Source organism: Ascaphus truei, chromosome 4 (assembly GCF_040206685.1).
Source record: "Ascaphus truei isolate aAscTru1 chromosome 4, aAscTru1.hap1, whole genome shotgun sequence".
NCBI lineage: Eukaryota > Metazoa > Chordata > Amphibia > Anura > Ascaphidae > Ascaphus > Ascaphus truei.
In genome coordinates, this window is record NC_134486.1 from 118,933,109 (window position 1) to 119,005,197 (window position 72,089).

The window sequence follows — 72,089 nt, forward strand, 5'->3', positions numbered from 1 at the left end:
AGTGGGAGCCATAATTTCAGACATGGGGAAACCACACTTCCCAAGAAACCAGTAAAGAGGAAATGTGTTTTTAAAACAGAAGCATTAGAATGAACAACAGGAATATTAGACACAGAGAGACACAAGATAGGAGAGCTGACCTTTTGAGACTTTAGCATCAGTCACAGAGATTTATAAATGCAAGCAAAAAACATAGACAGAGAAACCTGTAGTTATATCTGAAACTTTAGAAATCAGGCGTAGGGATATCATACAGACAGAGAGAACCTGCAGTTACATCTGAATCTTTAGGCATCAGGCGTAGGGATATCATATAGACAAAGAAAACTTGCAGTTGAATCTGAAACTTTAGATATCAGGCATAGAAATATCATAGACAGCAGGAAACTAATACAGAGAAAACTTGTAGTTAGATCTGAAACTTTTGACATCGGACATAGGAATATCAGACAGAGAACCCTGCAGTTAAATCTGAAACCTTTGATATCAGGCGTAGGGATATCATATGTTGCAGAAAAACAAACTTTAGGGGAACTTGCAGGTAAACCTGAAACCTTAGAACCAATCATATGAAAAACTACAGATTGCAGGAAAAATCACAGTATGCAGTAACAAAATAATAGAAGCACTCTTGTCTTTTGAAATGGGAACCCTGTGAACAGCAGTGGTCCAACCAGTGATGCAGAGCCAAGCCTTGTCCAGGAAATGAAAAGTCAGAGTCTAAAAAGGTGGCAACAGGTACTGCAAGGGTTAACCCAGGCACTGCACAAAATAAAAAATCTCAAAGAAAGCTGCAATAGTCTCTGCAGCAACAGTTCTAGTCTCAGAAAAAATGTTTTTTCGTTATGAACGCAATAATTCTTGCAGAACACTTAGCAGCAACAAAAAAAAAACCTTTCAAAATCCCAACTTGGATTTCCAAAAAAGAAACGAAAGTACTTATCTTCAACCATGCGGATGTGGAAAGGGTGCAGGCAGAAGAAGAATCTGTTCCAGCGAGATCCAGAAGTGGCCTTTGCTTTCTGTCACGGGAGACTCCTGTGGCAGGTACTGTAGGATCTCGGTGGCCGGAACAGCACGAGCATAGTAGGGGTCACAAGCAGGGGTCCGAGGCAGGCGGCAGGTAGCGAAGTCAGGTACAAGCAGAGGTCCGAGGCAGGCAGCAGGTAGCGAAGTCAGGTACAAGCAGAGGTCCGAGGCAGGCGGCAGGTAGCGAAGTCAGGTAACAAGCAGAGGTCGGCAACGAAGAGACTGGAACAGGACAGGCGGGGCAGGACAGGGACTCAGAACAGGGAGCAGGGACTGAGACCGGGGAGCAGGAACAAACAGGGACAAGCCAGATTACTAGCAAGGGCTTTACTGTGAACAGACTCAGATACAGGTACAGGTACAGGAACAGATCAGGAATCAGAGGCATGAGCAATACTGAAGGAGTCTGACTTCAAGCAAAGGCAAAAGCAACAGACAGGAAGCAAGCTATAAAGGACAGAGACAGGAGCAACAAGAAGACAGACAGACAGAGGAACCCAGAGCCAACAGAAGGCAGCAGCACACCCAGTGGACAAGGAAGCTATGGCTAGGCAAGAGGTCTAGGAGACCCTGACACCGAGGAGAGCCGAGGTCGGGAGCCAAAGGGGGTAGTCGTACGAGCCGTGTCAGAACCTGTAGAATAACCAAGTGAACACCAAGCAACTTCCATACAGAGACTATGTTGAGTGATGAGTGAGGGCTCAGAGATGCCTGATAAGGCTGGGCTGACCAATCAGGGATGGAGGCGGATCAGAAGGACTGCAGGGAGCCTCTCAGGATTGGTGCGGCTGATACAACCCAGGTGAGCACTGGTAGTACTCTGAGTGCGCCCGCGCGGTGTACGGGGGCGGAGCCGTACTGCAGGGGTGGAAGCTAAAAAATGGATGCTGGGCGCGTGCTCTGTAAGTTGCGCGTGCACGCGACCAGCATTGGAGATCGCACGTGTGCACGTGGGATGGAGGGACTGCGCCTCCCGAGGAGGGGGAGCGGCTGGACCGCTGAGGGAAACGGCCCTGCGGCGACGGGGGAGCTGACGGCCCACGGGTGGGGAGGCAGGTAGTCGGGAGTTGCGCTGCGTGCCCTGAGTCTCCCTGAGGGTTGTCTGTGTGTTGCGCGGACGGCTCTGAGAAATCGGATTCCTAACAGTTTTGAAATCCTGATATCCAATTCTACCATAGCTCCAGTCAGAGAGAGAACATGTCTCTAACCTGACTTATTATTGAAAGTGGAATATGTGAGTGGACTATCATCACACCTTTTGAAATTAAGACACCTTACCATATAGGTCGCACTATGTTTGTTTAATTTTTATTTTACATATATGCTGTGAACCATCCACGCTCCACTCACCTGGAAGAAAGAAAAGACTGACATAGACCGTGGAATGATTTAAAGAGGGTTAAATCAGAGCTGCTTTTCATTTTATCACATATACACTTGCACTAATTGTGATGCTGATTTGGTATTTATATATGGTATGAGGGGATCTCCAACACGTAAATAATCACGTGATATTATTTGTTTATATAAGTGTTCACAATCTATTTTGCACTTATAAATTGACACTTTTAAATCACTTTATATTTTCACTATTTAGGAGCGCCCGATTACACGTTTCTTTTATCACTACCTAGAGATACCTTACGCCACCCTGCTGCAGCACTGACATTGCAGACCCTCTCCAAGGGTCAGCCAAAACACACCCTTTAGGCATCGTACACCTGCCAGCCTTCAGGGTGTCTCAAAACCAGCAATAGCCTCTGTCTTAACACAGCTCGCCCTGAAGGTTAGCGTAGGCTGTAGCTCCTGCTTGATGTTGAGCCCCTGTTATGGTATGCAGGAGTCCCCTGGACACTACACCTAGCCGCCTTCTTTCTCCAGCTCTCATTCTAGAAACATACCTCATAGCTTGCTGCTCTGCTTCACTAAAAGCCTGTCCTGATTATCTCAGCAGCACCTCCAAATGTAACGCTGTTTCCCCCACCCTCTGAGAGATTCTGCCATGTATGATGCGGAATACCTATTGGCTCACAGGATGCCGAGTGGTCCGCAGATGGTATTGGAAACTTCTTGAGAGGCTTCTGGGGTACATCACTTATCTCTATCTCTGACAGTAAAGCACCTCCATCTGCTGCAGGCTCCAGATGTATGAAGGCAATCTCCTGCAGAAGAAATACTCCACTCCTCCCAGAAAGATTGCACACTAGGCTAGATTATGAATAAATGGAACCAGTTTTTTCGTTCTCTGCATACACAATTATAGAAACAAGCATCTGCTTCAGCTCAGTATAATACAAGCTTAAACCTTTGGATGGTCTCTGGACCTACACTCCAGGCCAAGGGCACCTGAAGCAGTCCTTACACTTCCCTGTTCGTCTAGTAGAACCAGGGGAATGGTATCACTCACATATGACATCACAGGCACGCCCCCACCCCTATGGGCGCAACTAACTGGCCAGGAATCGCCCGAGCAACATGAGCGCCTGACGTCATGGCGCTCAAGCGCCAGCAAACAGGCTTTCACCCTGGATGAATCCTAATACAGGACAGTGATCTGGCAACCAGGAAGTGGCAGTGATCAGCTTATAAAGGAAGCCAGGGGGAGTGTCCATGAGGCTGGTTGGCAACAGCTGTGAGTAGTAGAGCTGAAAACTCTGTTCTGGTAGAGGAGTGTAGCCAGGGTCCCTCTGATCCCCCTGTCTGCAGGTTTCTTTCATGCTTGCGTGTGTGCTGCTGCGGGGGCGTGCGCGTTCCCGGGGGCTCCCGGTGGCAGCTGCGGCAGGACGCCGCCATGTTTAATGTGTTCGCGCATGTGCGGAGGCTTGCGCGTAAGCAGAGCAATCGCGGCGGCCATGTTGAGGTTGGCGCGGAAGTTCGCGCCTGTGCCGTGCAATGCACAGAGGTTGGCAAGCATAGAGGTGGCCATTACATGTGTGCAAGAGCTCTTGGAAGTTGTGCATGCTCAGTTAAGAGTAGCGGCGGCCATTACAGCTTCAGACATGCGCAGTAAAGATCGCGCACGCGGTCCCCATAGGAAAGAGCTGTACCAAGAACTACAATTCCCAGCAGCCTCTGGGGACTGCACTTTCACCCTGGTCACAGGCAGCATTGAAGCCAATAGAGCTGGCAGCTTCTCATGCTGCAAAGTTGCAACAATGTTGTGTGCAGACAGGGTTTTGTCAGTTGGATCCAGGAAGCGATTGGGGAAGGTAGTGTACACAGCTGCAGTGCTCTGCTGTACTAGGCCCCAGACACCCCAGGCCAAGGTAGGCCCCACTAGGTTAGTGGGTAAGTTCAGAGGAAGGCCCCTTAGGTAGGGACCCTGCCCTCATCTGAGTCTTGTCAGTGACACAGCTGCAGTGCTGTGGACTCTGACAAGAAGAGACAGTGTGGCTTGCAGTGCAGCCACAGCAGTTAGATTGGCAGTTTCAGGGAAGGCCCCTTTCAGTGCAAGGGGGGTTGCTTTCTATAGTACCCAGTTCTATGTGATATCACCGGTGCCAGTTGCACTCAGTGATCGCGGCCTGCATCTGAGCTCAGACAGGCTCTGCAGCAAGAGACTTTCCAAAGGTGGATCACTCCATGCGGGAGTCACCCACCGCCAGGCAAAGTTGCAGGACGTCACGGGAGATCGCAGAGCGGCGGATCCTTTGTGAAGAATCTGCAGCCTCAGGTGCTGGAGCACTGGGCAGGTACAGTCAGTCATCAAGTGCACCAACTTTACCAACAGTCACTCACTTGGGGTATTGTGGGACATTTGGGACTATTGATATAACGTGTGGGGTACAAAGCCCTGCGTGGTGACCGGGTAGTTGTGCCTATTAGTGTTATAGAGGGACACTGTCAATGTCATATGGTTGAAGTATGTTGTGTTGTGTTATTTGCCATATAGTAAACCCTTTTAGCCATAACCTTTGGTGTGGGCTGGTTACTTTATGGATGTTCCTATGTGAGGGCCACTCTACACTCCTAGAAGCTCACATAGGTGGAGGCGCTGACAAGAAACAGAGGATTCACCCCAGGCTCTCACTAGCGGAGGCTCAGACCTCCTGTGAGCCTGACAGGTATACTGCACCACACCTGGTAACATATAGGTTCCCCTTACATACGCCATATATGCGATTGGGTGGGGGAATACCCATTACAGGAGCTACAGTACACCATCTAGCAGCTGATTTAGCACACTGCTAGAGCTGCTACCTTGAATAGCAAAGGTGCGTCAGGCCTGAGAAGTGATGCTCAACTTTGGTTTAGCATTAGGTCACAAATCAAATCACAAATGTGATAGAGGGCATCTATATATATATTTTTCTTATGAATAATGAATTCCAGATACTGTGTACCATATTTATCTATTAACATGGTTTGTGCATGTTAACTTCAGGGTAGTAGCCAAAAAAATTGTAGCTGCATTGGTAGGGTGACCAGTGGTCGCGGTTTAGTTACTGTCTCGGTGTCCCGACAATCTTTCTAATGTCCTGGTTTTGAGGCGAGAGGAGCAACAACTCCTCCGGCCATTAAGGGGGGGGGGGGGGGTAGGGTGCGCCTTTGGCGGGTGTGCGGGGAGGGCAGAGAAATAAGTCAATAATATAGCATAAATGGGGTTGCTATTAGATATTTATTTTTAAGTTATGTCACTTGTTTTATAAAAAAAAAATTATTGTCACCTGGTTTTTACTTTTGGAAATCTGGTCCCCCTTTTCGTCTCTTATTTCATGTGAAAAAAGGAAAATAATTATATTTTAATGTGTTGCATTGTAAATATCCAGGAAGGGGAAAAAATATATATTTACTGTGGGGTAATGTCTTAAGATATATAATTTGCAAATACATCTTTGGGTGTGATTAATGCAATTCAGGAAGCAATGACGGTGATTTTGGTATGCAAAAATGTAAATGCGTAATATGAACCAGTCTTTTTATTTGGCTCCAAACACCAAAATCTCATATCTTGAAATTCATGTCTTGAGCTGACAAGACACACGTGTAAACTAGACTTTACAAGAGCAGTGTATCAGATATATTCTATTACAGCCACACAATGATGGCAATTCAACCACGCATTGCCTGAATACGCCAGCCACAATATGGCAACACATTAATTACAGTGACTGCCAGTCACAACATGGCCTCTGTCCAGCACGTCCCAAAGTTTTGCCTGGCGTTACTTGCGATGGCGTCAGCATTCTCTCAGAGGGGAAGGAGTCTCGGCCGCTCTCGCGAGATGTGAGCTGTCATGCTGGTAAACGTTAGTCGGCGTTTTGTCTTGTGCTGCATCCGCAGGGTTCCGCGTAGCTACTGCAGTCATCGGGCTGATGTTACATCGCCGTATCTTCCGAGGCTTCGGCACCTCAGCACTCCGACTGCTTCTGGCGGCGAATCCCGCCTCGAGGAGGCGCTGAGGAGCGAGTCCTGGACGAGGTACCTGAAGCGGCTGGAGAAGAGCGGGGCAGCGGAGTCCGGAAAATCACACGGACCAGACGCACCCCCCGGCTGCTCGGCAACAACAGCAGGGGAACACGATGACGGGGGGAGCGCGAGGGGCGGCACGCGGGGCCAAATTGAAGAGGTTCAGCGGCACGAAAGGAGCGCTTGGGAGATGCAGCGGCTCGTCCCTGTAATCCAGGAGCTGCGCAGGAAGGAGAGGGAGCAGGGTGACCTGGAGCAGCTCCTGAGAGGTGAGGGAAGGCGGGGGAGGGGGTGTGCTGTAGGAAGATCGAGCGGCTGTGAGTGACCGGCTGGATCAGGGTGTTTTCAGTTGACACTCTGAATTCCTAAAAGCACGATGAGAGCTGGATGCTAAGGGACCGATTTTATGGAGTGTGTGACTTCAGAATCCCAAACTCTGATTTGGCAGGGAGTGTGTGTGCCTTACAATTTATGGGTCACTTTGGAGCCGAAGTGACAGATGGAGGGTGTTTGGGATAAAGTCAAATAAGATGGGAGGGCTGCAGGAGGTTGGGTACTTGATTACAGCAGAATGTAGAAGTAGTAAGCAGTTCCTTAAACATTAGACACTTGAAAATAGGCACTTGCGTTGCTAGTTTTATTATATACAGTGATCCACAACAGAGATTTCTTGAACCTCCTAGGGGTATACCTAAACATATATATGGAACCCAGGCAGTACAGTTGGTTCCTGAGACTGTGTGGTGACTGCACATTTAGAACAACAAAAATGTAAAACGTACCGGTTTACACAAGTTCCCAAGTATCTGCACTCGGGATCTTTAATGTTTAATAGACAGTAATAGGGCAATCATTAGTCCCATTTAAGGAGTTAGTATTATTCTCCCATCAAAATGACACACTAGAGTGGGTACCTATTAATAAGACGCAAAAAATAATACACTTTTAATGAAAATATTTAACAGCGACGATGATACAAATATAATATATATATATATATATATATATATATATATATATATATATATATATATATATATATATATATATACATATACATATATACACACACACACACACACGTTAAAATCCCCAGATGGGCGGCTCATTAGTTAGTTGTTGCTCAGCCTTAGTGCTGCTGATGCAATTGAAATCAGGTGTGTTAGTATAAAACACTCAGGTTTAACTTAAACCATGGATCTTAATCTGCAACACAGAAGAAAAGGGGTTAAACGTTCACCAATTCTCTATAGGAACAATGTCCTTATTCACTACCCAAGTCATGTTATGTTGCCTTTAATCGGTAGGACTCCTGTAGTGATGCAAGTTATGCAGTTTCATGTAGTGATTATAAGGCCTTGGCCAGTCAGGGAACTGGCGCCCGTGCGCTGCACCCTGGGGGCGCAGCCACGACGTCACAGAGCTGGTTCGCCCTCATTGGGTGAACCACTCATGTGACGTGCTTGCGAGCAGCAAAATTAAATTTGCTTGCTGTAAGCCCTGAGCAGGCGCATGCTCACGCTGGCCACACACATTGCCGCAATGTGTTTCATCACGGCCAGCGTGAGCCCGCCTGCTCAGTGCCACCCTGGCTGAGGCCTAAATGTATCTAGTGCATCCAAGAAGCATATACAAATTGTAACACACATTATACTTGTCTGTCTCTGAATTCCCTAAGTTGTACATTCTTCCACACGTTCCAGAACAGCAGTGCGCAAACTGGGGGGCGAGATTCGCTGCGGGGTGCGCAGGGTTTACAGAGACTCTGAGCACTTCCCGATAGCACTTAAATTACGTGCTGGGAAGCGGCGAAGGCCTCTGTAAACTGCACTAAGGCTGCGGCCATGGTGATTGTGACGGCGCGCGGAGCGATCACATAGATGTGCCGCTATGAGCCTGTCTATAGAACGCGCACGGGAGCAGAGGCACCGGTGCTCGTGATGCTGGAAGGAACAGAAAAATCTGTTTTCACGCGCGGCAGCTGGGTCACGTGAGAGGTTTGCGCAATGAGGGCGAACCAGCTCCGTGATGTCACGGCCATGCCCCCGGGCATGCCTCCCCATCTCCTCTACCATGCAGGACACAGATCTCTCCTGCTGCAGGCGGCTGGGAGAAACAGAGTGAACGCTTGCGACCTCCCCAGCGTTCACCACGGCTGCAGCCTTACCTTGCTTCTGTAGACGCGTCGCCATGGCAATGCGGCGGCAAATTACGCTGCGAGGTCATGATGTCATGTTGCCATGGCGCCGTGATGTCATGACGTCATGACGCAGACGCCGGAGGCAAGGTTTGAGGCTGGGGGGCGCACAGAGAGAGGAAAAGCCGGCAGGCAGGAGGCGCAGGGAAAAAAGATTGCGCAACCCTGTTCTAGAACATTCAAAATTAGGCAATTTATTAACTGCTTAACAACAGCGGTAATCTACCTGATTAACTGTTCATGTGGGGAAAACCCACAGACCCCTTAAGACCAGAATCCTAGAACACATTGGTTCAGTTCGGAATCAGATAGATACACCTGTGGCTAGACATGTTATGCAGGTGCATGGGGGAGATAGTAAAGTTCTTACATTTACGGGAATAGAACATGTTCTTTGGAGAATAAGGAAAGATGACTGGGACAAACGACTCCTTCAAAAGGAGTGCCGTTTGGATTTTCAATTTACAGACCATGGCACCAAAAGTTTTAAATGAAGGGTTTCTCTATTCACCATTTCTATTATAAAAGATGGTACAGCTAAACCCCGTTATAACGCGCCTCGCTATACCGCGATTCGGTTATAACGCGGTTTTCCCGTGGCTCCCGGTTTAAAAAAAAAACTTAAATTTTTTTTTTTTGCACACTGCACACACTCACTGCACACACACACACTGCTCATTGCTCACACTGCACACTGCACACTGCTCATTGCACACACTGCACACACACTGCTCATTGCTCACACTGCACACACTGCTCATTGCTCACACTGCACACACACTGCTCACACTGACACACACTGCACACTGCACACACACTGCTCATTGCTCACACTGCACACACTGACACACTGCTCATTGCTCACACTGCACACACACTGCTCACACTGACACACACTGCTCATTGCTCACACTGCACACACTGACACACTGCTCATTGCTCACACTGCACACACTGACACACTGCTCATTGCTCACACTGCACACACTGCACACTGCACACACACTGCTCACACTGACACACACTACACACACACACACACACACTACACATATACATAAATCAGCCTTACCTTGGGGATGATTGGTTGAGGCATGTGGCTGCAGGGGGGGGGGCATGGGGGGGGGCAGGACGGGGAGGGAGACAGGGGAGAGGGGGGGAGGGAGACAGGGGAGAGGGGGGGAGGGAGACAGGGGAGAGGGGGGGAGGGAGACAGGGGAGAGGGGGGAGGGAGACAGGGGAGAGGGAGAGAGGGGGGAGGGAGACAGGGGAGAGGGGGGGGAGAAAGAAGGGTGGGGGCCCTGATTGTGAAAAACATCCAAGGACTGGGTCTCTGGGGGCTTTTAGGCAAATCATCTGTGTTAACTTTTTGCAAGCATAAGGTGTTAGACCCTACTCGAAAACCTGATATTGCCCACCCCCCGCAAAAGCTCCCATCCACATCTCAGCATTGATCGTTCATGTATGAGGCCTGTTCTCCTTTAATTCGCGGAAAATCAAAAGTGTGTGGGCGGGGAGGGGGGCAAGGAGCAAAGCGGCCACCCGAGAGAAACAGCAGGCCCCCAAGGTTCTCGGCCCACGGACCACGAGCCCTCAAGAAGACGGGAGGACAACAGACCTGACAGCTGAGGTCGCCACGGGAGTCTCCACCGCAGGCCACGTGACGTCCCCCCTTCCATGGAGCCGCATGGACGCGCCGTCCGCTCCGCTGACACGGGTGGCCAAAGGGACAGCACCCCCAGCCTCCCCCCTCGGGGACGGCCACCAGCGCCTCCCGTCCCCGGCACCGCCCCCACCCCCCCGCGCACAAAGACAGGGGTAATCTCTAGAAGCTTATTGTAATGTCATTTGTAGATGCATTTAAAACTTTGAAAATGTAACTTCAACATTTTGTGAGCACTTATAACACCTGTGCCATATTTATTTACATTACAGTAACTTACAAGTAAGTTTTTCAATGTAGTTCACTTTTATAATCAATTAGTATGAAATTAGCAGGCGTAGCGTCCAAAGGCCAGATCAAGGCCCTGCGTGGGCTGCCAGTTGAGGAGCCCTGTTATGCAATGAAGAGCAATAATTATGATTTTGTCCTTGCGCTAAAGGTTTTACAGTTCACAAGGACACGGGACAGTATTTGAAAAATAGTCCAATGTCTTAACCCCTTTCGTGCTGCCAACTCTGACAATAGCAATCATGTAATTGCTCTCCTAAACGTGTGCATGCGATCACTTCCTTTGATAGAAACAAAAGGGGAGGGTCATCCCCTTCCGTTTAGTGAGAATGTCCCAGAGAAAACAAGCAAAACCCAATGGTGTACGTTATAAAAGGCCTGTATGCTGTACCTCGATTAGAGCACTGAAACTTTCAGCTTTTGTGGGTTCCTGAGGTACTTAAGTTAGGACCAAATAGAACTAAACAAATAAGTTCCTCTGTGCAAGTCAGCTCTTATCCAGCTATTGATCTAGGTTTGTAAGCTTCCAAATGTAGCTGTAGTTCCTCTTGCTGCCCGCCTCCAATGGAGCGATCCACTACACACACGGAATCAAAGTAAAGAACAGGGAGACGGGTGCACCGATGTAGATAGATCACACACCATTAATTAACTATAAATATTCAAATTACATTTTGCATACATATTTTTTAGTTATTTCACTTGCATTGCATATATGTTTTCATATGTCACTATTTCACACTTTACACTATATGATCATTCCTTACGCATGCAATGGTTATTTAAAATAGTTTTATTTAACTTAATTTTGTACAATTCCTTTACCATTAATTACACTCATGCACTTAATGTACTGTATGAATATTCACTGATTTATATTTACCATTGTTTGTGATACGAACAGTTGTTTATTGATTTAGAATTTTGTGTGGTGTCATCTGTTTCATACATATATATTTATTTGATTTCGTCCACCAGCCAATAAATGTAATGGGTGGGCTATGTAATACGTGAGACCTTCTTTAACTACACCCCTGATGAAGCACTTGCCGTGTGAAACGCGATGGGATGGGTCGAGTCTTGTCCATGACATCGGTTCCTGTTCTACCAGCTACGCACTGTGCACTGCATGCACCTGTAGTGGCGTCCTTGCATTCTGAACACCTTTTAATCTGCTACCCAAATTTGCACTTGACTGTGCTGCTGTTAATACTGTGTGCCAATTTTTACTGAATTGTAAGTTCAGATACTCCTTTTTACTCTGTATAAATCACATATTTTACTTACCTCGGTGCGCCTTTCTCCCTGTTCTTCTTTACCAAATGGAACTAATCGTAGTGATACAAAAGTAATACAAATAGATAATGCTTCTAAAAAAAATAAAAATGTATATCCTGGCGGTCTTTGCAGTGCAGGTATAGTAACCTGAACATTTAGGCTGAGATTTACAACCCTTTTTTTTTTTTTTTACAGAAGCATACAGGTTCCAACAATTTGAGCATCAGACCACGGACAGGAACTAGGCATGAATAATTCTGACTACCCTATCAATCGCATGTAACAAACAATTGACATTAACCCACCTCCTCACAGAGTTCAATTTGTTAGTGAAAAACAAAAATACTTTTATTTATTTTTAATATATCACTTATCTAAGTGTAACTTGCCAATTAACAATTGAGCTGACAAAGTTTCCCCCCCACACCCCTTATTTTCTGTATCTAAAATAAATACATTGAAACATCTTTTTTCTTTAAGATGAGGAAAATGAAGATTTAAAGGCTCTTGCAAATACAGAAGTAGCGTTGTGCCAGAAGGAGATAACCCAACTAAAATACCAGGTACTGTATAGTCCTTGTATTTCTACCATCCTTATTCATTTAAGAATCCTTTTGCAGGTTTTTTTTTTTTTTTTTGTGGTAGAATATATTTTGTAATTGGTTGCTGTATGCTACTTTTGTCTTTAAACTAACTTTGTAAAGTTCTACAGATACGGTTAGCACCCGTGTGTGTGTGTGTGTGTGTGTGTGTGTACATGTATCTACACGTATCTACACGTATCTATCTCTATATTGTCTCGTAGAGGGAGTCATAAGGAGAAACGAGCATTAAACATGAGTTACTGAGTTAACCCCAGCCCACCTATCTTACGTATGTAAAATTGCCGTTGTTGAGGTATGGTAAATTTGTCTTAAACCCTTTCAGTGCCAAGCGTTCTGCCGCCTCTGGGGCGACTGGCCCCATCCAGCACTTTGATTACTTCATTATGGGAACGTCAATGGATACAGCAATTGGAGCATTTATCACAATGTACCGTAGAAAACGAGCATAGTGCCACGACTTGCAGGATACGTTCTAAGGGAAACTGGAATACCAGCCCTCATGACATACTTTAGTCTATTGGCCACTAAAGGGGTTAAATAAAAGTAACCGATTTGTATATGATCAATTTATAATATTTATTGACCGTTCTAAATGATTGCATTATGATATCTGGCAAAATAAAATAATTGTCTTGAAGTGTAAAATATCTAACATTACCCAATTTATTCTCGGGTACCTCTAGGTAACCTCCAATGTAACCCCCAGCGTTCCTGAGAACACAGGATAAAAACAATACTTTATAGCAGCAATCCCTCAAAAAGCAAAAATGAAGTCCTAAATTCACGTTGTGAAACTGATTTTTTTTTTTTCAAAATCTAAAAAATTGTTCAGTTTTTACGTCCTTTTTGGCATCAATTTTAACCATGGCGACCCTCTGTTGTCTTCGTGACTGTTAATGTCAGTGGCCATTTTAACCCCCCAGGGAGCCACATCTTCATTAACTCAACATTTTGTTAGGGGGGAAAAAAAAGATACTATCCGAGTTGACCATACTTTAAACCTGTCCGTTTCAGTCCCCCATATGCATCCTCTGTTAAGTGAAAATGCAATTTTATACGTGCAATTTTGTCGACTCTGATTTTAATTTACTTTTAACATGCATTCTTTAAAAAAAAAAGCTGTCAATCTCAATGACAATGTATACATGGCTGGATTCTCAACAAGGGTGTTGTGAAAATGTACAGAGGAAGACAGTTTTTTTAAAAAAGATATAGAAATATTAAAACATGACAATTACTGTAAAAAAAATTCTATAAAATTACTGTTTAACATGGTAAACTGTGGCATAAAAAGAATAAGGGTATATAACCTGTGTTTTAAAAATAAGCTAGGCATGTCACTGAAAAAAGTTTAAGGGTCAAGCATGCAAGAACTCTTGGAAGCAACATCTACTATATTCTCTTAGCCCTGAACGATCATATAGGGTATCAGCCAGCTACTGCAGGGAGCTGAAATATAAAGTTTGTTTTTGTTTATGAATACCACAAACAATGCTCTCGGTGAACATTAAAATAAGAAAAAATCCCACGTAGACTAGTTTGTACTGTTTATTATTGCCGTACAGTATACAGAGCTGTTCTTTTTCTGCTGTGCCACTCCTACTGAACTTCAACCTAAACTAACAAGAGAATCCTTTCTCTGGGTGGCTGCCCTCTATTGGTATTTGTAGGAGATGGGGCGACATGCAACTACTGATGTAGCGGCCGTTAGTCGAACTCTTCACGTGTCATGTACATCGGAATCCCGATTTGAAATCGCGGGATGAATTCCAGCCTTCCCGCACTAAGATGCGAGCACGGCAAGAGCAGAAAAACGAATTTTAGTGTTCTGACTTTTAAAAACATGAAATTGAAACAGTAGCACACTACTGTACACATTACAATTCATCCATTTTATTGCAAACAAAGAAACGGAATCCATGAAATTCAAACAAAACATCCGCGACAAGCGCGGGTGCCTGGGGCGATTAGCCGCGTTTCATGCTGCGTGGGGAACAGCAGAGAACTCCAAATCGGCGGCAAGATGTGTTCGAATAACGGCCGCTTCATCAGTATAATTACTGAAGTGACACTTTTGACATTTGAATGCAGAATGTCTTAGTCCTACTCCATTATTTATTTGACAGCATGTTGAATTTTCACTAGTACAGACCTTCCAATCATTGATTTATACTTTCTGAATTGTAAGTGAGGATCTGGAGCAAATAGAACGAATGTTATTGATTTATGCGTAAAAAGTTAAACGTGTCCAGTTTTAAGTATTTTAAAAGCAGCAATCCCCCCAGAAGCCTATATGACTTTAGCTGATATAATGTTAGTATCTTGCCCACTGTGCATTTCCTGTTTCTGTTCGAGTGATCACGTTGTGTGCTCATGTGGAGTCCTCTTCCACTCCATCATCAGTAACTGCACTCAGAGGGTTACGTTATGTTTGAGTATGCAGACATTGGTTATCTATTCGCCTAGATAAAATATGGTGGAGGGTAAAATACAGTTAACAATACAGATGATAGCATTCTTTTATATAGACGATATTAAGTATGCGATTTACTAGAGGCGGACTGACTTTTCGGAATCCTCTCCGTTGATTTTCCCTTGACTGTCCCGGCCAAATCGCAGAATGAAATCGCCCGATTTCTTCCAAATCGGTTGTTGGCTCTTGGCTGCATGGATTTTAAAGAATCCGTAGACGGATTACAATGAAATCCGAATCCGTGGAACAACTTTGTTAAATCTGATTCCAAAAACAGGAGATCAGAAACACTGCCACTTCCTGCCTGCACACACCATCTGGTGAGGGAAGGGGGAGGGATAGAGGGCCGCTTGATGGATTTGGATTCCGTTGGCAGGTTTGAATTCGGACTCCGTGAGATAGAAACAAGAATCTTCCTTTTTGAAATTGGCCAGTTCCTTTCATTCACGTATCAATCGATGGACTCGAATTCTGGTGAAAATTATGCTCATCTCTGCTGATTACGCTGTTTCATAATAGATACAGGAAATTAAGCAAAATATTTCTAGGAGTGCTATGGTTTTGTTGATCTTGAAAACTTTTAGGAGGGATCGGGGCCCTTGATTGCTAAATGATGCTATTTTATAAGACACCCTACAGCAGTTGAACACTGGTAGGTATTCCTGTTTTAGGTTTTAACTAAAAAAAAAAATATCCCCCGGCTGATCATAGTACACTTTCTGTTAAAACTGATACAAACCAGAAATAAAGCATCCATTCCTATTAAATTCAACCTCTTGTGGCAGCCCATCCACGGGTAGGTGACAAAGGCATCATGGAGGGTGTATAGAAACTAAAGAAAAGTACGCCGTTAAACACCAAATTCAAATGCGTGTCAATTTTTTTTAATTTTCAGTGATAAACACAGATTTAAAAAAATAAATAAATAACCCCACAATCCCTAGTTATAGCTCCATTCACTTAAATTGGCCGCTTGATAAGTATGGGTCTGACTCTCAATAACGCAAAATAGGGATGCAACAAAGTAGCATAAAATACTTTGTGACGGTAAGAAAAACAATATAAAACAATGCACTCACAATGTAAATTAAAATATATTTGCCTGGTTTAAAGGGTATCTGCTCTTGCTCTGCTCTCGTCCTCTTGAACTGCCCAATCTCTGGAGATGGGATTGAACAGGAGCCAATGTCATCCACAGTTCTTACAGCTTCCAGTTGTGATGGCAACACCTGGGGATGATCCTCCGTGGGATGTCTCACTCCGTGAAAGCTCTTAGGTCAGACCCCCAGTGGCTGCTGCAGGTCTATGGGGCAGGCCCCAATCGCCGTGTGTGTGGCTGGGCAAAGCGCGATGACGCGTCTGCTGGCAGGAAAGTCAAGAATTTTGTCTTTCCTTGCCGCAACGTGATCATGTGGTGTGCGGACAGCCAAAGGCAGAGCAGATCGTGTAGAGCAATAGGAGTGAAGGTATTGTAGACCATAATGGCCATGGACCCCTGTGACGATGACGCATTATCTTTGCCATCAATTAAAGGCAGGTTGCCTGGCAAAGTAACCCCAGAGTCATCAAATGTGTGTTTAAAGTGTCAGCTCTGCGGTCTAGGGCTGACTGCAGTTTTATAAAGAACAAAACAAAGCTGGGGCGCTCCCTAACTTGTGTGACGTGTTTGGATATAACACAAATATAAAATAGTAAATAAAAAATATACTGCCCGTGTCACAATCTTTGCAGCTTGACCCAAAGAAGATAGAACCCAGAATCTTCTTACAACAGCAGCAGAAACAGGATAGTGGTCAGCGCAAGCTGTCAATCTCAAAGGTAAGAGAGACAATAGTATATGCAAATAGTTAATACATACAATAATTTCACAATGTGGTAGCAAGGGGGGGGGGGGAAGGGAAGGGATGGATATAAATGAATATAAAGGCAATATAAAAACTCACATGGCCTTGTGTGAGCCCCTTCCCTCAGAGTGATGGTCTTTAAGATGTCAGTCTAATTAGGGATGGTAAATAGAATCAGTCACGTCTTCTCAGTGTTCACCAAATAGGTGTGGTGAGCGAATGGCTCCTCTCCCAAGTACCCAAATGTGGAGAATGGGCAGAGCCTGGATTAGCATCAGACAAAGATTTATTGTGTCAAAAGCACATAAAACATAAAGCACTCACACGGCATAAAAGCCCAGTACAGCCGCGGATCGATCCGACCGATCCACTCCTTCCCGGTGAGCTCCCGCGGGCGCGTCCGACTGCGGGACCGGTACCAGGGGATCTTGCCGGAAGTACGGCAGCCATCTGGGTCCAAAAAGACAACGAGCACCAGCAGGGAACTACGCGTTTCGCAAATTAATGCTTCGTCAGGTTCCCACTCTGAGGGAAGGGGCTCACACAAGGCCGTATGAGTTTTTTTTATATTGCCTTTATATTCATTTATATCCATCCCCTCCCCCCCTGCTACCACATTGTGAAATTATTGTATGTATTAACTATTTGCATATACTATTGTCTCTCTTACCTTTGAGATTGACAGCTTGCGGTCACCACTATCCTGTTTCTGCAGTTCTATAAAGGCTGCTAGCCTGTGTTTATGGGGTTAATTGGAGAAGTACGCTTGAGATGGGGAAGATACCATTTAAAGCCCAGATCAGAAAGCGTATCCAATTAACGGTATAACTTTCATTAAGAATGTTCTAATGTTAAAAAATTTTTGTATGCAAACGATTAGGAGAGAGACATGTAGACTGTTATGATTTTATTAGTAGTACCATGTGTGTAAATGCATAAACGGGCATGGCCCTTGTGTAGGTTACAGTTATTTGAGGTGGGGGGATTTACATGACAGGCAGGTGACAGGATACATTGAAAGATTCACCCTGCTAGGTTATGACCCACCATACAAGGGGGGCAAGGTATGCATAACCAAATGCATAGCTTCTAAGGCCCCGGACATGTTCCCTGCGTGCTTGCGGAAGCGTGCTGACGCGCGCTCCCGCTCAGCACTGAGCCCCTACAGCCGCAATTAGAGCGGCTTTAGTAGGGGCTCACCTGCGCTTCCGTGCGCTTGCGGAAGCGCAGGTCTTAGGGGAATTTAAAATTCCCCCGCTTGCCGGCGAGACAGGCCGGTCACGTGAGCGGTTCGCCCAATGAGGGCGAACCAGCTCCGTGACGTCACTGGCCCGCCCCTGGCCAGTGACGCGCCCGCTCCCGGCCCGCCCCCTGACGGTCTTCCCCCTTCTGCCCGATTCCTGCCCCCCTTCTGCCCGATCCCTGTCCCCCTTCTGCCCGATCCCTGCCCCCCTTCTGTCCCGATCCATGTCTCCTGTGTGTGTGTGTGTATGTGTGTGTTTGTGCATTGTGTGTGTGTGTGTGTGTGTGTGTGTGTGTGTGTGTGTGTGTGTGTGTGTATGTGTGTGTGTGTATGCATGTGTGTGTGTGTGTGTATGCATGTGTGTGTGTGTGTGTGTGTGTGTGTGTGTGTGTATGCATGTGTGTATGTGTGTGTGTGTGTGTGTATATGTGTGTGTGTGTGTATGCATGTGTGTGTGTGTGTATGCATGTGTGTGTGTGTATGCATGTGTGTGTGTGTATGCATGTGTGTGTGTGTATGCATGTGTGTGTGTGTGTATGCATGTGTGTGTATGTGTATGCATGTGTGTGTGTGTGTATGCATGTGTGTGTGTGTATGCATGTGTGTGTATGCATGTGTGTGTGTATGTGTATGCATGTGTATGCATGTGTGTGTGTGCATGTGTATGCATGTGTGTGTATGCATGCATGTGTGAGTATGCATGTGTGTGCCTTTGTGTGTGTGTGTGTGCGTGTGTGTGTGTGTGTGCGTGCGTGCGTGCGTGCGTGCGTGCGTGCGTGCGTGCGTGAATATATTTATCAAAGTTGCACAATGTTAATAAATAATTTATTCTCACAACATGTCTTTTTTTTTAATTTTTAAAATATTATATAATATACACACACACACACACACACACACACGTACTCACGCACGCACGCACGCACGCACACACACACACACACACACACACACACACACACACACACATATTCCCCAGTGACACACACACACTGACAGCTACCAAGTGACACACACACACACAGTGATACCCGCCTCCCAAGCGCTTGCTGTCTCCTCTGTAAGGACAGCAAAAAGCTCCTGGTAGAGCGAGCGGCAGCAAGCGAGAGCGAGCAAGCGCCAAACATGGCCAAGGCCTAAGGGACCCTGGGGAGATGCACTCCAGGATGTATACAAACAGTCAGATTTTCAACGAGGTTAACCAGCTGGCCAGCAACTGAGGGGTTTCTCTGATAAGAGCCAGATATTCTGTCACTGAGCAAAGGGGGTTTTGGCCAGGCATAAGCTGGTGCAGGCCATGGGGAAGGTGTTCTCTGTTGTAACATCAGGAAGAAGCGGACGGGGTGAAGAGGAGTTTTATCACCATCACAGATTTGTACCCACTCAGGATTTCGTTAGAACTAAGGAAACTAATTCTGCAAGGGCAGAATGAAATTCTTTTATTTGGCTGTAATATAGGAGTGGCAAGGTGCGCTCCTTGCCAAAAGATTGTCCTGTTGCCTCAACTTTTGAGTCCAAAAACCTGTTATTTCACTGGAATATGTGTTGATTTGTGATAATTTGGTAATTCAAGCTGTGTGTGTTCTTTATGTGAATAAACCCAATTTATTTTATTTCATGCTTTTATTCAGTCAAAGGATCCAGATGGTAAAAGGTGTTAAAAAGTTGGGTCTCCCGTGACAACCCCACCCCACTCCCCCCGTCATGGCCGCGCATCCTATCGCTCCACAATAGACCGCAGATTGCGGCTTTCATCCGTGCACACGCCTGGGGCCATAGCCTTAGGTTGGCGTCCCGGCTGTAGTGCCGTCTTCAACTAATGACTTGTTTGAGATTGTGTCAGCGTGATGGGGCGGGGTAGTCAACGGGTCAGAATAGCGAAAGTCTGTGACCAGCATCAAACCTACCTCCCGGTCAGCTATGGGGACTTGGAGAAAATCCTACACATTTCACCATACTCTATGGCTTCATCAGGGATCCTGAACCTTTTAGCACTTTCAGCCTTGACTGACTTTTTTTTTTTTTTTTGCAGATTGCCTCGCTTTTAATTCCCAAAGTGGAAGCAGATGATAATGACCTTATTATGGAAGTGACAGCTGGTGTGGGAGGGCAGGAGGCCATGCTCTTCACAGCTGAGATTTTTGACATGTATCAACAATATGCAGCTCATAAGAACTGGAGCTTTGATATACTGGAATATTTTCCCAGTGACCTAGGTAAGTAATAGGAAAGTCTGTAATGTTAAAACTGAAGATGCATGCTTAATCAATTTTCTTTATTTTAAGGCATAATCCGTTTTTGTTTTATTTTTATCATGCTTTTGAAGTGAGTGAAACCAGTGTGAATCCCAGTATTGGCCCTTTCTGCGCCAGACATCAAAACAAAGAGAAATAATTACAACATCTCTTTTTTGTTAATTAGATATGAGGTTTGTCACCACATCTTGGAAATAATTGAGAACACAGACGTGTGATGTTATTTCAAGATTTACCAAATGTTTTTATATTCAGGCTGACACCTAACTGCAAAAAGCACAGTAACATCACATAGAATATATAAAATATACTATTTTTATTAGTGACTATTTAGAAGCTCTTAACTACAGTAATAGAAAATATTAACACAATAAATATCTGGGCAACTGGTGATCCCATTGTGTAATTCAGTAATGAGTTAGGGGATTGCTGTTTTAAATTATGATAAAGTAGGGGATTGCTGTTAAATTAATGTGTAGGGAGTAATTTGGAAAAATATATTCAGCTATTTTATTTCAACACTGACGCTTTAGCATTGGATTTTGGACACAATATTCAACTGATACAATTAAACAAGTGGTTGTCATTCAAAGCTATGTCTTCCATCGGTGTCTTGGTACCACCTGAATAATCCAGCACAAGATACCACAGTGTTGTTACCTGTATTAGTTTATAATATCTGTGCAGTAATAGAAAATTAGAACGGAACTATTACATATGCAGGCAATGTCATTATGTTCATTGTGAAGGTAAAATTAGTAGTGGCCTATTAATATAAATAATCCCTTGTGGGGAGTATAAATTTAGGATCACTGCTGTATGCCTTTATGAAGTATAGTGCCCCTGTCCCGTGGCCAATAGAATTCAAAAGACTCAAAAAACGCCACACACCTGAAGTACACGTAACCTCGTTCATCCATTATCACAGGTGGGGGAGGTATTACAAGGGACCCGGGGATCCTGGATATGTAAACAATAACATTGATTGGAAGTGGGACCGTCTCTTTAAAGAACACATCACTTATAATAGAACAGACGACAGAGAAGCCCAATGCTACATCCAACATGACAAAAATACACAGTAAAATACTTATATATTCTCTTGAAAACGGGTCATTTAGTTTAACCCTTTGGCCAAAGCGTTGTAAGCTTGCGAGCCACGTCAAGGAAGACACCTGTTCGCAAGTCCTAAAACTACCAGATAAAATACTAATATACCTCTATTAGGATTAAAATTCTCATTTATCTCTATTAGGAGGGAGAAAGACCACATTTGATCTAAATCCAGGAGAATGAAAGGACCTACTAACTAGGGAATATATAAGTATTTTTGTCATGTTGGATGTAGCATTGGGCTTCTCTGTCTGTTGCATACATATGCCACGCTCAATAGCACTTCTTTTTGACACTTATATACATATATATATTTTGTGGGGTCTATGGGGTTCCCAAAAAGAGCTTGCTGGGGTTTTGTGTTTTGTTAACCACTTATAATAGAGCATTGCATACTTGAAACTTTGTCCCGCAACCAAATGGTACATAAACATCTATAAGTACAAAGACCTGAAATAAAAACAATCCCTTTCTGAGATGGACATCCTAAAAACATTTTTAGAAAATTACGTGTATGCTTAAATCTGTAGATGGTGTAACAAACCAAAATGGAGCATATTCTTGAAAAACCCATTTGGCCATTGAGAAATAATTAATAAACAATGTATCAGGAATCACTACGCAATAAAGCGAGGATCTCTGAACATACCTCACTAAAGCAACAATATTCAGGAACTGTTGCCAGTTCGGATGTAACCTTTTCAGAATGATCGAAGAGAAACCTAGCAATATATGTGGTAACATTGAATGAAACTAATCAAATCAAATCAGCTTTATTGGCATGACGAAAGAACATTTCAGTATTGCCAAAGCGTGAATAGTAAGGGGTGGGGGACAATAATTACACGAAGACTATATTACATTCACATATGCTTCTGAGAGGATCCCACTCTTGGACAGGAGATGGCGCTCCTAAACCATCTTACAGACAATGATACTTCCATGAACATAACCACTATGATTCCAATAATGGAATCATGAAAGGCCAATGAAAGACATACTTATTAAATCATAAAAAAAACATATGACATAGTTATACTCATGGAATAACAGAGGAGAAAAAAGGAACATAAAGAAAGCAAAAAGGAAAGAATTATATTAACCCCTTACTCTATTGCAATCATCTATTGCTCGCTGCCACCACCCCAAAAATATGCAAAATTATGTACTTGTATATATCTGCCAGGGTCTCAGGTATTAAAGGGTATGCACTTACACACGTACACCTGTTGTAGCAAAATGTGTCTGAAAATGTACTTTACTCTACACAGCATGCAACCCGTTCAATCAGGGCCCAAAGCATCACTTATTAAAGTTTGGCTTTAGTATACAAAAACATAGTGCTTAGATTACATAAAAAGATTATTTCAAGAATACAGTTACATTAAATGCAGAACAGTTTCTTAAAATAAGATAAAACAAACAAACTCTATACAGTACCATGTCATAGGTCCTGTCCCAGAGAGGTCACTGAAGTAGAAGAGAATTCACGTGTTCTGATCCCAAAACACACCTCTGTTCTGATTTTCTATTCATCCTTCTTGCATTGAAACACACAAGACCCAGCCTGGTCGTAAATTAGCTACTTGGCTGCCATTTATTTAACAAAAAAAAGAAAAATCTGACTCTATATAAAAGGCCTCATATCTTTATTTCTATAGTAATTGGATGCCATCTTTACCGTTCTGTCTGTGTACTTTACATACACGCCTGCATCTAAAATTTGACAGTGTGACATCTATTTTCGTAGGAGAAACGGTTATCATTCTTAGGCACCTCTTACCCATACAGTGTATGGTATGATTTGTCTAATTGCAACGGTGACTGCAATTCATAAGAATAACAAATGGCTATCTGTGTGGCCCATCATTTTTATATCATATCTTTGGAACGGTGGGGTTGGTCACGCCCCTTGGCACTCTGTAGAACCCTTCCAGGAATGCCTTGAAAGGACCTTTGCAAGTGTCCTGTTTACGTGCGTTTTAGAGGGACCATAATTTAACACCATCTCTTGCCAAACAGATGTTCTTATCTAGATACTATCAGTCCTAAACTAAACCTGGCAGAGGGTTTAACAGGCCGTAAAACATTTTTGTATTTTGTAAATTAAACTCTAGCCACATTAACCCCCTTTCTCACTGACTGCCCCACACCTCTGGAATGCCCTTACCCTCAATATCCGACTAGCACCCTCTGTATCCACCTTTTTAAGACCCACCGTAAAACACCTGCTTAACAAAGCATATGAGTAGCTCTGCGGATACTTTACATCTCATACATAAACCTTTGCCCCTTGCAGATGCACTTATCAGAACACCCTCCTACTGTCTCTGTACATTCTTCCTACCTACCAATTACATTGTAAGCTCATCAGAGCAGGCAGGGACTCCTTTTTCTAAATGTTACTTTTGTCTGAATCACTTATTCCCATTATATGTTAATTATATTATTTGTTATTTATATTATTGTAACGTGTATTACTGCTGTGAAGCGCTATATAAAGACATGCATACAAGTACCAGATTAATTACAATTCTTAATATACCCCAGCATTTTATTACAGCTTCTTCAACACTTTTTGTCTTACTGCATTTTAAACTGTTGCGGCAGTGGTTTTCAACCTTTTTTTTGGTTAAGGAACCCCATAATTCAACTGTGAAATTCTGGGGAACACCAACCCTTGCCCACGTCTCTCCCCCCTCTCACACTCCCCTTAAGCTCCCTCTCCCTTATGCTCTCTCTCCCCCTCTCTCTTGTATACACACCGTCTCTCACACACAGACACCCCTGCCCTCTTTCTCTCTCTCTCTCTCTCTCTCGCTCGCGCGCACACACACAAACACACTCTTGATCTCCCCCTCTCACTTACACACACACACTCACTTATACGCACACACATACTCACTCTTCCCCTCTGACTTATATATACACACACACTTACTCTCCCCCTCTCACTTACACACACACACTTTAAGGGAGCTGACAGCGCACTTTTATCCGATCCTTCCCCTCCCTCCTGTCAGCCAGAAGTTAATGTGACTTCCGGTGCCGGGAGGAGCAGGGAGAGGAAAGAAATCACTGTGTACGGTGTAGACCAGGGCTGCACAACATGCGGCCCGCCGGGGCACACCGTGCGGCCCACGACGGACCCCCTCCAATCCCCCCTTCTTTAAACCCCCTTCCCTGGTAGGGAAAGGACGCGTTCCAGTAGGAGCGCGCGCTCTCACCTAACCTAACCTCCTCCCTCCTCCAGCACGGGGACGCGCTCTAGCAGTGTAGCGAGACCCGGAACTTCCGGGTCTGCTGCTAGAGCGCACTTCCCTGCCGCCGCTAACGTAAGCGGGGCGGCGTCATCTGGGCGAGCCGGCCGCTGATTGGTCTCTCGGGTGCGTGACGCAGCGAAAGGGACAGACAGCGGGGAGGGTGATCTCGCTGTCGCCGTCATCGTAGCCGGTTGTGTCTCGCGGCCTGGGTGGTTGGTGAAGCTTCAGCAGGAGCCGCAGCAAAGAGGGAGAGCGAGGTGAGGGAGGACATGCGCGAGGCTTAAGCAGGGGCTGCTGACATGGGAAGGGGGCTGCTGACATTGGAGGGGGGCTGCTGACATGGGGGGAGGGGGTGGGGGACTGCTGACATGGGAGGAGGGGGGTGGGGGGCTGCTGACATGGAATGGGCTGGTGGGGCTGCTGAAATGGGCTGTGGGGCCCGACTCTGTTTTCTTTGTGAGGGGGGAGAGTGGTGTGAGTTGCAGGGGGGGGTGGGAGGGGGGAGAGTGGTGTGAGTTGCAGGAAGGGGGGGAGAGTGATGTGAGTTGCAGGGGGGGTGGTGGGAGTGATGTGAGTTGCCGGGGGTGGGAGTGATGTGAGTTGCAGGGGGGGTGGTGGGAGTGATGTGAGTTGCCGGGGGGGTGGGAGTGATGCGAGTTGCAGGGGGGGTGGGAGTGATGCGAGTTGTAGGGGGGGGTGGGAGTGATGTGAGTTGCAGGGGGGGTGGGAGTGATGTGAGTTGCAGGGGGGGGTGGGAGTGATGTGAGGTGCAGGAGAGGGGGGTGGGAGTGATGTGAGGTGCAGGGGGGGTGATGTGAGGTGCAGGGGGGGTGATGTGAGGTGCAGGGGGGTGATGTGAGGTGCAGGGGTGCAGGGGGGGGTGATGTGAGGTGCAGGGGGGGTGATGTGAGGTGCAGGGGGGGTGATGTGAGGTGCAGGGGGGGTGATGTGAGGTGCAGGGGGGGTGATGTGAGGTGCAGGGGGGGTGATGTGAGGTGCAGGGGGGGTGATGTGAGGTGCAGGGGGGGAGAGTGGTGTGAGGTGCAGGGGGGGAAGAGTGAGGTGCAGGTGGGGGGGTGATGTGAGGTGCAGGGGGGGGGTGATGTGAGGTGCAGGGGGGGTGATGTGAGGTGCAGGGGGGGTGATGTGAGGTGCAGGGGGGAGAGTGGTGTGAGGTGCAGGGGGGAGTGGGAAGTGTGTGGTGTGCAGGGGGGTGGGATGTGTGTGGTTTGCAGGGGGTTATTGTGTGTTTGATGTGGAGGGGGAGTATTATGTGTGTAGGTGAGGGGGAGAGATGGGGGTATGAGAGATAGATGGGGAGTATCGCAAAGGTTGATAGTGAGGGGTTCTAGGGGAGATATGATGATGAGAGGTGCCGGAGGAGAGATGATGATGATGATAGGTGCTCGAGGAGAAATTATGATGATGATGATGATTTTACCCGTGCGGCCCAATTTTTTTTTTCCTTGGAGCAGTTCGGCCCTTCTCACTTTACGAGTTGTGCAGGCCTGGTGTAGACGATCAAATGCTTTCTCACTAATCTAAAGATCCTAAACAGAGCGGTTGATCGTATTCATTACTTCAAATCACGTCTTGTACGACTCGGATGATGTTCCATTATTTTACATCCACTGTAAAATCCCGCTTGTTCCCGTAGGCTCGGTGAAGTCCAGTGGCAGTTATAAACAATTAGTGAGTATGTTCGTAAAACTCTAGTCAGTGATCGTTCTTACATTCTCTCGTTGTGGATGAGGATAACTATGGCATTGCTATATTCTTGAATTTTCCTATTCAGGCATCATGGAAAGAGTTTTGCAAGGATTTTCGCTATTTTCTCTACTTCGTCCAGCTTCTTTCAAGATTTCAATTGTTGTTCCATCTTCCCTGGCCTTCCTTTTCTTCATGGGATTTATTGCCTTTGCCACTTCTGGAAGAACACATGGTACATATGTCACGGTGACTTGTGACAGGCTGCGATTTACACCAAATATATATAAAATAATATATAATACCTGGGTTGAACTGGGACGAGACTTAGATATGATAAAATATAATTTATTCCTTGATAAAGGTGAACACAACAGATTATACAAATAACAGGCAAAATATAGACACTTACTTAAAGATGGAAATGATGAAACAGTCACATCTGGACTGGCAGTTCATACAGCACTCTTCATCATCCCAAGACACGAAAAGCCATGAACAGGCCTTGCATGCAGACATTGCATAGCATTTCTCTCAGCAATCAAGATGGTATAGAAGAACGAACAACACCGGATAAAGGGTGGACAACCGTTTATAAACCTTTTGTAACCCTATCCTTAACATTAAGTACAGGTGATTGGTTTTCAATTACCTGTAGCCACTCACTAGCATGGGAACACATTTTGATACCTGCCCCCCAGCTAGTTGGCACATGCTCAGTTGGACTCTGGGGTCTCATTTCTGCAGCCCCACATTTGCCATCAGGAATGCCAGCCAGTCTACTAACTGGAATATCTGGCAGGAAACTCTTTGTTGTAAGGTGTGAAATGGGACACTTATAGCCTGCTCTGGTTTGAGTCATCTCCGCCCTCCTGTAAACAGTGTAGGTGATAAACTCCTTTGAACAGCACTTAAATTCTAGACATTGGGACGCTTCCTTGGCCATCTGCTACCTTATGGCCAAGGGAATTTCCTCTGGTTTCTGCCCATACCTTGGAACACAGTATTAAAGTTAATACACAACCATATTAAAATATCCGGTTCCGTTGGGTCCAGCGGGTCCAGACTTCCCAGTTCTCAATGCCGGATCTGGGACACCCTAGGGTCCAATTTGAGACTTGCTACGACCCTCGGAATCGGAGTTACACAAATACACTTAAAACCGTTTCTCATTTTAATACAAAAATCTCCGCTGTAAATTAAATCACGGTTTTTCACTAAATCCCCATTGAAAACAACGGGCTTCTCCGCCATAGACTTTCAAGGGCAAACCACCGCCGTTCGCAGCTATGGGAATCCGCCGCCATAGACTTTCAACGAGGCCACGTCGCCGTTGAAGTCAATGGGGGTTCTCCGCCACAGCCGGTCAATGGAAATCTATGGGAAAAGTCCCAAACTTTCAAGGGGGTCCATACTCCGTCGGGTTGGTCCAAGAGGGTCAAGGATGGTTCTGCAGCTATGCCGGAGCAGTGACTACAAGTACCCCAAACCCTGGCCCTCTGGACCCTCCGGAACCGGAGCTATGGATTCCTAAATTTCAGCTTTTCACACTTAGCTGTTTTCTTGAGCTGTTTCTGCCGCCGCCATTGGAACCTATGGCGCGACCCGCTCTTCTCGGTTCGACCCTTATCGGGGGTCCAGGATTCGGGGACCCGGTGGTGGTCGAGTGGGGGGAGGCCTAGGAACTAGGGGCAAAAAGAATTTTATTTCTAGGTGCTCTACAACTGTTTATTCCCACGGCACTTGTCGTTGAACTTGGCTAAATAGTGATCAAAGCTCTCTTTTAGAAATTGTATCCGCTTTGCGGTTTTGCGGTTTGGACGGCAGCCAACTCGTTCCTGGAAAGCTCCTTCGAAGAATTTCCATTGAAGTAAATGGGCCCATTGACTTACAATGGGAAACCGCCGCTCGTCCTCTCGGACGCCATCTGCTGGTCTTCACAGGAAACAGGACCAAAACAGCAAGATTCGCCATTAGAATGCATTGAGCCCTAATTGCGGCCTATGGGACCCTGCAAAATGGTGCCTGAAAAGGCGGGAAAATTACACAAAGGGCTATAATCATTAAAGAACTATTAACCCTTGTTCTCCCGGATGGATCCTAGTGTGTGTGTGATGCAGACACTGATATAACAATAAAACATGGGAACAGGGAAATACACATTCTCATGTTATAATAAGGGTAAAAACACATTACTGGACCTCAGTCCAGTTAACCCCTTGCTTCCCAGGTGAGGGTAGAGGGTGGCCAATTGGGGTGTAACCCCTTTAAACCCGGGCCAAATCCTCCCCATCGTCACAACATAATCAGTGGTTTCTTCTTTCTTGTCCTTTTGGATTATGTCCTGTGTTCTCATACAATTTTATTGTTGATTCATAGTCTGTTTGAATGCAATGATTTGCTTCTTCAGAATCATAAGTCGCTGCTTTGGAGTTGAGCTTTTGTTACCTTTGACAATCTTCCTCACCATATTGCATTTACATTTTCTTACATCTTCAATTATACATTTGCAGATTGTCGTGTTTGTGTGTACTCCTATTAGGTTAAGACCAAGGTGACCGAATCTGCAATCGCTTCAATAAACGCGTATTTCTGAAAACTCCAAGTGTGCTGGATCTCCTCTTTCATACTGTATGTATGTAGCAGACATTACACCTGTGATGTTGGTTCCACCCATTTTTCACAAGCTTGGAATGTATTTACAATGGCAGTTGCTGGCATGTTGTGTCATCCTGATACGTGCCAGCAGGAGCATAACTGCTGATACATCTGTGTGTACTTAGCAATACGAACTCTAAAGATATTGACTGTTCTGGTGAAGGGGGCGGTAGCAGCCTGGATCCCTCTGAAGCAGCATATGTTGTGAAACGCGTTCACTGCACTGCCCACGGACCAGCTTTGTGCTGAAAATGCAAGATATGCATTGATATTTTTCAGAAATTGCTAATTAAATTACTTTTTTTTAATAGTTGAAGTGATTCTTCTGAAGACTTGATAGAGAAGTACTTTTGAATGTGGCTTTATATCTCTTGCTTTAAAGGAAATGGGTACATTTGTGAATTTTCTGTTTTTTTAGGTGGACTACGACATGCAACAGTCGGCGTAGGAGGCCATGATGCCTACAAGCACTTGAAGTTTGAAGGAGGGGTACACCGAGTTCAGCGAGTGCCTAAGACTGAGAAACAAGGACGAATTCATACAAGCACAATGACTGTTGCCATACTACCTCAACCAAGTGAGGTGAGGTGTATTATTATTATTACATTTTATTTATTATTTTAAAAAGTATCAAAGGAACCCTCAAATAACAAGAGATATATATTTTTGTATGCCAGCATAATATATAAGGGAAATGATACCAGTGAAAAGCATTAACAGGCTTGTTGTAAGCCTGCTAGAACATTTATTTCAGACTAGCTGATATACCCGGTGTTGCCCGGGATGACATTTTGGCCCTCCCCCTCTATCTCCGCTGCCCTCTCCCCTTCACACCTCCATTCCCCACCCCGTTTACAGCTCGGATCCCCCCTGTTCATTTCTCCGATTTCCTCCCCCCCCCCCACGTTCACAGCTGTGTTTCCCCCCCCCCCCTGTTCACACCTATGTTTCCCCCCCCCCCCCCGTTCACACCTCCATCTCCCCCCCCCCCCCATTCAAAGCTGCGGTCTTCCCCCCTGCACCCCACATCACTCCTCCCCCCTGCACCCCACATCACTCTCCACCCCACATCACTCTCCACCCCACATCACTTCCACCCCCCTGCACCCCACATCACTTCCACCCCCTGCACCCCACATCACTCCACCCCTCTGCACCCCACATCACTCTCCACCGCCCCTGCACTCTCCACCCCCCCTTCACCCCACATCACTCCACCCCCTTGCACCCCCCCCCCTGCACCCCACATCACTCTCCACTGCCCCTGCACTCTCCACCCCCCCTGCACCCCACATCACTCCCCACCGCCCCTGCACCCCACACCACTCTCCACCCCCCCAGTCCCAGGCGCTCGTTTCTCCCCCCCCCCCACCAATATATAGTTGTGGGTGCTCCGATGCTGCGGGGGCGGGAGGTGGGGGGGTGGCGGTGGGGTGTTGAGGTGAGGAGCGGCGACGGGGCAGGTGGTGTGTGAAGCGGGGCGGGTGGAGGTGAGGAGCTGCAGGTGATGTGTGTCAGGCGGCAAGGCGTTCAGGTGAGGAGCGGCGGCGGGGCGGGCAGTGTGTCTCAGTGGCGGGGCGTTGAGGTCAGGCGGCGGGGCAGGTTGTGAGGTGGCGGGGTGCTGTGGTGATGAGCAGCGGGCGGGTGGTGTGTGTCAGGCGGCGGACGGGTGTAGTGTGTGAGGCAGGGAGGCGCGGGTGGTGTGTGTCAGGCGGCGGCCGGATGTAGCATGTAGTTGAGGAGCTGCGGGCGGGTGCTGTGTGTCAAGTGGCGGGTGGAGGGTGTGAGCGGCGGGTGGGGTGGATGGTATCTAGCGCTCCTGCTAGGGTGGGTTTGCAGTGATGTTGGTTTAGGGAGTTTGCTGCACGGCGTGTGTCTCTCGGTCAGAGGGGCACGCGGTGTGAGGAGGGTGAGGGTGTGTAGCTCTGTTGTTTGTGACGTCACCCCACCCTGCAGGCCAATCGGAACGTGAGCCATCGGCAACCAATCAGCAAAAACCCACAGGCAAACAATTTTTCACTTTTATGTATATATAGATAGATTGAACTAGGGACACCATTTCAATCAGAGCCACAATTCCCAGGCAGTTTCTGTCACATTTTTCAGTAATGATACATACTTAACATTTGTATCACAGTTGCTATTTCATTTAAATCCAAGTATCATATTGGCTCTCCTTCCTATATGTATGTTTGATATTGCCTTATGTCCTGGCAGGGTACAATTTTCAAATGACTTGAAATTTGCAGTGCACCCTTTAGGGAACCTCTGTTGAAAAAACACTGATCTTGGCAGTGAACTTGTTTCTTTTTACACTATTGTATTACAGCTTTTTATATTTTTATACATGTATATGTAACAATACTGTATATTTCCATTTTGCTTTACAATACATTGTAGACTTCTCAGGCAGGCAGCAAAGATTAATAGTTTTACAATTGAAGTCATGTTTACTATCACTCATTTTAATGCATGGTAAATATGTACCTAATGTATGTAGTAATTTGCTAGTGTGTGTAAACATCTTTTTGCTTTGCAAACCTAATGAAAATATAGCAAATGCAGAAATCTTACTATTAACCATACTGCTTTGGCTATTTCCTTTTGTACCTGCAGATTAGTTTAAAAATTAATCCCAAAGATTTACGAATTGAAACGAAGAGAGCCAGCGGTGCCGGGGGCCAACATGTAAACACCACTGACAGTGCAGTACGGATTGTTCACATACCAACAGGTAGGTACGAAAAGTAAACGGTATAATAAATGCAATAGGGAACTTATTCAATTATTGAGAATCTTGCAGTATAGCACCATGGCTAGCATGCTCTTCCACTCCTGAAAGAATCAGCCAAAAATTCTCTGGTTATCATTATTGTAGATAACCCATTAAAATGACAGTTGTTATTTTGGGTAATATTATTGAAACCACAATGTTGTCTTCCACCAGAGCCATGTGATCTTTTTCCGTTGATAGTTCATAGCACTGGACCATCCCACATTGAGCCTGAACAGAAGTTCTTGTCATTTGTTATGAGTGCACACATAAAAGTATTATTTATTTAGTTGGTGCTAAGATCTATAAATAAAATAATTGTCACACTACATGATACAGAAAAGGAATGTTATGGGCATCTCAGTACAGCAGTTTACTTCACCATCTGTAGCATACATACAGAAAATAGCAATCCGTACTGGTAAAAAAAAAAAAAAAGGTATACATTTCTGCTTTTGAGTAACTGAGTTTCCTTGACGTGTGCAAAGCCTGCTTAACATTGACCCTTTACAATGAGTCTCCATTTCAGAAAGAAATGGATTGTATGCACTTGCTGCATAACAGTATTGCTATATCAGTACTTAAAGTGTCAGTTTCCCCTGCATTTCTGTTTTCTTAAGATTGCTTCATGATGATACTGCACAGTGTCTGTTTTCACATCTCTAGTTTATTCCCTGCTTGCAATTATTTTTTTAAATTTTTATTCCTAGAAATTACTCCCAAACCTAAATTAATATGGCTGTGAAGCCCCTCTCATTTCAGCCCATATTCATTAAAAGGTGCTAAGCTTTAGCATGTCTTAACTCTCCTTCATTTGAATGGGAGTTGGGGTTGTGCTAAAGTTTAGCACCCCTGAATATGGTCCTTCGTGACAACAGTAGACATCAAAGAACTGTATCTAAGAAGATTTAAGAAGCCATTTTTCTGATAAGATCGTTTGTAGTTTGAATGGAAAATTGCTCTATGCTACCTGTACACTGGAGAAAGTGGGTGTAAATAGGAGTTGCCATGCGAACACTGTAGTACAGGCTTTGGGCCTTTTAAAATAAGTAAAATAAAATGGAAACCGGCTAGGGAAACTAAAATGAAGGTGGTTTACATAGCATCACATTGAGATCACTTTCCAAATAGATGGTTTTGGGGGCAAAATTGCTACATCATGGAGGCTGGCACTCCAGAGGCCCCCATGATGTAGTAACTGTCATAAAAGTTTCCGCTGGGTTATTCTAGAGGAGAACATGTTCACAGTGCAGAATGTGATCTATAATGAAGTAGAGCGGAAGGAGGAGAACTTCTCCTTCTGTTTCGTCGTCAGTGACAGTGATCGCTGGTTTAAGAAGGGCCATGGCCCCTTCAGCACTCAAAGGGTTAAATATCTTTACTGCTTCACAAATGCTGTCCAAATATTGGTAAGAGGTAAATGGTTAACATGTAGAAACATGATCTCAGATACCAACTTGTTTTGTTTCTAAAAGAAAATCTGCAGAATTAAGTAAATAATAAATGAAGTGAACAGGCCATGTAGCTGCCCCCAAAAAACTATCTTTTTAAGAATTTTAATATTACTTGGAAGCATATTCACGTCTGACAGTTCTGTAACCCTACCTTTCGCAATTATCTCTTCGCATACAATGCTTCCACTGCAGCTAGGGATTCTGGGTAATGACCTACAAATGAGCACACGGTCACCTTTGGCTTCTTATTCATTTTAACACGGATAACCCCTATAAACTGGCTGCAGTGAAGCACTGTATGCTAACAGGTAATGGTGAAAAGCAAGGTTGCTGACCTGTCCTGAGACATGTGAATGTGCTCACAAGTGATATTTGTATTTGTTGTGCACTGTACGGTGGAGTGTTTTTGTCACTTTTTTTTTTTTTTTTTTTTTTTTACCACCCACCATAATTTATTTAATGTGTTGTGAGAATTGTACATTTTGTTTTGCTTCCTTAAACAAATGCAACTGTGCTTTTTATTTCTTGAATATTTACAAATTGCATTTCTCAGTGCCTCTGAATAAGGGAAGGTTTGTCAAGTGTTTTCTTTACTCCTTGCCCACCCTGCCCTTATCAGAGAGCCAGTAAAGCTAAGTGGATGGGATAGGAGGGGGGCTTTGAGTGTGCAAACTGTTCAACACACAGCAACATCATACAAAAGGGTGTAGCCAGAGGAAATCAAACTTGGTTCTCAATGTTTACAAACTAACTTTAGCATTTTATTTTAAAATACTTCACATTGTGTTAACCAGCCATATTTAACCACTTAAATATTTTACTGCCAATAGAACACTTTGGCCTTAAAAGAAATTGCCCCTTTAATCCTTTCGATGTAGGACCAGTATTCCGGGACTTTGACCCTTGTGATTCCTTGGGGTAGCGATCATGTGGACGCAACTCGTCCCCAGTGACCTGAATGGAAGTAGAGGTGGGGGTTCCACCTGCAAAATTAGCATTTGTAACATGACGTACACTGCACATCACAAGGGTCCCTGGCGTTCATGACCTATAGTGTACATCATTAGTGCCGTTTTAAGGGTTATGGCAGATATGGACTGAGCTATAAGGAACAATTCATATTGGTGTACACACACACACACAGTTTTCAGCATTGAGCAAACTTATCATCACAATGCTTACATTCTTATTGACTTTGGTCAATTACTCGTGTTTTATTTGCAGTGAAAACAGTAGAGCCTTTCCTATAGTAACTTGCTTGTCATCTTTAAAGCAGCAATACAGGTTAACTTTAAAAATATATACATTTGTTTTTTATTACAGGTTTGAAGCAGGGGGTCACCAGAGCTGAACTGTGTTAATTTTAGCTCCGTGGACTCCTGCTTCCAAATGATGCTTCGTAGTGGTACCGGTAGAGAAACGTAGTCTAATCTAATGGCTGCTTAAATGTCCCGGTCAATAGGAAGCCATGAAGTAATCTGGTGCAGCTTCCTATTGGCTCGCATGACCTGGACCTTTAAACTCTGCAGATATAACGGCACCCCTTTTGGAGACAAGTATCTCTGGAAGCAGGGTGTGCCTGAGCTGAAATTAACACAGTTCAGCTCCGGAGACGACCTGCTTCAAACATGTAATAAAAAAATAAATATACATGTATTGTTTTTGTAGAAAGTTAACCCATATTGCTGCTTTCACCATTAGGAACTTGCCTTTAAAAAAAAAAAAAAAAAGAGAGAGAACAAATGGAAATATTACTGCTCCTATTTCCATTTGTTATATGCTTTGCTGTGGAGGGTTTTTGTCACTTTTTTTTACCCACCATAACTTAACTAAGTCTCTCTCTCTTTCTCTTTCTCTTTCACTAAGTCTCTCTCTCTTTCTCTTTCTCTTTCTCTTTCTCTTTCTCTTCTCTCTCTCTCTCTCTCTCTCTCTCTCTCTCTCTCTCTCTCTCTCTCTCTCTCTCTCTCTCTCTCTCTCTCTCTCTCTCCTACTTAACTTTCTTGTAAGCTTTTGACCACTTTTAAAATGGGTGCCATCTGCATGAAAGGGAAAACGACATGTGAATATGAATCTTATTTGTAATAAGAATTGGGGGGGTGGGAATATTTGTGATGAAAAATTAGTATTAAAAAAAATTGGGATTTGCGAATGGTAACCTCCTTTTTTGTCATATTAAGTGTGATTAAATAGTAAATTGTAAGATTTAGATGGACCTGTTTTTGTTTTATACATATAAAAAAAAAATCTATTGATGTAGAAACATACAGTACAATCTTGTTTATTACCTGTGGTAATTTAGCTACATTTGTTGAGGACCCCTGTTGCTTACTTTGCTCCAAAGGTGTAGTATCTGAATGTCAACAAGAAAGATCTCAACTCAAAAATCGGGAAAAGGCAATGAAAGTTCTCCGTGCAAAGTTATACGGCATGAAGCTAGAAGAGGAGACAAACAAAAGATATAATGCACGAAAAATTCAGGTAGGAGACCCCGTAAATGCAATTCAGTGATGCATTGGAATGAATAAGTGTAAGTTGGTGTTCCCAACCTGGAAGACAGGCCTTCCTAGGAGTGGCCAGAGGATATAAAAGGGTTGGTTTGGGGGACTGGGACAAGACGTATAAACACACTGAAAGATACAGAAAGTGCTAAAGAAAATGGAGGACAAAGTGTCAGATGGTGTCAAATGGGAAAAAGGCAGTTTCTCTGCACCAATAGCCCTACTAATAAAATACTCCACTAAGTGTGATTTCTCAGACCCAAACTCCTACCAATTCACATCTGAACAATTTTACAAACTAATTTAAAAATACTGCGGTTTCTGATTTTGGTAAAAAAAAAAAAGACATTGATCACCCAGATTTAATCCCCGAAAACCTCTCGTTGCCATTAGTACACTTTGGTCTTAGGAGGGGTTGCCTCTTTAAATTAGAGGGAAGAAAATCTCAACTTTTCACTTCATAACACATGTCCGTTCACCGTTGCTGGTCTATAGAAGCTGAAGTTCCAGACAAATGCAATTTATCATGTATTGACAAAATATGAATGCCCAGTATGTTTTGCACAAGACATTTATTGTCTTTGAGTACCGTTGTTTATTTTGCCTTTTCATTTTTATTCCATCACAAATAACATTATACAGCATTTCTGTGCAGAGTTATTTGAGAAATAAGTGTCATTGGCTCAGAATTACACATCTGTCTTTAAGTGTACTACTGTAAACTAAGGCTAATTTAACTTTTCTTGACTTTTGTTCATTTATGTATTACATTGGGAATAGAATTAAAGGTACATTGCCTCAAAGGTCTAATCTAAAACTAGGTGACTGATAAAATTTGTAAAAAGTTTGTCTTTTCAAGTTATTGTATATCCTGACAATAAAACATATTTGGAAGCATTGTCGCCTAACCAGAAGTTGACGGTGGGTTTGCTTCTCTTAATTACTACCTTGTCTCTATTTCTACCTTTTAGAGTCTTTGATTAAACTAAAATGTTTCAAATACTTAAGACTTTTGTTTTAAGAAGTCAGTAACCTCCTTTTACCATATTAAACCCATCAATTGGTCCTAAGTTGGACTCCACCTGAGATGTAGCAGTTTGATTCCATTCCAAAGCAGCAGAAACTTTACATTGTGTATAGGGCACTGCACTCTGGGAACATACTTTAGTACTACAGCTATCATGGGAAGTGGGGATGTCTTGGGAATCCAGCTGCTGTCTCAGCAATGATTCACACGTAACATACTTGGAAAATCTACCTAGTGTTGTGCTGATTGCATTGACCCTTGGTGAAAAATTACATCAATGACCAGTTTGAAAAGCGACAACCTGATGTTACAATACAGACCGCTAGGATGGAGGGTGTGTGGTGTTTGCACATTCCCTACCCACGCTTCCAGCCAGCATGCTTCAGTCACTATAAAACACAGAATAGATCACATCAATAACACTGTAACGTTCTAATTTGCATTACTTAACTTCATATGAATAATGCATGTCTAAATAATCATCTATACCTAGTTATAAAATGCACATAGCTCTTCTGTTCTATTGGGTATTAAACCATTATCATTTCTTCATATATTTGGAAATCCAGTGTTCATCATTCTCTTCCCTCTCCCCTGCCCCCCACCCACCCTCTTTCCAAATAAATGTTTCCGTATCCTTCCTTCTCATTCTATGTACTCAGTCATTTACTGTGCTAAGATCTTTACTTGTGTAATATACTTCTATTTATTATTACTGCTTCTGTAAACATCCCAGTTTGTACATTAGTCAGGGAATATATTACCCATTTCTTGGTTTTCACTTTTATTTTGTATAATATTTTTATATATATTACTTTTCTCTGTATTCTGCATGCTTACCCCATAAAGAACACTGGTCAGCACTATATATAAGAACAAACTAATCATTTTGCATTTAATTCATGGGGTTGTGTATATCCAGCCATCAGGTAAACTAGTGTGAGCCATTTTTTGGTTTTACCGAACAAGACAACTGAAAAGAATATTGGTCCTGCAGTAGTTTTGATTTTACATCTAGGTTGTCTGCTTGCAGAAATTGGGCTTTAAAGTAGTATTCTGTAAAAACAAGATGATTAAAAATGTTGTAGTTAGCGGCTTTGATAACCGAGTTAGCATTAGTAAATTAGAGATATCATGTAATCAGGATGAAATAAGGAAAGTAATGTAAACATTTTTTTTTTTTTTTTTTTTAACTTGCTAAATCGGGCTGTAGCTTTTTATGACTTGTATATCTAAGTTTTGTGGTCTTAATGTAACAGCTGCAAGCCATCACATAATGTATTTATTCACAAAGCCTCAGCTCTTCACTTTAATTTTTGCTTCAATAGATTGGTAGCAGAGGAAGATCAGAAAAAAATCGTACTTACAACTTTCCTCAGGACCGGGTTACAGACCACCGGATCAGCAAGTCTCTGTACGACATTGAAGGATTCATGTTTGGTGAAGAACTTTTAGATGACATGATACAGTCTCTGAGTGAATATGCAGACTATGAATCTCTAATTGAAATAATTTCAGACTCGGCTACAGAACATCAGTGAACAAACAAGATTTGTGAATATGCTTTATTGCCCAAGTTATTTAAAAGTTACATGAATACATTGTTTGTGGCTATACATATAAAACATTGCCTGATATTTATATATTTTACTTTTAATAAAGATTGTTAAACCAGAAAACCAGACACAATGCTTTTTTTTTCTGGATGCTGTCATGATCAGTGTTCTGCATCTAGAGAGAGGTTAGAAGTTGTGCACAACACTTTGTCATTCATGGCACTACAAGTTTTAAGATGGTTCCTTTTTTATTTACATAGACAACTTCAATATGCTTTAAAAAAAAAAAAAAAAAAAAACGTTTATGGTGTAGCTTGCCTTTAAGGATTAGTTTAATGTGTAATACTGTAGAATCTTTACAGCCAAATATAACTGAGGTATATTTTCAAAGATTATCTTAACTGTGTGCAAATTTATGGCTTAAGGCACTTTCTATAGTGCCGTGTGCGCGGAATTTTAGTTGCCTGACGTCAGTAAGCCTTTCTATAGAAGGGCCGCGCGCGCGGGGAGCCGACAGATGGCGGCGAAGATGAAGAAATTCATCTTTTCGCGCCGCTACCGGCTATGAAGTGTGTGTCTGTCTGTCTGTCTGTCTGTCTATCTATGATTGCGGAACAAAAAAAAAATATTTATTAAACTTTTCTTTTCTTTAAAAAATCTTGCTTGGGTCATCCTTTCACTCACACAACCCACGCATGCACACGCATATACATACACACACATACACAGCTCCCTGCTCTATAAACATGAAAAGCATGCGGCACGGGCGTTCGCATAGGCACGCACGGCCGCATGCTGTATATAACTTTATTTTTCCCTGACCTACTCTGTGGATTGTCTACTAATCTATCTTCAACCAACCGCAATGATGTATTTTGTTAACCTTTCCTGTTAGAGCTATTTGAAGTTTTGTCAGCAATGCCTCAGGTCCAGTTAAGACATGCATTTTAGACATCAAGTATATAATGCATGAGCAACGTTTGGAGAAACCTATTCCTAGGTTTTCAAGTCTACTCTGTGTTTTCTCACATTTTACTGAGCTCTCCCATGTGACTTCCACTATACAGTTACTGGTAAAATAAAAAGAATAAAAGACAGATAATTATAACTGCAAATTATAGCCATATGCCCTTTTTTTTTTGTCAGAAAATAATTACACTCATGGATGTTAAATTTTTTGCCCAACATCTGGCTCTTTTTGTTTCAGAGTAAGATATTACATAACCAATAAATCTGCAATCATAAATCAAGCTCTGAATAGCCATATGTTGTTGGAATTTAGTGAGATGTAGTAATGTGCATCATGTTTTGTGGGACACCATTAACAATGATGCATGTGCATCAAAACAATTAAAATAGCAAATGTACTAAAATATGTGAAATAGCTTCTGGAGATGGAAAATATGTAGCTACATAATCTGCACATAGCCCAAAATGTGTATAAAGTCAATGTTAAGATTTCTTCGGGCTCTGGGCTTAAAAATCTCCCTGAAAAAATAAAACCAAAAAAAAAAAAATTAGGTTTATTAGAGAAATACATAAAAATCAGATTTTAGAAATCGCCACCTTTTGTCATTTAACCCCATTCCTATGTAAGGGATTGTCATAACTTTTTTCTCCTCTTGTAATGAGCACACACAAACTGCTTATCGTCAGTGCATGTAATATTATTTATATTCGCAGAATGACATAACAAATTATGAAAATGGCTATTTGTAGTAGGTAAGTAAATTATTTCCAGAGTATAGTTTAAATTAGTGATGTACCAATTACCCTGCACTATTTTCAATACCTGGAAATTGCCCGAATGCGGTACCAGGTGTCCGGGTCCGGGTCCTGGGTCACTCATTAGCAAAAAAGGATAACAATAAAAACAAATTAAATGAACTTCTGCAAGACACATTCAAAGAAACAATATTTAAATTATACATTTTACATAATATGCTGCATAATTATACTGAACGACTGGTTAACCAGCTTTTAACTTTTTAAACTTTATGAATTCCTAATATTTTCTCACAAATTTAAATATTATGCAAGCATTGAGTGCACGCTATAGGCACTTCCCGGTCGTTGCTTCTCCGCACCGTCTGGACTTTTCTGTGTTCACCCTTATAATTATATTTAACGACTGGTTAATAGTACCGGATTTTAATATTTTAAACTTTATGCAATCAAAATGTTAATAATTAAACAATGGGAGATTATGATAAAGAAACAATAGTGTTTCTGCATTTCACGGAAGGAGTTTATTCCTCCAATCTTTGTACATGATTTCTGCCTCACTAAACATCCTTTCACTGGATATGCTGCTTGGAGGTGATGACAAGTAAAGTCTGGCCAATTTTGACAATTCAGGTAAGATTGCTGCATTTTTTGCATCCCAAGTTAAAGGATTTTCTTTGAGGGATGTTAGGACATTTAAGAAAATGTTCAAATTGCCTCTGCTTTAGACTAAGACGTAGTGTCCTCTTCAGTACAAAGCGCTTCTTGGTGGCTTTCATTTTCAAACTAAATTTAATTTAAGCAAGCCCACCTTTTAATTTTGTGTCATCATTTTTCTCTTCTGTAGGTTCTCGTTGTTCATTATCATTGTTTTCATTAGTTTCACATATTGGAAACAGACTTTATATTTCTTCTATAATCCAAGTTTTAGCAATAACACATATATTTAGTTTAAAAATGTAAGTTTATAACGTGGATTCAAAACGGCAATCACATACAATTTATTTAATTCCAAATTATGAAATCTAACTTCAAACATTTCATAGTTTTGGTGCCTTTGTCGTTTTTGTGCTATGAAAGCGCTCTAAAGCAGCTAGATTTGGAATTGCCATCGAAATAAGAGCTTCGTCTGCACTGGCTTCGACTGTGACGGTGAAAAATTGTTCCAATAATACAGTTAAATTTTCAATCGGCTTAAAATTGTCGGCAGTCAAGTTGGGTATATTGTGATCTGATGAGGATAATGTTATGGCCTGCTTTTGTTCAAATATCCTCTTCAACACATGATATTTTAAATTCCATGTCGTTGCTGTGTTGAAGTGAAAAGTTGGTTTGTGTCTCCTTCAGTCTCATGCAAGCTACTTGCGAGTGATTAAAATTAGTTACAATATTGCAGCACTTTGTTATTAAGTCAAATCGATTTTTGCAAATTTTTGAAAATATGCTATCATGGAGCACCAATTGAAGACTATGGATGAAGCAGGACTCATTTATTAAACTGGTAATATTTACCCCACTTATATTACGTGCATTGTCCCAAAGCAATACGTGTATATTGTTTTCAGAACTTAATTTCTTAGAGTTGTAGCATTTTGCTTAATGCATCACTAATGGCATTACCTGTGTGCCTTCCTGGAAAATGGTGAGCATTTAAACCTATGTATATTTTCTTCAATTATGTGTGTGGGGGGGGGGGGGGGGGTGTTACACTTGTATATGGCGGTGAACTTACAATAAAATGTGAATAGAATAAACAGGCAAGGGGGGGTTAGAGGGCTCTTGCATCAGCCTGAAATAATACACAGCAGTCCAGGAAATATGGGGAGCGCAGGTGTATGCAAAATAGAAAACATACAAAATATAGTGCAATATGTTAACACAGTGAACATAGGGTGAGTCTTGAATTCTGTGCAATGTGTACTCAAATTTCCAACCAATAATAGGCGTGTCCCAATAAAATTGGTAGTGTGTTGTCTTTTGGTCTCTGTTGCAATCTGTGGTGCACTTCTGGAGTCAGGTCACCTTCCTTAGATAAGTAGACAAATACAACATAGTGTGTACTGCTAAAAATATTTATCACTCACGCAAAAGTAAAAATACACTCACATGGTTTAAAAGGTTTTCATGCCTTAAGAACAAACAAATGGAGCTGCGGTTGATCAGGATGACTGAGCGTTCTCTCTGCCCTCAGCACCGTCCTCACTGCTCCTCCCCGTCCCGCACTATCGCAGAGTCTGGTCTCGGGCAGGGTTGCGGATGACATCACGTCTGACGCACTTCTCGTCACTCTATGCGTTTCACCGGACTTGCCGGTTTCATCAGGAGTGGTGTTTGTCTCGATCTCAGCTGTGTATAAATACCGAGTCTCCCACACTCATTGGCTGAGCTCAACAAAATACATGTGTAGTCAATCTGCCATAGATTACTATGTAGCCCATAGTGAATGGCTATTTCTGAATTAACAGTGTTCATTTCGCCGTTACAATGGATCAAAATATCCTACAACTATTAACCCTCTTTGCACAACATGCTTAAGAGGTCCAAAAAAACTATTTCTTTAATAATAATCATATCTACAAAACATATAAAAAAAATACATCATTATACACATCTATCAATCACAAAGATGGATGTGGAGCAGTAAAAAGAATTTTAGAGAAAAGTGGTGAGTTGCCAGATCTACAAATTAAATTTCTATTAGAGTGCATGGAATTTATATTAAATAAAACCTTTTTCTGGTTCAATTAGGTTTTTTACCTACAATTGTGAGGCACGGCGATGGGCACCAAATTCGCCCCCAGTTACACCAACCTCTTCATAAGTGCATGGGAGGAGGACCACATTTGGTCATGGGTGGGACTGGAGGCGAATTTGGTGTCCTGGAATAGATATATTGACGATATTATTTTTATCTCGAAGGGCCCCAGACAGACCTAGACAACTTCCTTAGATATATTAATACCAATTCAGTTAATTTGAGTTTCGCATCTATTGTTAGTGAATCTGAAGTGAACTTTCTCGATCTTACAATCTATATAGAGAATGATGAAATAGTGTGGGAGACTCGGTATTTACACACAGCTGAGAGAGACAAGCACCACTCCTGATGAAACCGGCAAGCCCGGTGAAACGCGTAGAGTGACGAGAAGTGCGTCAGACGTGACGTCATCCGCAACCCTGCCCGAGACCGACTGCGATAGTGCAGGACGGAGAGGAGCGGTGAGGATGGTGCTGAGGGCAGAGAGAACGCCCAGTGATCCTGATCAACCGCAGCTCCATTTGTTTGTTCTTAAGGCATGAAAACCTTTTAAACCATGTGAGTGTATTTTCACTTTTGCGTGAGTGATAAATATTTTTATCAGTACACACTAGGTTGTATGTGTCTACTTACCTAAGGAAGGTGACCTGACTCCAGAAGTGCACCATAGATTGCAACAGAGACCAAAAGACAACACACTACCAATTTTATTGGGACACGCCTATTATTGGTTGGAAATTTGTGAGTACGCATTGCTCAGAATTCAAGATTCACCCTATGTTCACTGTGTTAACATATTGCACTATATTTTGTATGTTTTTGTATTTTGCATACACCTGCGCTCCCCATATTTCCTGGACTGCAGTACGTGTGGGATTGAGGGAATCCAATCCTTTAAGGTTTTGAGCAGCGAAGTATCACCTTGATTATTATATCACTATGTATTATTTTTTTCACTTGCACTTATTATAGAGTGGTATTTTATGCATTTGATCTAAGCGCTCATCTAGTAACATATCCTGTGCACATTGAAATAATACACAGTATGATCAAGTCTGGTGCAATGGGGATGGGTTACACATGACAAGGTAAAGAGAAAAGCAATTCCACTGAATGCACTCTAGGCTTATGGTAATATAATGCAATAATATTATTAAAATAATTTTACCCAATTTATTTAAACAATGATGTTGATTGGTAAATATGTCTATGGCCAATCACAGATTACACCGATACCGAGAAAATTGTCTGTTCATATTAGATGTAGCAGGTAAGTAGCCACAATATCTGAGTACACAAATGGGTATATACAGTGGTGTGAATAAAGTACACCCTCTTTGAATTCTATGGTTTTACATATCAGGACATAATGACAATCTGTTCCTTAGCGGGTCTTAAAAGTAGGTAAATAGAACCTCAGATGAACAACATCTGCATTAGGCAGTGAGGCATTTAAAGTGAGCTTTTAAGTGATAAATACAGTTAGACTACAGTTTGACTAGAGGTGACTGGGGACTGGATCTACTGCACACTCTTTTACTCAAGACAACAAACGGTAAGCTATTCAGATCACACTATGATCCCAGGCTTGCTAACCTGCCTATTTCAACCCCCCACCCCTTTACAATTTATTTACTGCAGCCTCTCCCAAAACTGACTGCACAATACACTGAAACCCTGAACTGACTCTAGCATTGCAATACAGCTAAACATTTGACAAGGAACAGACACACACCTGCTGTTAGTCTGCTCACACTCACTCTGCTCACAACAGCTCCTTGCAGCACTGCCTACCTCTGGCATCATGAACCTGCTATGTATTTTAACTTTTTTCTTTCTCCTGGCCTCATGGAGATGTTACTCCCTCTATCCACTACAAACACCTCCATCCTGGCCCACACCCAACATCACCATACACCCTGGACTACTCAAAAGCCTTGCACTATCTACTGAATGTTGGTGGAGAACTCTAAAAACCAGCACACCAACCACTGCTCACTCTAATGGCAAACACCACAAATCTACAACTTGCAAACAACTAACCAAATTTCTACTCATACTATTACTCTCTTTAGCAGGTGATATTGAACCTAACCCAGGTCCTCCCATTTCAGCTCTGTCCCATGCCCCTGAGAATTCCACCTTTAAATTCCAAAAAGGGCTATCTGTCGCCCATATAAACATCCGGAGCCTGCTGCCCAAACTGGATGAACTAAGGGCGTGGTGCCTTATGCATAAACCCAAAGCCATCGTTCTTACAGAAACATGGCTGTCCCCTAAAACCCCTGATGCACATATTGCCATTCAGGGATACTCCATTTTTAGGAGAGATAGGTCAAAGAGAGGAGGAGGGGTGTTATTTTATATTGCAGACACCGTACAATTTACACTGTTAAATTGCCCACCAAGCCCACCCTCTTTTGAAACTCTAGTTGGCAAAATCTGCCTCCCCTTTTCTAAGCCCATCTTGCTCGCTGGCATCTACCGCCCCCCTAAAGCCCCTCTACAATCCCTGACTGATATCACCCAATTTCTTGGCTCCATTTCCTCTCTGAATGAGAAGAGTGAGCTGCTAGTTCTAGGGGATTTCAACTTCAATTGGCTTGACCCTAAAAACCACAAAATCCAGATACAACTCAAATCACTTAACCTATCACAACTCATTTCCCAACCCACATGGATAAACCTGAAATCGCATAACCATTCCTTGCTAGACTGGATTCTCTCCTCAAACCCCAGCAGAATCCAATCCTCTGGCATCCTTCCTGACATTTTCAGTGACCATGCAATAGTGTACTGTGTAAGGAAAATTAAACCGCCCCAATCAAGCCCTAAAGTTCTCTTCACTAGAAAATTTAAAAACTTTAACCCACAACAGTTTCTGGATGACCTTACCAACTGCCCATGGCACAGATTCGATTTAATTCCCGACCCCGATTCTGCGCTCGACTATTTCCAATCCGAGTTCTTAAAACTCTGCGATACCCATGCTCCACTATGCAAAATAAGGGTACGGGGGGCCCACCTTCCATGGGTTACAACTGACCTTATAGCACTCTACCAGTTCAGGGATGCCTTGTGGAAAAGCTACAAAGTAACTGGCACTACCAAGGATCTCAATCACTACAGATGCATGCGGAACATGTGCACAAGGCAAACAAGCCATGCAAAAGCACAATATTACTCTGGCAATCTCCACCAAAATACATCAAACCCAGCTAACTTCTGGAAGGTTATCAACAATATATTCAAGCCTCCTAACCATCAACAACCAAGTAATATCACTAAGGGGGATATTACTCTGACAAACCCCACTGACATTGCAAATGCATTCAATGATTACTTTGTGGGGTGTGCCACTAACTTATTAGCGAAACGCAGCACAAACCCCAAACATGAATCTCATCCTGGGAGTATCCCTACAGTCCCACCCCCTCCCAACACTGCCCACAATTTTCAATTTAGCCCAGTATCTGAAGAGGAGATTACACAAGCGCTCCTCAAACTAAAACTAAGCAGCCAATGTGGACCCGACTTACTACAATCTAGGTTCCTACGACTTGGTGCCCCAGCCATTGCCAAACCAATTGCGTCCATAGTCAACTCTATCCTGTCTGCAGGCCATATCCCTAAGACCTGGAAAACTGCCAGAGTTGTCCCAATCTTCAAAAGTGGGGACAAAAACACTGTCTCAAACTACAGGCCAATCTCACTTCTCCCAATTCTATCCAAAGTTATGGAAAAATGTGTCCACTCCCAATTAAGCGATTTCTACACCAAGACAAATTTCCCTAGCCAATTCCAGTCTGGGTTTCGTCCCAAACACTCCACTGTAACTACCCTGCTAAAAGTTTGCAATGAAATCCAGTGTGGAATGGAACGGGGACAACTCACTGGTGCAGTATTCCTAGATTTTGCAAAGGCTTTTGACACAGTTGATCATGTTATCCTGCTTAACAAACTCCAGAGCTCTGGAATAGGGAAACATGCTTTAAACTGGTTTCAGTCCTACCTATCAGGAAGATCCCAACATGTGTCCATCTCAGGCTCTAACTCCAACCCCCTGGATATCACCAGTGGTGTCCCGCAAGGCTCTGTTCTGGGGCCCCTACTCTTCTCAGTGTTCATTAATGATCTTCCCACAGCTTGTAAGGAAGCCTCAATACACATGTATGCAGATGACACAATCCTATATGCACACAGCCATAGCCTCTCTGACCTTCAACACATACTTCAGTCTGACTTTTTGAGACTCGAAAACTGGATTTCCCAAAACAAACTGTTTTTAAACACTGACAAGACTGTAACAATGGTATTTGGGACCAAGACTAAATTTGTAAAGCTCCCAGTGACTGAGCTCCTGATTAGAACCAACGCTAACAACACCCTAACACCTGTCACTAGTTTTAAATACCTGGGCTTATGGTTTGACTCCCACTTAACATTCGGGATGCACATTGATACCCTGACAACCAAGACCTATGCCAAACTAGGGGTACTTTACAGGAACAAATCCTCCCTAAGTCTCCTGGTCAGAAAGCGTATTGAACAGCAGATGCTAATGCCAATTATTGACTATGGAGACATAGTATATGGCTCGGCTCCTCAAACCCACCTTAGCAAACTTGAAACCCTCTACAATTCAATTTGTCGTTTTGTTCTCCAATGCAACTACAACACACATCACTGCGAAATGCTCAAAGAACTAGATTGGTCATCACTAGAGTCTAGGCGCAAAGTTCACCTTTCCTGTCTCACCCTCAAATACTTTCTGGGCAAGCTATCCAGCTACCTGAACAAGCTCCTCACCCCTACCACATGCAGCACCTATCACCTGAGATCAGACTCCAAAAGACTATTCATGGTCCCAAGGCTCAACAAAGTATCCGGACGTTCCTCCTTCTCCTTCCGTGCACCCCAAAACTGGAACAACCTACCAGAGACTCTCATATCCACCACCAGCTTAAGTTCTTTCAAATCTAAGGCTGTCTCACACTTTAATCTGGTCTGTAACTGTTTCATACGCTCATAATATATATTTTCTTTAACTGTGCACGCAATGTCTTGTATATAATGTATACCTTGTTCATTTATGTAACTGTATTTGTAACTATGTATTATTTGTTTTACTCTGTGCCCAGGACATACTTGAAAATGAGAGGTAACTCTCAATGTATTACTTCCTGATAAAATATTTTATAAATAAATAAATAAAATAACAACACATGACATATTTCACCGTGTCATGATGTATTTAACAAAAATAAAGCCAAAATGGAAAAGCCATGTGTGAAAAACTAAGTTTACCCTTACTGCTTCCATAGGAATTAAGATGCTAAGTAGCAGACAGGTTCTGCTAATCAAATGCCCTTGATTAATTGATCAGCAGCAAGTGTGACCACCTCTTTAAAAGCCGAAGTTTTAGCAGTTTGCTTGTCTTTCCTCCTTGGCATGGTGTTAACACACCTGAATGCTCCAGACATCAGCAATGATCTTAGAGAAGTAATTGTTGCTGCCCATCAATCTGGGAAGGGTTATAAGGCCATTTCCAAACAATTTAAAGTCTGTCATTCTACAGTGAGAAAGATTATTTAAAAGTGGAAAAAATTCAAGACAGTTGCCAATTTTCCCAGGAGTGGACGTCCCAGCAAATTCACCCCAAGGTCAGACCGTGCAATGCTCAGAGAAATTGCAAAAAATACCAAGAGTTACATCTCAAACTCTACAGGCCTCAGTTAGCATGTTAAATGTTAAAGTTCATGACAGTACAATTAGAAAAGACTGAACAAGTATGGTTTGTTTGGAAGGGTTGCCAGGAGAAAGCCTCTTCTCTTAAAAGAAAATGTCGGCACGGCTTAGGTTTGCAAAGTTGCATCTGAACAAACCATAAGACTTCTGGAACAATGTCCTTTTGACAAACAAAACCAAAGTGGAGATGTTTGGCCATAATGCACAGCACCACATTTGGTGAAAACCAAATGCAGGATATCCGCACAAACACCTCATACCAACTGTCAAGCATGGTGGTGGAGGGGTGATGATTTGAGCTTGTTTTGCAGCCACAGGACCTGGGAACCTTGCAGTCATTGAGTCAACCATGAACTCTTCTGTATACCAAAGTATTCTAGAGTCAAATGTGAGGCCATCTGTCTGACAGCTAAAGCTTGGCCGAAATTGGATCTTGCAACAGGACATTGATCCCAAGCACACCAGCAAATCTACAACAGAATGGCTGAAAAAGAAAAGAATCAAGGTGTTGCAATGACCCAGTCAAAGTCCAGACCTCAACCCGATTGAAATGCTGTGGCTGGACCTTAAGAGAGCTGTGCATAAACAAATGCCCCCAAACCTCAATGAACTGAAGCAACATTGTAAAGAAGAGTGGGCCAAAATTCCTCCACAACGATGTGAGAGACTGATAAAGTCATACAGAAAACAATTACTTCAACTTATTGCTGCTAAAGTTGGTTCTACATGCTATTGAATCATAAGGTATACTTGGTTTTTCACACATGCCTTCTCCATTTTGGCTTTATTTTTGTTAAATTATGACACGTGTAATATGTCATGTGTTGTTGTTCATCTGAGGTTGTATTTACCTAATTTTAAGACCTTCTAAGGACCAGGTTAAGGTGAGATAAGGTGCTCAAAAGTATCCTATACACAGGAAGGAGGGGAGTGCATTCTGGATATTGAATTGTATTAATGCATACATTTGAGTATCAAAAAATTGGGGCACCAGATACCCTGAAGGTCGGGGTAGGTAGTCCAAAGACAGCCTCCTCTACCTCATTGGGTTGGCCCTGAGTACTCACTGTATTACTGCTTTCACCAGAGTCTCCCCTCCATCGCGTGCTGCTGTAGAGAAATGAAGTCCAGCAATGTAGAGTGATGCAGCGCACCGCGATCCAAAAGAAGAACAGGTCTGGCCAAAAATGTGTGATCTTTATTGAAGCATCATAAAATCAAGGGATGCAACCCTTCTACGCGTTTCGTGCATAGCACTTTATCAAGAAGTGCTTCCACACGATATACAGAGCGTTTATGTAACAATGGCTGCCAAATCTCGCGATATCTGTGACGTCACGTTTGTGTAATATCCAATAGAACCTAACTTATCTCGCGCATGCGCATCGCGGCTCAGAACGGGGGAATGACCAGCCATCACGCAATCTCCCCACCACTGCAGGGGAACGCCCCTAGGGGAGTGCCACACAGGGAGGAGTGATCACAACGGAGACTGTATCCGCCCCCATCCTGGCTCTACGTGCCTGCTGCTGGTTTGAGACAGCACAAAAATCTAATAATGGGATCTCAACTATAGATAGTTAGAGAAATTGTAAGTGTCATGCCATCACAACGCATATAGCACCCCCATGTAGTGGGAGACTAGACATCCAGACTCCAACCAGCTTATCATCCTAAGAGAGCAACTCACCGGAGAAAGCTGAATTATGGAACATGGTGTTTGTCCCCCAATCATGCGGACTACATATGAATAGAAAAATAATGAACAAAAATAAAAAATCATAAACAAGAAACATATATACATAAATCAATAAATATTATTCTATGCTCCAAAATTTTTATTTATGAACTAATACTATGAAGTCTAATAAATCTAAGATGGGTTATATGCATTGAAAATGTATATAGCGATACTGGGCAGCCATTTAACAAAAATCAAAACATACAATTTTATTAATTAAAAAAAAAATATATATATATATATACATAACAAACACATCTAAAAACGATATATTCGTGTAAAAACAAATGAGCTCATTGTCATCACAAGGATGCTCATTTGTTTTTACACGAATATATCGTTTTTAGATGTGTTTGTTATGTATATATATATATATATATATTTTTTTTTTAATTAATAAAATTGTATGTTTTGATTTTTGTTAAATGGCTGCCCAGTATCGCTATATACATTTTCAATGCATATAACCCATCTTAGATTTATTAGACTTCATAGTATTAGTTCATAAATAAAAAATTTGGAGCATAGAATAATATTTATTGATTTATGTATATATGTTTCTTGTTTATGATTTTTTATTTTTGTTCATTATTTTTCTATTCATATGTAGTCCGCATGATTGGGGGACAAACACCATGTTCCATAATTCAGCTTTCTCCGGTGAGTTGCTCTCTTAGGATGATAAGCTGGTTGGAGTCTGGATGTCTAGTCTCCCACTACATGGGGGTGCTATATGCGTTGTGATGGCATGACACTTACAATTTCTCTAGCTATCTATAGTTGAGATCCCATTATTAGATTTTTGTGCTGTCTCAAACCAGCAGCAGGCACGTAGAGCCAGGATGGGGGGCGGATACAGTCTCCGTTGTGATCACTCCTCCCTGTGTGGCACTCCCCTAGGGGCGTTCCCCTGCAGTGGTGGGGAGATTGCGTGATGGCTGGTCATTCCCCCGTTCTGAGCCGCGATGCGCATGCGCTAGATAAGTTAGGTTCTATTGGATATTACACAAACGTGACGTCACAGATATCGCGAGATTTGGCAGCCATTGTTACATAAACGCTCTGTATATCGTGTGGAAGCACTTCTTGATAAAGTGCTATGCACGAAACGCGTAGAAGGGTTGCATCCCTTGATTTTATGATGCTTCAATAAAGATCACACATTTTTGGCCAGACCTGTTCTTCTTTTGGATCGCGGTGCGCTGCATCACTCTCTACATTGCTGGACTTCTAAGGACCAGATGATTGTTAGTATGTCCTGATATGTAAAACCATAGAATTCAAAGAGGGTGTACTTCCTTTTTCACACCACTGTGTATGATGATTAAAGACCCATTTATATCAGTCCCCGGTTATGAGTGTAGACACACATTACAGTAGATGTTAAGGAAGGTCAGATAGATGTATTGTATTGACCTCTTACCTGGTACCACAGCCGATTTAAGACCCTTGCTGGGGATTGAACAGAGAGGCTACGTAGTCTGATGTCTATATATTAGTAGTCATAAATAGTATCTGTAATGCTCCTGGCTAGCTAATTTGTAACAAGCCCTACAAAGGATAAAAATGTTACATATAGACCGTTGTATCAACTTGAGATAATGAATAACTAATTTCTGCAACAATAAAAAAAGCGTACGCATGACCACTATGCTAAGTAAGTCCCAATCGATGTCTATTAAATAAGTATGGTTATCTAAAGAAGAGCTGCCCAGACAAACTGGTGTCTATATGATAAACACCAGTAGATGGTAACCGTGGATATAATAATTATAATCAGGTTGCTCAGTTGACTCTTTGATAGATATTCACGGGTCTCTGGTAAATCCTGATCATAAGCATAGGTTGTGCAGTTTATTTGAACTGTGGTCATGGGTTTACAAACAAATGCTCTGGTGTATAAAGCAGTGAATGCAAGTACTAACATCTAACGTGTGTCCACACGTACGGCCGCAGGCTAAAATGAATGAGTCTTTAAACATCATATATACCCATTTGTGTACACGGGTATTGTGGCAACTTACCTGCTACATCTAATCTGTTCGGACAATTTTTTAGGTACTGGTGTAATCTGTGATTGTCCTTAGACATATTTACCAATTGACATAATTTTTCTACTTTTGTTTAATGAAATTATTTTAATCATATAATGTAATGATTATATTACCATAAGCCTAGCGTGCATTCAGTGGGATTTCTTTTCTCTTTACCTTGTCAAATAAAATGTGAATACATGTAGCCCCCTTCTGGGAACTACTATTGCCAATTATGGGGTTAATGGTCCTAAAGGGTTACAGGTGTGGGATCACTTTATACAGGGTGACTTGGCAGAAACACAGCCACGCCCACCTTCTTCCATCTGATAGTCACCTATGGGGTATATAACCTTTTGATAAAGCGCCCTAGGAGGCGGGAAACGCGTCAGGGGATTTTGTGCTGATTTTATATTTTTGACCATCATGCCTAATAAAGTCATTTAAATTTTACCTACTACCAGCCTCTTCCTTTACCAGTGGTGCCCAATTTTTTGCCTTTTTACTTTTCTACTATGGGGTATATATACTTGGGGGAATGTTTTGGCACTCAGCAGTGAAGGAGCCTCACTGTAGATATGCATATAAGTTTGTGTATAGGTAAGAGTTTTATACTTGACCCGTCCTTGGTTATTGGTGTAGCCCTCTTTCCTGCTGCTCTAGAGCGACTACTAGTGCTGTATTTACCTGCTGGCTCAGCGAGATCTGGGCCTCCGCTAACTGGGAGCCTGGGGTAATATTTATGTCTTGGCAGCGCCTCCACTTACCCAGCATCCCCAAAAAGTGAGATTCCCCTAAGCAAGAATAATGATAAAACACTTCAACCTTTGACTCGTTTACTATTATGTGATAGCAGAACCTTATCTCATATTCATAACATATAGCATACATAGAACCCAGCATAGAACTGAATGACATGCAATATAACACCTGTGGCTCGGCCACTCTCCTAAAGAGAAATGTCACTTTCCCGTCACCGCGTGCACCCCACACCGTGTCCACTGATATATATATATATATATATATATATATAGGCTCAGTCCTTTGGTTACTCAACCCAGTGTCCCCAAAGAGTCCTCCCCCAAGGCGGGATCAGCGCCTGTTGGTACCGGTGTTGGTGCACTTATTAAATACCTTCAGGTTACTCCTGCAACCGGCAACAAGCTTCACAAAGCATCCGTCGATCCAGCGTAGTCTCTCTCTCTCTCGAGTTGATGATGTCCATCAGCTTGAGCCCAAAACACTGTCACCACCGCAGCTCCGCGACACTGTTTCCTTATCTGTATATACAGTAAGTGACTAGGTATCGCTATCTATATAGGGCGTCCCTGCAGCACCACAAGCTTATGGTGACTCAGGGTATACACTGGGGCCTGAGGGTAAATCTGGCTTACGCAGGTGGGTCACTGACCCCCTGCACACACACTACCTCTCCCCTTGCTCCTCCGGTGCCCTCTGACTAGAGTGGTCTCTCCCCCACGCTTCCCTTCCTCCTGTCAGCAATCCCTGCAATCCTATTCACTCCCTGGCGTCAGGTGGCTTCGCTGAGGCTCCTGGGGGTTGTAGTTTACTGCTGAGCCTCCTGGTGATTGGCCAGCCGTTCGCGCGCTTTTCCCTGCGCATGCGCGAACTTCCTCAGAGCCTCCCGTCGCGCATTGGTACTGCGCATGCGTGAAATGCAACATGGCGGCGCCCTGTATTATCGGGCCGCCGCGGAACGCTCCCTGCTCGGCCCCCACCTTCAAATGTGCCGTGCGACTCTAACAGCGCCCGTGATCGCCCCCCACAGCGGAGGTACAGAGGGAGGGCCAGGGAACACCACTACATTGGTTTAAAGTCAGTGAAAGTATCCCACTGTGATAGTGTCCATGAAAGACAACCTAGCGACACTGTGCACATATGTACCATGAAGCCTATGTCCTAGAGGTCACGCAGATGGTTAACTGAGGCCATGGTAAGAATGGCCGGTCCGTAGCTAGTTTAGACCCAGTATGCTCAGCAGTTGCAGTCAGAGCATGGATCTCGGACAATGTTTCCTTGAGGGATGAAAGTGATTCAGAGCCCACCAGGGGCCTGACTGGAAGGGGTCAGCATGGGCGTTATAAGGAGGAGGGACAGGTCCAATTAACTATTCAAACGCAAGCTACAGTACCTCCCTAGATATGTGTGATGGTAACTAGGGAAGATGTCCTACTATATAAACAATGCACATATACCTAAAATAGTAGTATAACATGAATAGATCATACACCTATGTTCGAATAAACACTGGTGTTTGGACAATGAAAGTTCCTGGTGCCCATAATTTTCCATCATGCTTCATCTATACCCAAACTGCACAAATCCAGCATCCAGAAAGGTATGAGAGATTGAGCAAAAGCATGTAAATAGACACTTGATGTAAACTCCTTTGGAGCTGGGCAAGGAGTGTTACATACAAAAAAAAAATACCTGCAATAAGTGAATACAGCATTAGTGCTAAACAAAAGTAACAGACTTTGTACATCTTATTAAATATAATTTCTTAACTAATCTAACTATTGCACATTTCTTGAATTCTCATTACTGTCCTTGACGTATATACAGTTGAATTATATACTTAAAATAATTGAATAAACAATATTACAGTCAAAATAATATAAATATGTTTGTGTCTTGTGTCACTCAAGGAATAGGCAGTCAGCATCAATTGCTTTACGTTAAAAAAAAAATAATAAAAAAATATATATATATATATATATCATCATCTCTGAGAAATAACGTTTCTTTGGCTTTTCACTTATAACTTCAGAAGTCGTGAACTCCACACATTTTGGTTACTGAACGCAACTAATATTTTAATATTCAAGTGACAGAAATTGAATAATAAAGCATGAAGCGGCATGAAGCCTCGCCCGCCATTTAACATTCAGGCAAAATACTTGCCAAGAATTATAGGTGTAATAGCGGAGGCAAATCCAAATTACCACAAACTGCGAAACAAAACACTGACTGAAAATGCATCTCACTTTTTAGTTTGTTAAATATGAATTTAATATTTTTTTGTGCAGAGGACCTTATTTATTTCACTTCTATTTCTGATAACGGGTTAACTTTTTATGTGCCAGATTCCAAAATGGTCGCTGAAGCATCTCACGTAAGAGACACTTTCAATACTAGTTACCGTACCCACTTCCTATAGACATGCCTCTATGAAACCAAGGAAGGGGCGGGGCCTCTCAGGGAGGAAGCTTGCTCGGCAATTGGACGCTGGGAGGGCATACCGCGAGCTCCAGGCACGCTCCTATTGGACAGTACGCAACTGTGCTCGCCGGTGATTGGCTGTCTCAATTTTGGATACGAAATTCAAAGTGTTTTAAAAAGTTGCTGGATGAGCAGCTGCTGCTGGCGCCTTTTGTATGACATGCAGCAGCAGTACTAGTTGTCCTTCGGACCCCTGCACAGCCAGTAGGAAGGTGAAGGACGGCAGGTCTGGGATAACGTCCAGAGGATCACCTATGTGTTTTTTTTTATTTAACCGGGTTTTATAACAGTGAAGGGATCACTGCCTGGAAACAGATATATTAATACATCCAGGGAGCGGGTCTGCGGCAGAGACACAGTAAGTGCGTGGTTATACTGGGGGTGTATGGTTAATCCGAGGGAGAGGGGAGTAAGGGGTCATAGGGTAAGATGGGGACATTGTTTTTTTTTTATACCATATTATTATTTGTAGGACAGATCAACAGTTGGTGGAAGAGAAAAGGGAACATGTGGAAAAGGAGGGAAGGAAAGTGGGACAGTGATGTGTTGGTGGGAAAATCTAATAACCGCTTTTGCTGGAATTTTTTTGGTTTTAAAATAAACTTTTACTTCTAACATAGAAAGTGATATTTTATTTTGCTGGGAAGTGTGTGTGTGTGTGTGTGTGTGTGTGTATATATATATTTGCTGATTCCAGTTACTTTGAACTTTAGCTGTATATGGCGCGGCCCATACATTGTGCAAATATACACCTCGTTCGTGAACATAGATTCACTGTTGGCGGGTCCAGTAATTGCCTCGGGATTTGGGGTGCCCTCTGTGTGTGTGACTACCTGCCCCATTGATCGTAACCCTATGATATCTTATTGATCTCTCACCCGCCAAAAGTTTCTCCCCCACCATATTGTGATGCGGGTCACAGGAGGGGGATCGCCAGCTCCCTTCTTTCATCCTTCACCTAACCCTAAAACACAGATCTAGTCCCCATAACTTCAGTAAACCTCCTCTTGTGTGTGAGGTTTTGATGTGACTCCATACAAGCGTGTCAGATCATAGTCCAGATCCCCAGCCATGAATCAGACTGAAAATGGCGCTGGAGGGAAGAGGGGATGGGGGATGGTGTCCTGTACTATTTGAGATATTTAATGTACGTGGATTTCACTAATCCACTGGAACTGATCAATATAGTTTTTGTATGGATTTTCTGCCGTATAATTGGTGGGGCAAATTTAGGGTTTTTGCGAATTTTTCACCCAAGTGCAACCTTTATGATCTCCCCTCCCCCTTTCTATATAGATGGCATTGAAAATACTATATATATTTTTTAATAGGTGCAAAAGACTGATTTATTTCAAACATGTTTTATGATAGTCCATGTGTGTGTGTGTGCTGTACATTTCCCCAATGTTACCCTCTCCCCCATACCTTCCATCAGATTTCTTGCAGGCATTACAGATCTATACTTGTTTAACTAAATAACCTGTGATTTTATTTATCTTCCTAAATATGAATGGGAAATATATATTATTTAGTTGCCTCGGAGCATTTTCTTTAAATTCTAATTTTAATTGTATTTTCATTTGAAACACAATTTGCTCAATCATAGAGACATGATAAAAAAAAAATATAGGTTTAATTGTATACATAGGTGAAGAGTAGGTGAGGGCTACTTAATTGTGGCCTTAGTTATTGTTAGTATTTAGTTTTTGTACTTTTTTTTTGTGGAGGGAAAGTGCACCTCATGTACTAGTTTGGCTGTCACTGGGGGGTGGCTCATTAATTCCATCACACAGCTTTTCAAAATATAAAGCGTGTGTCTTGTAAAGTGGGTGCACTGAAATCCAGTGAACTAGCAAAAGTATGCTGCAATAAAAAATTACAAAGATTGATTACAATAAACTTCAAATACTGCTGAGTGCTTGTCTGTAGAGGTGGACACTTTATTTTGAACGAGCGAACCTGCCCATTCCAATATTATACTAATACATGTATACGCACCACAAATATTGTCAGCTCTGTATTGGGGCTGTTTCTCTCTCCCCCCTCCCCCCAAATAGGATGTCACATGGCAGGAAGTGTTGAGAAATTCTATTACTATATAGTGCTGTATGGGTGCTCAATTATATTTATTTTAATGACCGCTCTTGGTTTGCAGTGCACACATGAACATGCTGCACTGTATAGTGATATTACCTGAACCGGGGGTGCCTCCCCGAGCCATTGTGCGATTCATGCACCCTCTGGTTCTCAATATACACCAAAAACATTCCGGATGGTCACCAATACAAAGCTGCAATGTAATTTCTTGATGAAGTTTCATCTTCTATTGGTTGCCAAAAGCTTGGCTAAACCTGGTGGCCATTTTGTCTCCACTGGGTAAACTTTCTAGTCCACTGAAAACTAATATTTTGGGAACTGGTAGGTCCCCAGAGCTCAGGTCAGCTCTTAAGACCCAGTGGTTTAGGTGATATAAAAAAAAATGCACGAGTAGCAGGAACTACAGTTGTACCATAAAAGCCTAAAGGCCATTTTAAATAAGAACCACCTATTTCAAATTAAAAATGATTTATTTCTTCCTTAGCCCTGCCATTTCACGTTTTCTGCAGTAGTTATTTCCTTTTATTTTTATGGCAATTTGTTCCAGAGGCATCTGCTTGTGAATACTTGGTCATGTGAGCCCTTCTTGCATTACGTTTTCTATGATGGATATTATGGTAATGAGGCTATCCTTGTTTTTTGTTTATAATTTTTAATGGCCCCTGGGAAACAAAAGAAAATGGAGTTGCGTTTTTCGCTTTTTCCTAGCGTGCTGATGATACTGCAGCTTCAAAGCTTTTCAACCGGATACTAGATTTGTAATTCACCATGTTGCCCACATTAATGTGCTTGCTTTGTTTCTCCATAGGCTACTAAAGGGAACGGAGCTGTGTACCTGTCAAAATGAAGTGTGGTTTTAAGAGTTCACCGTCAAAGCTGTCGCCTACCAAATTAAACACAGTCAAGCTAGAAGCTAACTTGCTCAAATATGAACAAGAGCCGTGCAAAGGATGTGCAAAGTCAGGAGAGGGTCAACCCTCAGAAAGTAGTCTCAACACGTTGGCTCAAAAACATGTGAATGTTCTTACAGAAGACAGGCCAGTGTACAACAAGGAGAATCTTTTACAAAGACTTGGGGAGAGTGAAGCAAATGATGTGGAGTGCAGTGGGTTACAAGACAGTGGTTATTCTTCAATACTGCACAGTGACTCACCTGATCAGGAAGAAGACAGTATAGTTTCAGGGGAACCTGTCTGTGACACACCGCAACAACTCTCCAAACAAAACCAAAGGCATTTTCAGGCCCCATCCACAAACCTTTTACCAGTCCTCCGCTTTGAGGAAGTGGTCTGCTCAACGTTAAAGAAAACTGCCAAAAGAAGTCCAAAGGTTGACTGGGATGTTGTCGATGAAGTGGTTTCCCAAGGATGCTTTGGCCTTGAGAACCTGATCGGTAAAAGCATGGGACTGGAGAGGTTAGACATACTTGGAGAACTTTTCCAGAGGGACTTTAAGCATCTGCTGACCAAAATTTTAAGGCACCTCAGCGAGATCGATTTAATCAAGTGAGTGTTCTGTCATTTCAATGTGACTCAAAGCACAATTTAGTTTAAAGTAATTTTACTTGATGGAATAGTGTTTCAGTTTATGCATTTTGGGCTGTTGAACTAAAAAAAAAACATAGTCGCTGGTTATCCTGGTCTTGTAGAGACATCTGCTGGCTGCTATAAGGTCTATATCAAATATTTTGTTTTATATTTGCCTTCATAAATCTGTAAACCTGAAAGGGGGGGGGGGGGAAGCGATTTATAGGGCGCCTCCTAACAAAAATAATTTTGTCAATTTGCTATAAATCTAGTATAAAATGTATATGTCAAATATCAAGAATGACTGTCCCAAGTTGGAAGAACACAATCAAACTGTGAGATGATAGGAATATGCTGGTATGCCTATTTTGGAGTTCATCACCTTTTTTTTTTTTTTTTAAATATTTTTTTAATAAGATACAGTATATTGCCTACAATTTAGTAATTGCAACCAATTGATCACTTTGGTAGTAGTCGCCCTCTGGTGACTGTAACGAAAGTGGAGCATCCATTTTCTGCTCTGATCACATTTCTCCCTGAAGATGGTCTCCTCCTAGAAATCACGCAAAAATAGCATGCCATTGCCTGACTGTCATAGGAACCCCTGGTGTGCCAGCCTTTTAGAGCAGAGAAAATCTTATAGTAACAGTATCTTGGCAATGTCTGGTGTTGTTCTTGCTATGTACAGTCAGCATTTTATGCTTCTCAAGATTTTAAAAGGGCTGCCATGAATGTTCATGGCATTGATGACATTGGCGGTATTTAATAACTTGAGGACAAGGCCGTTTTAAAGTCTTGCACAATCTTGACTGTTGAGTTATATTGAACTAGTAAAAGGTCTTGCTGTGCAATAATAAGATAATCCTGGGAGTTAATGCTTAAATCACCATTGCCCCCTAAGTGGTGTGAGGTCTCCGGAGCAGAATTGTGTTAATTTTAGCTCCGGAGACACCCTGAGATACTGAGGAAAAAGGAAGAATACACCTATCCTCTACAGAAAGTACATTCTTATGGTGCACTCCCGGATAATTATTTTTATATATTGTCATGCTTGTGTGATAATATAAAGCGATAAGTGAATAAAATATCAATATTAAAACGTTAAACACGTTTAACTCTTATTTTTAACTTGCTGTGAGTAATGTGGTTCAGATGGATCAGTGTATCACAGTCATAATGATGTCCAATTCGCCTTATGCCAGTCCAATTAGAGTACTTATGGTGTGAACCGTAGAAATTTAATAAGATTCATTTGGTTTTGATTTTATTTGTTGTTGATATTATATATCTTTAACTTACAATAGTAATATCAGAAGTGACTCGAAGCATGTGTATAGGACAAAACCTAAATCGTCTAAACTAGCATATGAAAGCTGTTAAACGGCGCAGCTCTAACTTCGCTGCCAAATTTTACTCTAGACTGATCTTGAATTCGTAGATATTTATTAATTAGCAAGACGAAATTCTTATGAGCAGAATCCTTATGAAAGACTGCCATATAAAAGCTGTACTAGGACAGTGCAGCTCTAACTTCGCTGCCTAATTTTACTGTCTTAAGATCAATTCTCTAAATGTAAATCCGAAAAATGCACCCATGTAACTGAATCAAAAAGGCATGACCGATCTACTTCGCGTCAATGTACCAATACAGCCAAGTGTCTAACTTGTGATAGCATAGCGGAGATACTTACCTTGGAAGGTGATGCCAGTATCTCTTGTATGTTTAAAGAAGCAATACTACGGTCACATTTTTTTTTCTTATTTGTATAAGTAAAGCGCATGTGACAATGCATAATTCTATATCCTTACCTAAACTGGCATAATTCTATATCCCTTATCTAAACTGGCAATCGTTTGGTGATCCTGTTTATAAATCTGTAAAAAAAAAAATCCTGATTGTGCCTAACATAATGGCTACTTCAGTCAGTTTAATTTAGTCACTACAATGTATCATGTAATTACTAAGGTAACATTATCTATTGTTACAGCTCAAACTGCTGGGAACATTGGCAACAAATTATCCCAAACAGGAAAGTGTTGCAAAAATCTTGCACTGCTTGGGAGGTCTAGCTAAAACACCTGCTATGGAAGTCAAAGGATGCTTTTAAACCATTAAAAATGGCACTATGCTTTAAATAAAAATTAAAACCGTCACTTTAAAAAAAATTTTTTTAATAGACATGCAAGATTTCACGTTTTGCTTATTTAAAGGTCAAGTGGGCCAATGCAAGGGATGATGCGGCTGCCTATTGCTTGTTTTGTTTAGGGAGTGTGTGTTTTGTGCTCAGGGCGCAATCTGCACTTATCGCGGTCAGGGGGACAGGGGGGACATAACCCCTATTCTGTCATCTGTGGAGCGATCACCTGACTAAGATGTTATCAAGCACCACCAAAAACGCATAAGTATCAAACTCTGCAACACTATTCAAACTTAAATCGAAAATGTTTTGTCAATTTTGACATTTGAAATTATTTTTGATCATACGTTACATACAAGGCTAATCAATAACATTTACCAAATACATTTGTCCTTGCTGGAAATGTTTTGTTTGATCTTTGCAACTTGCTAAATGCTTACTTGATTTTTTTTTTTACATCACAACCCTCTTAGATTAAAGCAGCACATATATTGTTGGTAAAGTTATTTAGCAAGAGGACTACAGATGTGATTTCATATGTATTTTATTTTTTTTAACCTGGTCTTGTTTGTACCATAACATTTTAATCATTCCCAGTTGAACAATGCACAAAGACGGTAACTAATATCTAACCTATTTACAACAGTGTCGTCAGCGTGAGCACAACGTGGAGAAAGATCTTGCAGAGAGACCGCTGGGCTTACCATATTTATAACACAGCACCTAAGGAACTTGGTGTAAGTTGTCTATATAATTTCTCCATTGTAATTAGAGTTGGTGTCCCGTTTAGAAGACTGAAGTTTGGCACAGGCTAAACATGCAAAGAGCACTCGTTCTGTCGATATTGGTAATCCCAGTAATATTTCCCATTTAAATAATGTCCGTTCTTAACCTTTCACCATAGAAGGGAATTTTAAAATGGTTATCTGCTTTTTACTTAACCATTCCTGTAGGGTCCCACTGCCATGTAAGAGGGGTGCAAAGTGCTAAAGTAATCTTTTAAGAAGTTTGGGGACTATGTAAATGAGCTGATTTATTTAAGAAAATGCATAAAAAATAAATATTCAAAATGATAAACAGTTTTGTTATATAGAGGATGGTGGTTGATTTTATATAAACCCTTTGTTTGCCATAAGTAGCCTTTGTATATTGGAGAACATATGCTATTTGGACTATCGTCTAAAATACAGGATTTTAACCTTTTTTTTTTGTTTTTCCTCCAACAGGATAATGAAGCAAAGTTGACTGTCCATGCTGCGACCCGTGATGTTCCTCTCTGCCGAGTGCCTCTTTCCACTGTTCAAAAAGTAGCAAGTGCTTCTTGCAGCATCGTTAAAAAGAAGCTGAGCAAGCAAAACAACAAGATCGGAGGTGCCTCACGCAGCCGACATACAGAATTCAACGAGGTAAGACTGACCAGCATGGTTAGTGGTAACATGCAGACACAGTGAGACAACCTCAGATCTTGTTTATTTTTCATTTTTGATAGGGGATGCTGGATTAGATTACAAAGCTATTGCAACTGACTTGTCCCAAATGTATGGTTTTTGCTCAGATTAATCATGCATGTGCTTAAGTAGGGAACTTCTCAAACTGATATTTAAAGAGTGCACTGTGATTGTCTGGAGATTTTTGTACTGTCACACTTTTATATAGACAGTCTATACACCCACAATTGAGATTGACTGCAGGTTTAGCAGTGTACCTATAGAGCATTCTTCTCAGCCCTATTATATTCCCTTAGGAATTGACCAAGCCTAATTTAGGTGATCCACTCACTCAACATTACCACTGATTTTCATCCCATTGAAGACTACCCTATTGACTGTACTGCTATTTCAGTACCCTGCTTAAAACGGAGTGTATATAAAAACTTTTACATTTTAGGAGCAATAAATGACCGCAGGCAGGGAAACCTTATGTAAGGCAGTACCTACTTGGACGAAAGTGAATTAGGGACAGACTCTCATTGTTTGACCAACGATGCAATCATAGTTATTGCAAACAAATAGAATAAACATAAGTAGCAGATATGCTTGAATAGTGTTCCCATAAAAATAGAAAATGCATAGTTTTTTTTTCACAAATTACGTAAAAACGGCTTTTTTAAGGGTGATTAATCCCTTCCAAAGAAGCCAATCGTATGGAGTAAAAAAAAACTGTCTATAAAGTTCTGTATCTGTACCCTAAAAGGAGCATTTAGATGCACTTTGACCTAATTCCTTACATAGATTAATTAACTAAAATAATTACTTTAGCAAGTCTGTTTGCCTTGAGTAACATTTATACATTGCTAGTGGCTTGAGTTATTCTGTACCCTCGTGTAGTTGTACCTTTCCCAGACTAACTGCTAAGGTTATTTTGTACAGATCAGCTGAAATGGTTCTTCAACTCCTTAACCTGTTTCTTTTCTTTCTTTACAGGTTGCACAAACATTGAAAAATGACCAAAGCCTAAAAGTTTGTAACCGATGTGGCTCTCCTGCAAAGTATGACTCTTACCTTCATAGAGCAACATGCACCCGGGAAAGCTGCATGCTTGATTTTTGCACACTTTGCCTTTGTGACTATCATTTCTCTAAAAACTGCTTGGCGACCAGCAAACCTCAGGGTCAACGATACCTATCAGAACCTCTACCTGGAAGTAAGAAGAGCAAACACAATTTACGGAGGTTGTGAATGTTCTTGTATAGTTGACTGTAACCATCAGAATGGATCCAGAAAATACATTGTTCAGCAAAACTGGTCAACAAGACAAAACTGCAAACCTGCAATGACTTACTAAAGGAAAATTTGTATTTTGAAGAAAATACGTTTTTGTATCTTACTTGATTTTAAGATGCATGAAAACTGCCAGAAATTTATTTGCCAAGTTTTTACTCCGTCGCTTACTTTGTGCATTACTGTTTTTTTTGCATTCCACAAAGAGGTCATTACTAAATAAGATGTGTATTTTTTTTGAACTAGAAGAATAAACTTTTATTTTTTATTTTTAATCCTATGCACATTGTGTTTAGAATGGCTTCTTTTTAAATTGACCAAACATTTTATAGATTTCCAGGGTAACATTTTAAATAGTAATTTTTGTAAGAATTTTGGCTTTATACATTTTTATGTATACGTTCTCATGTTGACTCTTAAATTCCCTAGCGTTACTGTATTGCTGCAAAAGAGAAAAATTGATGAATTTTCCCGTGGATCTGTTTTGTTAAAAGATTACCCAAAAAAAAAAAAAACAGATTTTGTACGTAGATGTAAATATGTATTTTAAATGTTTGTTTGTTCATTTTTATGTTCTGTAATGTTACATTTGTTTATATGAAAAGTGCAATATTTGTTTTGTACTATGTTAAATAAATTATTGCAATGATTTCTGTTTGACTCAAGTCTTTATTTGTAAAATATTTTTAGTTGTTGGCTATTTTATACCTTATTGGAGAATTCTGTCGTGTCTTCAAGGTTTGTGTGACATGGGGTGAGTTTTAACATTTTTTTTTTTTAAAGACTTGTCATCTAGTTTGTATTGCACTCCAAATGTAAAAATGAGCTGCACGTGTAGAATTCCTGTAGTAGTATAGGAAACTGCACTCCAATCAGCAAAAAAGGTGATGTATTGTGGATCTATTACTCTCCTATTCTCTAGGTCCCTCAGTACAAATGAATGGTGATTATGCCCTGCCCAAGTGGGGGTAGGACAGTCAATTCATTTCTCCCAAGAATAGATCTATGCACTTGTTTTGGTGAAGGAAGTCTATTAGACCATTTTTTATTATACAAGCAAAGCTCGACTGCGCAACATTTGAGTGTGATCCCTCTTTTGTCACCCGAGGATGGGTTAACACTCTGAAACGTTGTGCCCTGTCGATCTTTGCTCATATAATAAATGGTCTAATAGACCACCTTCACTGAAACAAGTGCATATTTGTTCTTGGATGAAATTCTATGCAGTGACAGACCTTGGGAGATCTCACCATACACATGCTCCTCACCTTTACAAATCGCTTTAAAAAGGATTTTATTTTAAAAAAAATAGTGGGATTGCAGGACAAGTATATTTCTTTTTGGACAACAAATCCGGATCCATGAGTCCCTACAATGCTCCCTGTTCTCAAGCATTTATTTTTCTCCTAGAGGTAAAGGGGTTAGATTCTCATGTGATGTTTTTCTGGTGCATCTTGGTACAAGGAGCCTCCAGCTTCCTTATTACCAGGGAAGGAGATTTGCCCCACATACCCAAATGCTATGATACACTTGTTGGTCTTTGGAAAACGAGCGGTTAGTTGTTTACCTGCGGTGCTAGCCATTTTGTATTTAAAATGATGTCCCTTGGATCAATGTATGCAGCGGCCACTATGCCCTCTTGCTTCATTGAAGATCTCACTGCTGTCGGACCATTTTGCTGCAGATGTTTGCTGTTTCAGTCTTGAGTCATGGGTATGGAAACAGGCTGTGCTGGTGCTGCCTATGGGTTCAAGAGGTAAAATATGCCATCTATGCTCTAAATGATATATCAAATACTCTGTGGAGAGTTCATATGAACTGTGAACTGGATATGATGCTTACATGATGGTGTATGTATTTGAGGAGAAGGATGGTGCCTTGTTTTAATGTTGCAGGTAGAACATGTTTAGTTACTTTTCTGACCTTGGTTGGGATTTTCTTCTATTCCATGAGACTCCTGTTCAGACCCATTAGAAATTATATTGGTGATTATTGGGTGTCCTCCATGCTAGCGAGCTAGGCTAGGAGCCCTGCATTATTCTTCTGCTATTTTTGCAGACGCCCGTCTACTCTGCTTGTAGCCAAAAAAAACTTTAATGCTCTGCCAGTGTTTCTGAAGGCTTTGCCTCAATGAGACCACTGATCATTAAATGTACCAATAAATCTAATATTAGTCTGTTTCAGCTTTTTTCTTTGGAATCGTCAAAGCACCCCTTCTAATGAACTTGCTTCTATAGCCTTGTGTCCTGGAACAGGAATGTCTATTTCTGTTGCTCCCTGTTCCTCTTCTCTCCCCCCCCTCCCTTTCTTTGCAGCTCTGCCTGCTTGCCCTTTATTTAATGTTGTTTTCCCTGCAGTTGTAATTCCCAGTGCAGATAGAAATGGATACGTTTAGTTATGTTCTCATATTTTAGCTTGTTGGAGTTGGTTGCCGTGACAACCCCTGTAATTCCCCTGGCAAAGTGGACTTTCCCACTATCCCCTGTCTGTAGTCACAGTTTACTCAGCCCAGTCTCTCTTCCTGTGACATACTTCCCTTAATCTTTCTTTTCTACCTCAGCAGGCTAAGTAAGTACAACTCATGCCTGCCACCTTTTGGTAAGTATCGTTTTTTACATTTTCCCCACTATATAAGCACCCTCACTGTAGAGAAGCCCCCTCCCACTACACCATCTGCAAGTAACTTTGTATATCTGCTGCTTTCCAATAAAGTGAAGAAAAGATAAAGAACTTGTGGTGCTTGTAAAAGGAACTAGTTAAGCTGTCTGGCCATACTATATCAGCATATTCCCTGTGGCTCCAGAATACCACGATTAACGCGCCTATTGCTTAAAGTAAACCTCTAGATTAAAATCTTTTCGTTTCTCTGATCTTGCTAGAAAGGCCTGTGTAGTAGAGCAATTGCATCATAGCCACGTGAATTTGCCATGCGGGGTATGCCTAATCTGTGAAGAGGGATGGGCACTACTGGCAGGAACTACTGAGTTCGTAGCTGTTTCTTTGCAGAATCAATTTGTAGACAGCTAAATGATTTTTTTAAAAAGGGGAGGGAGTGAGGGAGATGTGCTGATGGATAGGTAAATATGAATAATAGAGGTGAAGAAAAGAAACCCTGAATGATTAGTTGATTTGTTAAAATTAATCTTTAATGATCATAATTACTAAACTAATGGTGGTTAAATAAACAGACAATGGACACACACTAATGATCCTATGTCGAGTGCTTGTGGCACTCTGGATCACCAAATTAAAACAGATAGCTGAGCTTAATTGAATCAATTATCTGAAGGGGTCTGGTATACAGGTATCCCTTGCTGGAAGGTATTACTAGGTATGAGGAGGGGGGTTATAGTGCTTTAGGTGAGCTCTGGTGTAGTATGACTCTGAGAACTCTTAATTGATCAATAAGGCAGACAATTGAGTAGTAGTTTGTTTCAATGAGGATAATAAGCAAGCTATTGTCTTACGCTGAAGGAAGTAAATGACTTCCCACCAGAATGATGCACTTGTAGACGTAGAGAGCAAGCAATCTGATGAAATACCAGCACCTAGCTCTTCTAACAGGAATATACTGTAGCTCCTAGAAAATAATATGCAAAGTATACAGTGTAAAACATCACTTGTCACAGTAGAATTTATATGCTAGGGCTTTGTCAGAATGTCTCAGGTTTAGGCTTAGTTGTGAGCTGCTAATTGATTAGCAGCCCCTATACATTGATGGCAAATTGAGCTCCACTGAAAGTAGATTTGCAGTGTGATGAACTTCGGGGAAAAGGTACTGTAAATGACCACTGATAATGTTTGGCTCTAAGAACACTAAATTGGCCAGTTACTGATGTAACAGATATAGAAGTTGTAGTGGGCTACAATGTAATCCACCAGTCCGGTGCTCTAAAAACTTTTAGAGTTTAATTTGAAGCTGGACAATAGCTGTCCCCGTTATGAATAAAGCACTTAGTGTCTTCGTGTGAAGCCCCAATATAACCACTAATAATGGAAGGGAAAATAGATTGAGAATACCCTGTCAATTCAGCAGAGGATATAGACAAGAAACAACTGGCTTAACACATTTAAAGCACAATACCATAGTTGCAGCTTTTACTCTCAGTACACAGAGGCGAACTCCGAAGGCTTCAGCGTGGCATGGTCTCCTGCAGAGTGAACAGCTTCACTTGAGATGAGTGGAGGGTAGGTAATAAATCCTAAACGCCAAAGCATGCAGCAAACAGCGGGTCCAGTAAAGCATGCTCCAAGGCAGGCAGGCAGTCAGTGAGAGTAGAGCCCAAAAAGGAAGCTGGTGCACAGCTGACAAATGCAACATGGACGGAAATGACTACTTGAAAAATGTTTATTCATTAAAAAACATACAGGTAGAGTCTTGACAGATCCTCTGACATGTTTCATGCACAGAGCACTTTATCAAAGAGTTGATGTAACAGTATGACCAATAATCTCTATACAAAAGTGGAGCTGGTTAATAGAGTACACAGGAGAAGTCTGTACTTTCCCAGCAGTTGATTTAATTATAGACAGAGAATGTGCACTATGATTCAATAGACACTTGAACTATGTTGGGATGAGAGAGCGGTGTGGTAGTGTGTATACCTAGTTCCCATATTAATGAATGGGCTCAAACCGCTTGCAGAGGTGTGGAGCAGACTGTTGTCGTGCGTTTACAATGTCTGTAATTTCCCAACAATTGGTATAGTTGTAGATACAGAGGGCATGCACTTAATGTGTAAAATAAGCACCTAGTAGAATCCCACACTTGCCACAGTAAGAGAGAGAAACACTTGAGCTGTGTTGAAACCAGAATGCGGTGTGGTAGTTTGAATACCTAGTGCCCATATTAATGAATGGGCTAAAACCGCTAATTGCTGTGTTCTGTCTAATGTAGGTGTTCAACTGAGCGTTTGTAAGCGGTGTGGTAGTTAGTATACCAAATGCTCATAGTCATAAATGGGCGCAAACCGCTGTAACTGAGTACTTGCTTATACAGTAGAATAAACACTAATGCCTAGTAAACCTTAGGAGACTTCCACTGCCCGTGTGTCACAGTTGCAGTCTCCATCTAGCGGGAGCAGGAGACAGGCAGCTCGTCGCTGTGCGAACTGAATGCTCCCATGTTTAAGTAGTCCCTGCGCGTGCACGTGATGGAAGTAGCCGACACGCGTGTTTCGCATATCGAAACGCTTTCTCAAGGCTTAAGTCAGTTAGGGGGGGTCCCATAGACAAGGGGCGGGTTAAATAGTCGTGTCTCGCAATCTGATTGGTTTGAATTTTCCCTGTTAGGCCTCGTCCAGGGTTGCTGCTTGCTGGCTGAGGCGCGCTTCCGCTCGGCACTGAGCCCCTACAGCCGCAATTAGAGCGGCTTTAGTAGGGGCTCGCCTACGCTTCCGGAAGCGTAGGTGTTAGCAGATTTTTAAATTTCAGCGCTCGCCGGAGCGCAGGGCCGGTCACGTGAGCGGTTCGCCCAATGAGGGCGAACCAGCTCCGTGACGTCACTGGCCCGCCCCCGACACGCCCCCTGACGGCACGCTGTCTAAGGCCAGGGAAAGCACTCGCTTTCCCTGAGCCTCAGCGTGCCTCAGCACGCCAGCGGGGAGCTTGGCCGAGGCCTAAGCCACACTATGTGCTAGTCCTATTAAGCTGATCAGAGACAGTAGCAATTGTGATGACACTTAGGGCATCATGCAGTAAGCGGCGGAAAGGCACTTCTCGCCACTTTCCCGCCAAAAAAGCCTATCCGTATTCAGTAAGGGGCAAGAAAGTGGCGAGATTAAAAAAAAAACGCCAGTTTGGCTGGCGGTTTTTTTTTTTCCGCCGGTGGCGAGGCGAGAAGGCACTTTCCGCCTTAAAATGAAACATTTTCCGCCACGCTGTATTCTAGTAGTGGCGAGTAGCTAAGTGGAGCTATTCGCCACTCTAGAATGACGTTTTGCTCGCGAATCAGCCACGCAAGAAAAAGATGGCAAGTTGCTGCTGAGAGGCAGCGGATGAGTGGCGGATCGGCACTTAGAAAAATTTCTGGCCTTTTTCCTGGCTGGGATTGATGCCGGGGGTTTCCGCAGCGGACACCATTAATACCAGCACCGGACCCACCCGGCATGGATCCGAGGCAGGAAAAATGCATTTAAAGCCCACTTCATTACCTTAGCGGTTAACCGCTAAGGTAATGAAGGGGTTAAAGAGCCGTGCCAGGGTTATTGTGGGTAGCGGGGGTGGGTGAAGGGGGTATTTGGCCCTTGTTGTTTGTTTAGGGCTTGCGGGGGGGTTGCGGGTGCACTTAACCCCTTCACGACCGTCGCGGTTAATACCGCTATGGTCATGAAGGGGTTAAGCCCTCCCGCTACCCACCCGCAAGCCCTAAACAAACCACCGTTGGGGCTAATACCCCCTTCACCCACCCCCGCTACCCACAATAAAAAAACCACACAACAGCCCCACACTAACTAAATAAATATATATATATATATATATATATATAAAAATATATATATATATGACCCCAACAACACCTATACCCCCCTAACATACAATACAGTAAGGGGCACAATGACTATTATCCACAAATGGATAATAGTGCATGTGTCCATTTAAAATACATACAGAACAATAAAGACATTAAATACATGTATCACTCACCCATGTGCGGCTGCCACGATGAAGGCCATCCTCATCTTCATCCTGCCCATGCCACATCCGCTTCTGCAAAACAGACACAAGAATAAAAACATCCAATGTAATGTCCCCTAACCCCTTAATCACCATAGCGGTTATTAACCGCTACAGTCATTAAGGGGTTAACCCACCATCACCCACATACCCTCCCCCACCCCCTGAGGCCTAACCACCCTCACCCACTACCCACAAGGGAGTCCTACCACATACCCTTCTGGCCAATACCCCCTCCCCCAGCACATACAGTACAATAATGTGCCAAATAACTATTATCCACATAGGGATAATACATTATTTGGCCATTATTAAACACATTAAATACCGTAGTAAAATAAAGAAAATTCTACTAACCTCATCAATAAGAAGGCCCCGTCGCCAGCATCATCCTTGTGGTCCGTTGCCAAAATAATAAATAGCCAATACATTTCAATGACATTCACATACCAATGAACCCCTTAATCACCTTATCGGATACTAACCTCAAAGGTAATTAAGGGGTTAAGCCATCCTGCAATGGCAACACCACTTATCCAAAACATAGTACCCGATAAGGTGATCAAGGGGTTCATTGTTATGTGAATGTCATTGAAATGTATTGGCTATTTATTATTTTGGCAACGGACCACAAGGATGATGCTGGCGACGGGGCCTTCTTATTGATGAGGTTAGTAGAATTTTCTTTATTTTACTACGGTATTTAATGTGTTTAATAATGGCCAAATAATGTATTATCCCTATGTGGATAATAGTTATTTGGCACATTATTGTACTGTATGTGCTGGGGGGAGGGGGTATTGGCCCCAAGGGTATGTGGTAGGACTCCCTTGTGGGTAGTGGGTGAGGGTGGTTAGGCCTCAGGAGCTTGGGGGTTAGTGGGGGAGGGTATGTGGGTGATGGTGGGTTAACCCCTTAATGACTGTAGCGGTTAATAACCGCTATGGTGATTAAGGGGTTAGGGGACATTACATTGGATGTTTTTATTCTTGTGTCTGTTTTGCAGAAGCGGATGGGGTAGGATGAAGATGAGGATAGCCTTCATCGTGGCAGCCGCACATGGGTGAGTGCTATATGTATTTAATGTCTTTATTGTTCTGTATGTATTTTAAATGGACAACTGCACTATTATCCATTTGTGGATAATAGTAATGTTGCCCATTACTGTATTATATGTTGTGTATTGCTGCTATGTTTATTGGGGGCATTTGTCCCCAATAAACATGCTATTATGCGTTAACCCCTTCATTGCCTTAGCGGCTATCCGCTATGGTAATGAAGCAGCATTAATGTATTTTAATAATATTGTGCGGGAGCAGGGGGCCCCCTGAGCTGAACCGCATTGATTTGTG

General features: G+C 42.5%; 2 protein-coding genes across 2 annotated transcripts; both read left to right on the forward strand.

The window, feature by feature from the left end:
* The first annotated feature begins 6,244 nt into the window (after positions 1 to 6,244).
* Positions 6,245 to 38,609, forward strand: MTRF1L (mitochondrial translation release factor 1 like). The gene is made up of 7 exons (XM_075596501.1): positions 6,245 to 6,707; positions 12,345 to 12,427; positions 20,062 to 20,245; positions 29,444 to 29,607; positions 31,642 to 31,759; positions 35,594 to 35,730; positions 38,106 to 38,609. Exons 1-7 carry the CDS (start codon positions 6,266 to 6,268, stop codon positions 38,316 to 38,318), a joined length of 1,341 nt encoding a protein of 446 aa, XP_075452616.1. The 5' UTR covers positions 6,245 to 6,265; the 3' UTR covers positions 38,319 to 38,609.
* Positions 38,610 to 55,690: 17,081 nt separating this feature from the next.
* FBXO5 (F-box protein 5) lies at positions 55,691 to 64,679 on the forward strand. The gene is made up of 5 exons (XM_075596502.1): positions 55,691 to 55,939; positions 58,487 to 59,183; positions 61,989 to 62,079; positions 62,569 to 62,748; positions 63,766 to 64,679. The coding sequence occupies exons 2-5, from the start codon at positions 58,522 to 58,524 to the stop codon at positions 64,018 to 64,020; spliced, it is 1,188 nt and encodes a 395-aa protein (XP_075452617.1). The 5' UTR covers positions 55,691 to 55,939; positions 58,487 to 58,521; the 3' UTR covers positions 64,021 to 64,679.
* Positions 64,680 to 72,089: the final 7,410 nt, after the last annotated feature.

Bases quoted from the DNA above. Each gene is read 5' to 3' on its own strand.
- MTRF1L (XM_075596501.1), top strand. From the start codon at position 6,266: ATGCTGGTAAACGTTAGTCGGCGTTTTGTCTTGTGCTGCATCCGCAGG. The intron at 6,708-12,344 runs GTGAGGGAAGGC...TTTTTCTTTAAG, and splicing joins CCTGGAGCAGCTCCTGAGAG to ATGAGGAAAATGAAGATTTA. The intron at 31,760-35,593 runs GTAGGTACGAAA...TTTGCTCCAAAG, and splicing joins GATTGTTCACATACCAACAG to GTGTAGTATCTGAATGTCAA.
- FBXO5 (XM_075596502.1), top strand. From the start codon at position 58,522: ATGAAGTGTGGTTTTAAGAGTTCACCGTCAAAGCTGTCGCCTACCAAA. The intron at 59,184-61,988 runs GTGAGTGTTCTG...TATTTACAACAG, and splicing joins AGCGAGATCGATTTAATCAA to TGTCGTCAGCGTGAGCACAA. The intron at 62,080-62,568 runs GTAAGTTGTCTA...TTCCTCCAACAG, and splicing joins CAGCACCTAAGGAACTTGGT to GATAATGAAGCAAAGTTGAC.